The sequence below is a fragment of the Idiotropiscis lumnitzeri genome, chromosome 9, assembly GCF_059441095.1.
Source record: "Idiotropiscis lumnitzeri isolate Australia: NSW breed Sydney's pygmy pipehorse chromosome 9, RoL_Ilum_1.0, whole genome shotgun sequence".
Lineage (NCBI taxonomy): Eukaryota > Metazoa > Chordata > Actinopteri > Syngnathiformes > Syngnathidae > Idiotropiscis > Idiotropiscis lumnitzeri.
This window is the reverse complement of record NC_142399.1, coordinates 16,859,579-16,920,526: the sequence shown is the minus strand read 5'-3', so window position 1 is coordinate 16,920,526 and position 60,948 is coordinate 16,859,579. Positions and strand designations below refer to the sequence as shown.

General features: G+C 39.6%; 2 protein-coding genes, 1 long non-coding RNA gene and 2 other non-coding genes across 10 annotated transcripts; 3 read left to right on the top strand and 2 right to left on the bottom strand.

The window, feature by feature from the left end:
- Positions 1 to 226: 226 nt before the first annotated feature.
- Positions 227 to 22,174, bottom strand: papolg (poly(A) polymerase gamma). Of its 5 annotated transcripts, none has more exons than XM_088305006.1 (24): positions 21,829 to 22,174; positions 20,803 to 20,961; positions 20,576 to 20,642; positions 19,842 to 19,923; positions 18,634 to 18,743; positions 17,407 to 17,460; positions 15,579 to 15,690; positions 15,257 to 15,346; positions 14,947 to 15,085; positions 13,904 to 13,976; positions 12,644 to 12,764; positions 12,464 to 12,548; positions 10,947 to 11,000; positions 7,289 to 7,408; positions 7,039 to 7,148; positions 5,788 to 5,909; positions 5,554 to 5,711; positions 5,339 to 5,433; positions 3,991 to 4,154; positions 3,846 to 3,923; positions 3,706 to 3,765; positions 3,524 to 3,627; positions 3,310 to 3,410; positions 227 to 2,239 (listed from the first exon to the last, which is right to left on the bottom strand). In XM_088305006.1, the coding sequence occupies exons 1-24, from the start codon at positions 21,843 to 21,845 to the stop codon at positions 2,064 to 2,066; spliced, it is 2,451 nt and encodes an 816-aa protein (XP_088161132.1). In that variant the 5' UTR covers positions 21,846 to 22,174; the 3' UTR covers positions 227 to 2,063. The 5 variants fall into 5 exon arrangements, with proteins under 5 accessions (XP_088161132.1, XP_088161128.1, XP_088161133.1 ...); XM_088305002.1 differs by having other exon boundaries at positions 3,846 to 3,926; positions 3,991 to 4,190; positions 21,829 to 22,173; XM_088305007.1 differs by having other exon boundaries at positions 227 to 2,199; positions 3,846 to 3,926; positions 3,991 to 4,190; positions 21,829 to 22,173.
- Positions 22,175 to 26,473: 4,299 nt separating this feature from the next.
- Positions 26,474 to 28,882, top strand: lhb (luteinizing hormone subunit beta). Of its 2 annotated transcripts, XM_088304793.1 has the most exons (4): positions 26,474 to 26,533; positions 26,872 to 26,944; positions 28,382 to 28,500; positions 28,577 to 28,882. In XM_088304793.1, the coding sequence occupies exons 2-4, from the start codon at positions 26,884 to 26,886 to the stop codon at positions 28,808 to 28,810; spliced, it is 414 nt and encodes a 137-aa protein (XP_088160919.1). In that variant the 5' UTR covers positions 26,474 to 26,533; positions 26,872 to 26,883; the 3' UTR covers positions 28,811 to 28,882. The 2 variants fall into 2 exon arrangements, with proteins under 2 accessions (XP_088160919.1, XP_088160920.1); XM_088304794.1 differs by lacking the exon at positions 26,474 to 26,533 and having other exon boundaries at positions 26,872 to 26,923.
- On the bottom strand, positions 27,238 to 27,331 carry trnai-uau (transfer RNA isoleucine (anticodon UAU)). Its single transcript has 2 exons — positions 27,294 to 27,331; positions 27,238 to 27,273 (listed from the first exon to the last, which is right to left on the bottom strand). It is a non-coding gene; the product is annotated as a tRNA-Ile (tRNA).
- A 1,354-nt stretch (positions 28,883 to 30,236) lies between the features above and the next one.
- On the top strand, positions 30,237 to 45,655 carry LOC148330547 (uncharacterized). Its single transcript, XR_015845006.1, has 3 exons — positions 30,237 to 30,299; positions 34,522 to 34,603; positions 45,331 to 45,655. It is a non-coding gene; the product is annotated as an uncharacterized LOC148330547 (long non-coding RNA).
- trnai-uau (transfer RNA isoleucine (anticodon UAU)) lies at positions 30,411 to 30,504 on the top strand. The gene is made up of 2 exons: positions 30,411 to 30,448; positions 30,469 to 30,504. It is a non-coding gene; the product is annotated as a tRNA-Ile (tRNA).
- Positions 45,656 to 60,948: the final 15,293 nt, after the last annotated feature.

The following is a 60,948-nucleotide window of genomic DNA, read 5'->3' as shown; positions in this document are numbered from 1 at the left end:
GCAGTGTCCTACTTGTATATTGACAACTCTACTTGGAAAACAAATCATTCTTGTGCAAAACTATCACCTGGTAAAAGGTAGTACTGATCATAGGATGCAAATTGTAAAATTACCTGCACTACGGGGACCAGTTGTCACAGATATCCATGTGTAAACAACATTCAAAACAAACTTCACAAAACGTAAGCTTGGAGTCCAAATAAAAATAAAACACTGAGACGCTTGCATCATTTTAGGGGTTTAATGGTTGTACAGATTCATTTAAATGACGAGATAACACATACAAAAATACCCTTTCAATACATTTTAGAAACAAACATCTAAATGACCTTTTTTGTTAAATGTTTCTGAACAGCAAAAAGTTGTCTGAAACAGAGTGGTGCAGTTTTTTGTTCAAAAATACCTAATATGAATGCTATTTAAAAAAAAGATCAAATGGTACAAATATGCAAATATAAATTAATTCATAAGAAAACCCCCATTAATGAAGCATGTGATATTTTGTTGAAAAACAGAAAAAGAAAAAAAAACTGTACATTTTGGGGAATGGGAATCTGAAGCTGGAAAAAGCAGTGTCAAAAAAAGCCTGCGTCAAAGCAAAGCAAAGTACCTGCTCTGAGGAAGAAGGCTCCTTGTTGGTTACAAATGCAGCAGCACAAGTTGTTTCACATTACTTTTTGTGCTGTAAGCCACCCAGCGTCAGAATGTGATGGCGGGATGGGGTGTTGGACAGGGGGTTGGGGGAGGGGGGTCTTCTGATGCCTTTTAAGAACCTCCACAGGAGGCGCAGAGGGTTATTACCCAAAACAAAGGGAATTTTGACTCTCTCCAAAACAACCACATATGCATGCATGCACGCACTTGCGCGCACACGCATGCACATACACACACACACAACCACTCACAAGCGTGCAGAACAACTAGCAAAACAAATCACAAAGCTTTGAACCAGTTTTCACCAAGCACCACAAACTTTTGCTTCACTGGGAGGGAAGTCAAAAGGTAGCTCCATATTGGGGCGCTATGAAGCAGTTGAGTGTGTAGCCCTCCTCAAGCCCAAAGCGCCGGCCGGGATGGTGACTGAGTGCAGTGCAGCTTTAGGAGCAACACAGTCGCTTTGTTTTGTTCAGCACACTATCAACCCACAGGTTGAAGCAAAACAGGGGAGGAGGGGAAAAAAAGATTCATTTGTGACATTTGACAAACCCGCTACTCCCAGAGCTTAACAACCTCATCACTTCGGAAAGCCTGATTTTAGCCAACTGTTACTTATCTGTAATAAGCACTTTAAAAGCACTGCTGGGCCCGTTTTTGGAAAACAACAACTGCACACATAAACTGATACAAACCTGGAATCCTTTTGAGTGGTCCTTGTGATCCAAAGAACTATGGTTGGCATATCTGTCAAATCCAAGCAAACCTTCGATAAATCATTGCTGCTTTATCTAAACTAGTGTTTCAAAAAAAAAATTATTAGGGCCAAAAACAACTTTCGAAGAAGCCACAAAAAAAAAAGATTTTTTTTTTTTTTTTTAAACTTTTTTCCTTATTAGATAAAACTATGATAGAAGCATCAAAAGACTTGACAGTGAGCTTAGCTTTTCTTTTTTTCTTAAGACAAAGACGTTATGTACATCAACATTTACTGTACACATTTCTGTTTGGGACGAAGGAAATCAACTTACATCAGCTGTGTGGCGAAGGTCAGACAAATGATTGGGGTATTTTTGCTTTAAAACATAACTCAAAAAATGTTAGAGAAGGAAAATGGGAGGTGTTCGTTAAAAAAAGAAAGGAAAAAAAAGCTGCTGTCTGAGATCTCAGTTGAGTGTTGCGTAAAAAGCACCCTGGTTGCTGAGTGCTGACAACCTCATGTTTGACCAAATCACCTATTTACTGGTTTTGCTGTAACCGCTGGAGATCTGGAGGTGAGGTGTCTGTCCTTCAACGTGACAGCCAAAACTGGCCCATCAGAACGTGTGAAGTCAACCTGTGTGTTGGACTTGACTGACTACAAAGCCCCCACCTGTGCGCATTTATGAATACAGACGCTATTGCGACGTTCATGCTATGTGGATTCTGGCCTTGTCCGTTTCTTTCAGCCTCTTGGCCTGCTCCTCCAGGGAGGGCGAATGGGCTCGCTTGGAGGCTGCTCCATTCAGAGGGTCTGCTCCTCGGCTCACTAACGTTGGGATGGAGCTGCCAACGGAGTGGGACGAGTGTTTGGGTGAGACATGTTCTACAGAAGAAAATAAGCACACAATTGTCGTCTAGTTAATTCATGAGCTATCAGACATAACTTGACTCTCCTCAGCCTTGATTGCCATTAGTCTGCTGAATTAAGTAAAGAATACCTCAGTTCCATTTGTACAGCGGCATCCTATGCTAAATCAGAAGTCACAAATGCATAAAATAACATTTCTAGTCTGCAAATATGAATGGAATGGAGAAGAGTAAGTCGAGTGTCATCTAATACTGCGCCATGTTTTCTTGCGCTGCTGCACAAACTAGTTCAATCGATGTGTCATTTAGTCTACATTTTCAATTGGCAACCCAAAAAAAAAAACGGTGAGTTAAGATTACAATGTTTGAGTTTTTGTCTAGCATTTTTTATTTTCTAAACATAACCAACCATCTGCATACAAATAGCAGCTTATACTAATGATTGAACGGTTGTATAAACACACTCTTCAATTAATACCAAACACAATTCATGTTTGCACGTTGGCAAGGCCATCAAAAACTGTTCCAATTTCTCACTTGGCTCATCTGGAAAATTAATAGTCCACCTATGCTCAAAAAGTATGTAATGGTCAATGTTATAATAGGGCTGATGGATCATTTGATGGATTGTGATCATGGTCCTGACTGATCGTGGCGGCTAATGTATCGCAACTGATGCTCGCGACCAAAACTAAGGGCATGAAAACTCAACTAATTATTCATTACAATCCAAATCTGTCAGGTGACCTGTTCAATTTAGCATTTTTGAACTGAAAACTAACTTTTTTGTGAGAGTTAAAAAAAAAAAAAAAAAAAAAAAGTAAATAAACAACTATTTCTCATTTTTGGATTGCCAATTGAAAGTGGAAAGAACAAACAAAAACATTTAGTTTATGGCATTCACAAACTTAAAATCTCAGATGTTGGCGCCGCCGTAACCGAGTAACCTGGAATCAATGTTGGCAAGACCTCCACAACAGACAGAATCAGAGTCAAGTCATTAAAATAAAATGAGACATTCTGATAGAGACATTTGTGAATATTCACATCTTCAGTGTCTAGTAGTGATGAATGCGAGACACTCACTGGAACCAATAACAGGAATGAACATGCCCCTTTCTTGACTGGCAGGCGCCACCTCAGGAATTACGCTGGCCTCAAATACTGGAGCCTTTGGAGGTGTGACGCTGCAAATCATCCAAACAGACCAGACGTAAGTGGGGGTCAGGTACCAAACATTACCATCCGTTTCATTTTATGTATTTTTGCAGCGAGGGCCGGCTGGTTGCCTAAAACTTACTTGTGGCGGTTGAGGGCAAGTTTGATGGAATTTTTTACGACACGACAGCTGTTGCTGGCTGGAAGCGGCGAGGATGCGTCGGGCAATTCCATACTGGGAAGCCTCTGATGGCAAAGACAATAACATTTAGTCCTTATGCCGCTGCTTTTTATGAATTAAACTACCCAGAAAGCAGGCATCACCTGTGTTCTTGGAGTATCTATGGTTGGAATGGGCTTAGCCTTTGATTCTGAAAGAAGAGTCTAATTGACGAGAGGCAAAACCATGTTAAAGCTGATGGGTGGAAGGGGGAAAAAAAGGCAAAAAAGATGTAAAGATCTACCATATTAGGTTTTTCTCGAGGAGTGTCTGATGATGGTGGAAATGGTTCCTTGAATGTAGATTCATCAGCGGGTCCAACCTGCTAGTAAAGGTAAGATCATAACATTAAAAATCTTGAAGAAGCACACATGCTCAGGTGGTCTTACCTCCGTGTCTTTGTGCCTCTTGGCCACGTCTTCCTGAATAGGCGAGTGGGGTCTCTTGACTGCTCCATTGACAGAGTCCTCCAGATTGTCTGGTTCCTCTTTGGGGCTGCTTGCAGCATTGGGTATCACATTCCCACTTAGTGTTGGGGAGGCAGAGCTACCGGCTGGAAGAACAGGAGCATTTGCTTTATCTTCTGGATCTGAATGAGCAACAAACACAAACGGATTTATTTAGATAAATCTGTGGACTATTTAATTATAGTTTGATCAATTTTATTCGCTAGAAAATAAAAACACAGTACCAGGCAAATGTTTAGAAACATTTAAATTAAAATGTTTCAAACACATTAAGAGGCCAAGAAATTCACACTATTACCCTTTTTTTTTATCCATTGGTGCAGTATCTATGACTGGTTCTATTTTAAAACATTTTCATATTTAAGGGATATAAAGGGCACAATATCTTTGTGATGGATTTTATGGTATATAGTTTTTTTTCATTATAAATTGTACTCTACGTATATTTGATAGATTTAGTGCTTTTCTGCTAGGTTCAGACGGGACACGAAATATGAGATAGTGCCGCGTGTCAAGCTTGCTTTTGTTCGCCATGCAACTAAACAGTGGTTGCTTAAGAGGAGAAGGAGGGGACCCTCCCACAGACGAATTTAAAAAAGTTTGACTTTCGCTAGACAATATGGTGGATGATCATTATATTTGTTTGGATAAATTCTATCTTGGTTGACAGTTCAATGCACTCATCATTAACTATTGGAAGGTGGTTTAGCTCGCAGTTCCACATTTGAAACGCAATGGCAGAAACGCGCAGCTTGCGTTCGGTCTGAAAGCAGAATTAAGCTAGTACGACTGTCAACCATGATTGTTACAGTAGGAAGTATTCTAGTTAAAGTATGACAAATACACCGACACCTGCTACTAGCAATAGTATCAGATTACAAGTCACACCGTCGATATTTGGTGAAAATTAAAGGATTTAAAGTTAGGATCTGAAACATACGGTAATTTCTGATAACACACAGCAGGGACTTGAAAGTCATTCCAGCTCATAATGCATCATCCACGTCAAATAAATTACTGAGAAAATACCAAGAGGTGCCTACTTAAGAACTAAAGAATCTTAACTAACAGAAGAATCAGTTATAAAACATTCTGGTTTGATTAACATTGTTTTTTCCCCCCAAAATAATGTCATCAATATCTCTTCATGTCGATGTCTAAAGTATTAACCTACAATTTGGGATATTTTCTAATAAAACAAAAACTCAATTAGGTATTTCCAAACATTTGACTGGTACTGTATCCTACATTTATAAATATTAAGACTCACTGGAACAGGGGATGGATATGGCCTGGTCTTTAGCAGTTGGTGCAGAGCTTGCTGCAGGGGACACCTCAAGAAAAAGTTTCTGGGGAGGGCTGACACTACAGAGGCAAAAGATGCAAACCAATTAAGTTTGAAGGACAAATTGTGTTGCAAGCAAGAAACAAAGAAGCGTTTTAAACAAATACCAATGTTAAATTTAGGAGATAATTGTTTTATACCCGTCATCTGTGTCAGATGTAGGCTTGGAGGGTTTGCTGGTTGGGGAGTTAAAGGGAGTCCCCAAGTCCGTGTCCCTTGAGCTGTCCAGGTGACTGCTGTCCAGAGAGATCCTCTTTGAGCTCCCTCCATTCGAGCTGCGATTCAATTCCGCTATGCTCTGGAGAAGGCGATGAAGTGAGCAACCAAGACTGGAAAATTACACCCCATCTAAAAAAAAAAAAAAAATGTCTCACCCTCTTCTTCTTCTGCACTAATTCAGCAGGAAGGTACTGATGGAGCTGCTTCTTCTTCACATGAGTCGCTTCAATCTTCATCCCATCTTTCAGCATGTTGATGTTGTTGGCTTGTCTGTACACTGGAGACAACAAGGGCAGCATTTAAGTCATGTGAAGGCTAATTCATGACGGCTTGCTTGAATGTTTGCACAACAATCAGGACAGCAAAAATGAAATGTTTGCGTTTACAACAAATATTTTGGGAAATTATAATTGGGCTATGGTGTTCTATACGGTGCAGGGAAGTATTTGCTATTTCAGTGAGATTTGATCCCCCCCCCCCTCCTATTTATCACACTAATGTCAGGCCTGATGGCCACCAGATTAGTTCAATCAATCATTCAAAAAAAAAATATCACTTTAGTAATACCAGTCAAATTAAATGAAGGCTAGCCAAAGAAGTTCAAGAGCGGAAAAAGTGGTTCAAATCAATTGGGAAGACAGCTTCCAAGGCTTTGGAACTTGAGCCAATCACAATCTGAGTAATCATTCACAAATAAAGACAGACAACTGCCAACCGCAGTAAACCTTCAATAAACCAAAAGAAATGAGCATATTGTCTCTGGGATGGAACGGTCTGTCTGTCTGGCCCATTTTTGGGGCGGCGGAAGAAAGACATGAACTTTTCTTTTTTTTTTTTTTTTTTTTAAGGACGGATTACACAAGGCCAAAAGTGTTTTTTTTTTGGTAAGACCTCTTAAGTATGTGCATAGAATTCAAATATTTGCACTCAGAGCAGAATGAAATCTTGTAATGTACTCAGAGAGAAAGACAGAGTTAGTGGGATACATGCAAGGACGCAAGCGCAGAAGACAGACAGTGAAAGAGAGCGATTATTTTAATGAATAAGGACGAAAGTGTAAGGACGGAAGGGTTCCCAAGTCGTTGACAGAGGACGCGGAACAAACCGGCAAATTAGGGTAAATTGCCCATCGAGGGAAACCAATGAAAACTCATTCAGGAGGTCAAAAAAGAATCTACAACAACTGCACGACTCAGTTCATGACTCAACCATAAGAACCCATGGGTGTTCCCAGAACAAAACCACTGCTGACAAAAATAAATAAATAAAAGACAACAACATTCATTGTGAACTGAACTTAGGATTTGAAATATTTTAGTGCACAATTAGAGTGACCACAAATGGATTGCATGGACAAGTGCAGAGGCCAAGTGGAAGCAAACAAGTACATATGTGAGACTACCAACCAGTGTCTGTGAATGATTGGATATCATATGTAAGATCAATGTTCACACTCTCCGCATTCTCCACCTTCTTGAAAATGATCCCAATGAACCACATGGACACGAAGTCATTTCTGCAAGACATTTCAAGAAAAAATAGACTTAATTTGACATGTTATATTTCATCATTAGTGGTTGACCCTAGCCATGTTAAAATGTGTTGTCAAACAAACTTAATGAAAAAATCAAAAACAAAAAAAAAAACTGAACTCACTCATTGCGGTTCTCTTTGGATCCAGGGAAGGACTGGGGATTAACATGTGCCAATGTAATATACTCATTCCTCTCCAGGTTTCCCACCAAAACTCGAATCTTTGACTCAACAAGTCCAATCCTGTAGGGAAATGTATAGTGTTTTGAATTAATCAAATTCTGGACTGAGATATCCTGATTATCTAACTCACAGGAACGTTTGTTTCTCGACACACTTTTATAGTTTTGACATATTTTTCTCCATTTCAGGTGAGTTGTAAAAATTGTGTGTAAAGCAAACCTAAAAACCAGGCATCACCAAATGGCGGACCACGGTCCGGATCCGGACCGACAAATGGTTTGGGCCGGACCCATGACCAATCTATGATGAATTCTTTTCAGGGCGCATTCGCAACGTTGACGCAGCAATTCTAGTTAATACGGAAAAGGCGTCAGCAGACCGGAAGAGAGTGCAGCTGACAGTATGCCTTGCTAAAAAGTTAGCAAGGTCGATGCGTGTTGTTTGAAATGAATGGACGGAGAAATTTAGTTTTGTTCTGGCTGCAGCCGATTCAAAACCAGTGTGCATCATATGCTCTGAAACCGTCGCAACATTACGAAGCGCCACTACGAAAAAAAGCACCGCCCTTTTGTGCAGTTATCCGCTGAAGTTTGAGGTGAGCGCACGCAAAAACATCGAACTTCGAGTGCAGTATAACAGATTTTTACATTTTCGTTTACAGCCCAGCGGCATGCAAACGAATGTTCACTACAAGTATCATGGATTTCAGGGAAACATAAAAAAAAAAAAACATTCAGTGATGGGGAAGTTGTGAAGGAGTTCTTAAATGTGGTTGCACAAACATTATTTAAAGGAAAACACAAAGCCCAGATGTGTGAAATAATTTACCAAATCCCAATGTCCCTGACTTCGTTCCAATCCAGATTTAAGTCACTGGCTGGGCAGTCACAAACTCATTTTTCTCATTAAGAGAAGTTAAAAAACATTCAAAAGAAATGGTGGTGTCAAAGCTCATTTTGAATTAGTTTTTCATGAGGAAAGCCATTTTTATTGATTGTGTACTCAACATGTTGACCTGGTTTACTTGGATAATAAGGCTTTTCGTTTTTTTTAGGCTGAAAACTCTTTCATTTATGAAAAAAAGATAAAAGATGTTAACGAAATGCTTAGCACTTGATATATTTCTGCAGGAGATATTTTACAGTTTTTTTCTGAAAGTGGCACCCTTAAGTTCCTGGAGCCACATTTTCTTGAATGTGAAATAAACGCCTTATATTTGTTTGACTGGCAAAGGTGTTTAATGGGAACATTACCAAATATTTAGTATATGAGTGCGCTCTGTTGCAAATGACTAAATATTGAAACTATATAAAAATGTGAACATAGGCTAGACATTAAGGGAAGTTGGACTTTGGTTCAGAACGTTTAATTGGAAGAAATTTTAGTCGCGGACCTCTGTGACTTAATGGAATACCTCTGCTATAAACAGTACCATGTTTTTAGGATAATATGTCAGACTTATCATAGTGTGGCTGATTATGTGACTTGCACTCCTTTGTAACTTGTATAACTTAAAGGAGGTTGAGAGCCAAGATGGCCCATTTTTCACTAACAGGCTCAGTTTATAAATTTTTTGATCAGGCAACTGAAATTAGTTATCCAAAGATCTATGCCCGCCTGCTGGCCACGCCACTGTCAGCCGTTGTAGTACTGATATAATTTTTACATGCAAACCTATTATATAAGTGCCAAAGTTAAGCTCACCTGAGTGTCCCTTGAACGTTGGAGCTCAGACTGGCACCTAAAATCTCTGTTCCCAAATTGTGCTGACTTTCATTTAGCGGATGACAAATACTTAGGGCCAACAGGTTGTGGTCATGCACCAGGTAGTGGTGATGATACACTAAATATTTTGCCAACTGCCAAAAGAAATGGAAGTAGCAGTGGTTCGAAAATATTGTCGGTGGCCACTTTCTTTTGCATACTTAAAAAAATATGGTGGTGATGCAAATATTGCTGGTGCATTACCAATGGTGGCCAGAAAGGGGTGGGAATGCACCAAAAGTATAGCACACAGCCAAAAGCAAGCAGTAATACTTGGGTCTAACCCATCACTGGTAGAAGCATGTGACCTCCTTAGCCACAACAAGGATTTACAGCACCAAAAGGAGCAATAAGCGACCAGGATTCTAACTTTTCCGAAAACCTTGGAGTGGCGATACTCGAACCTGACTTTCAGCAATCATATCAAATCAAGCATCAAAACAGCCTTCTACCATCTGAAAAACATCTCCAGACTGAAAGGTTGCATAATCCAGACCAGGAGAAATTCATCCACGCTTTTATCTCTAGGAGACGTCCTGGAGATCTGCATACAGGACTCCCTCAAAAGAAAATTAAACAGCTGGCGCTCATTTGGATTGCTGCTGTTCTGACCAGAACAAAGACATCAGGCCATATTACTGCAGTGCTAAAGGCTTTGCACTGGCTCTCTATCAGCAGTAAAATGGATTTTAAAGTGCACTGTAACTGCAATACAGATTCACGGACGAGTCGCAGTAGTCTTTGTTCCAAGTACTTCTTCCCCACACGCGAGGAGCGCATATTGGGATTTTGATGGCATTAAGTCGGATGTGCGTTCATATTGCAGATGCATTGCTCACATATCCGACTTAGATTTATATAAAAAAAAGAAAAATCTGAATTGAGTTGCAGTGAGACATAGGCTTCAACCCCGAGCGACTTTAGGCTAAAAAACAAGATATTTCCTTAAACAGTGGCCACCCCTTTAATCGACAGAGTACCTCAATTTACTTTCTCAAACCCCTTCCTTAACACTGCCTTTGACAGGTATAGAAGCCACAAAGTACATTATTTTTACCTGGACTGACCGTGAATGAGTTCAATGGAAGCCTCCTTCTACCACACAGGAAAATTGAACAACTGTAATTATCTCAATTAATAGAAATTGTTCGATTAAACACAGAATTGACTGCTAAGTGTCATTTGGACTCTAATTAGTAAACTAATTGATCAAATCATGGAACCGTATCAGATATTGCAGAATTACGGATGACCTTGATTTTTTCCCATGATTGTGGAGTTCCAGTCACTCAGTCTGCAATGTTGTGTTTTTTGCCTACTTTCTTGTGCCCAGTGTGCCTACATTTTTAACATATCTCTACATTTCAGGGGCTGCAGCTCTGTTTACAACTGTCACGACCGAAAGTGTTCGGAATGGTGCTTAATGAAATCCATTTAGCAGTGGCGTAAGAACATGTTGACCCCCAAGACAAGAAGACATACTCATGTACTGCCAGACTAATTGTCTTTTCATAACTTTTACAGATGAAAAATCTACATACAATTGATATTATTCTAAAAATGTATTATATGAATGAAGTCATTCCGCAATCCGCAATTGAGTAAACAAATACTGACACACCTGGAAACTATGTGAAGAAATATCAGCCTTTCAATTTGAGACTTCAGCCATCAGATTTGAATATAATATGGCATAACATAGAATTTGTAAATCTTTGCTATTTTGAGGTGAACACAAAGTTTTCTTTAAAGATCCTTATTTTCACAACCAGAAGGCACACCTAAAAAAAAAGTTTAAGAAGTAATGATTCACCGGTGGACAAATGTCACTCACCATTCTAAATGATTTTCTTCTGTGGATGCACTGGCTGTCAACACGATGTAATGTCTGTCGAGGAAAAACAAGACGTAAAGCTCAGATAAAAACACCCAAGCTGCCTCATTGCTATGTTTAAAAGGCTTACACATTACATACAATATAACTGATGTTCACATTTCCCTCACTTGAACAGCTTGAAACGCAAAAACATTGTTCTCATTTATCCAGCATTTTTTGTTCACATTTTTTTGAATGTATAAAATCAAATTATTCCAAACTGAAAACATATTTCTGTCTTGCACACTAATGAATAAACATATTTAAAAACATATAAATTTTACGTGCTTTGAAATTGAACAGAATAATCCATGAAGTTGAGTTGGTGTAAGTAATCCGCAGTTCAAACATTTATTTTGACAGTCACAAATACAACAGAACTGGATGTCGACCAGTATCCAGTTATGAATGTCTGGCCATTGCACGGTGGGCACGGCAGTTAAATTGTCCATCCACTGAGTGAGGGCGTAGGGATCAGAAAATTTCATCCTGTCAGTTAGAGGTTACGTTAGTAGCGTTAACTGTCGTGGACGGTGAGTTTACTTACATACTCACACAAATGACATCCAATCCAACGTAAACAATGCAGTTGAAATATGCTAATCATGTTTCCAAACAAGTGCGCCTGTTGTTTTTGTCTCTAGCTAAGCCGTGCCCCATAAACGACATCGTTTACAAACTGTGAAGTCAAACTGTTTTATATAGTGCAGATTAATAGTGCAAATTAACTAGAGGCTTGCCATCGGGAGGCTTGACGACGCAACTTCAAAGGCTGGACATCCGTGTGAAATGGTCATTCAAAGTGACGTTGCGATTTGTGTGTGAGAAACGGATGACAGATGGCGAACACAGCTTTACTAAGACTGGGTGGCAACCCCGGTGGATTATGCCACAATATCTCAACTTCTATTTTTTGTGACGCTTGTAACAGATAAATAAATACCTTGAATAATATCTTGGAATCAATGCAAAATCACCAAATGTGAAGTATATTTAATTCAAAGACTGTTCTAATCGCTTTCTTTGATTCTTGAATACAATCTGAATAGAGATGTCTCAAAACCACAAGCACCACACTCCAGCAGTGTTGCTTCACAAGGCCCAGTGGTAACTTGAGTTACCACTAGAAAATATTTTGCTCTGAGATGATGTGCTAAAGGCAGCTAATGTGACACAATATTTGCAAAGTATGAAAATTATTTTTGAAGTAAATAAAACTGAGGTTAACAGCATTAAAATATCTGCGTTTAGCATTTAACCCCAGGAATTTTAGGATCACTTCTTCCAACTCCCATATTCCTATTTAAAAATGTAAGAAGTATCTTATTAGCTCAGTTCCAATTGCATAAAATGACATTTCATTGAGAAATAAGTTAGTGACTAAATCACGAGGGAATGCAAAAATTATGATGTTTAGGACATTTGCTTTTAACATTTCAATGAGGACCGTACCATAGGGCGAACTCAAGACTTACTTGTATTTCTGAAAGAAATTGGGCGGCTCAAAGAGCTTCGGCCATTCAGCTTTTCCCTGAAGGATCTCATCTGTGACGCTGAGACCTGGCCATAGCAGAAAAATTGCAAACTAGGATTAAATTATTTATTAAAAGGAATGATAGGTGAGCTTGTTATGTATTCATTGCGAGAGCAGTTACCATATTTGAACTCCTCGCTCATAATAGTGCGCGTTGACGTGGAGACGTTGTATGTGGAGTTTTGCTGGGGGTAGGCTGGGGTGATGATGGGCATCAGGTGATATCTGTCAGATGGGTTCACCTAAACAAGAAAAAAAGGAAAGCAAAAGCTTAAGTAATCAACAAGTGAATTAAAGAGGGTGTGGAAAGTGGTATTGTGTGTTTGTGAGTGGTGCAACGCAGGCTTTTTTGGTTTGTTTTTAGAGTCTCAATTTTAAAGATATCACGTAATTTCTGGCGCCACCTAGCCTGGAATTCAGAAGTACAACAACAGAACAGAGCTATTTCTTTCATGACTCCAGCCAATACATGTTATACCCCATTGCATGTGATTCTACAACATTTATTGTTTGATTATTAATCTAAAGAGTTAATTGCCTCGGTGCCCTAACATGCCTGCGTTTTGAGGCGCCATGGTTCAGTTCTGAATTTCGTGTATTTTACTTCAGGCACCTTAGTGGGCTGTCACAGTTGCTCAGGAAAATGTACCTAAGTGTGGATTTGGCAACAGAGATTGTTCTCTTTTCACATGAAAGTCTGTCTGAGTTTGTTTTGAAGATATCAGACAAACATCTCAGGTAGTATAATGCAGCATTCCATGTTATGCGCTAGCGCTTCGTGTATTTTGTCAGAGATATAGCACATCAAAGACGGAGTACTCTCTTACTTTTAAACCACATATCCATCTAGAAGGGTGTAATATGTTTAGCATACACAATATCATCTTATTGCAAGAGTTGTACTGATTTGGTCATTTATTTGAATGAAGTTACGCCACATGCTCATAAGCACACTTCTTGTTCAGCAGTTTCTTCTTTATGACCGGACTCGGCTGCACTCAAAACACACTTTTGTACTCAAAATCTCCTCATACGTGCTTGTAATTGTGGCATAGACCGAACACCAAACAGCAGTCTCTGCCTATAATACGAACACTGGCAAGTCGGGGTTTGCTTCTATCTAAAAATTAATCAAAAGCCTTTTACATTGCTATTGATCACATCTATCGTGACACATGTCGAAATTGAAGAGAGGAGCTGAGAGGCTTAATTTATTCGGCATTGTCTCGTTCCTCGAGTAGTGGCTTTGGATTGAATTCCCCCCGCACCCCAAAACAGAAAAAGTTACATATTCCAGGTTTAAACCTGACAATACAGATCATATTTCATCCAAATATGATATGCTACACAAGTGTCAACACCATTCAAGGATTATACTCACTCTAGGATCCCATACAGGTAGATTCAGATTGCTGTCCTCAGGTTGTTTCAAAAGTACAGGGTTTGGCCACTCCCTGAATGAGGGAAAGAAAAACTAATATTTTGAAGCATCATATCTGTCAAGTTGTATGTATGTGTCAATGTAAAATCAGTACAATTACTGCATAACAAGCCATGAAATGCTGCCATCAAATGAAGAAAAAGAAGTTCACATATATTTATGTCACATATTTTGACAGACAAAAAGAGAGATTTAAACATACCGTATTATCACGACAATAAGGCACACTGCAAAGTCTTAAATTTTCTCCAAAGTGGACTAGGTGCCTAATAATGTGGCGTGCCTCGTGCGTGCAGCGAGTTGCAAAATCTGTAACTGTAGCGCTCAGCTTGACGGACTGGGAACATTGCCTGCGACATGCCTGCTTGTAAAGAGGAAAGGCGGACGCGATTGAGGACATCATGTGCACATGAAAGAGGACGCGAAAGGACCACCTCTAGTAGGTACTGTAGTGCGGCAAATGAACTTGGGGCTTGCAATCACTCAGGCAGCTTGGGATACCTTTTATGCACGTTAGTCGCTAAGTCAAGAGTTTAAGCAATAGGCAGCATAATTTCTGAGGAGCCGCATGGCGACAAGACTGACTGACACTGACGAGATAGAACAGGTCATGTTAAATACTTAAAAAAAAAAAAATGTAGAACCAAACTCAGTTTTGCCCAGTTGTCATACACTAGCAGGCATGCCAGGGTCAGTTTTAGCGTGCAAGCATGCATGCCACCCTATGTTTTAAGGTGGTGTATGTATTACCAAACCTGCGCCCAATAATATGTATGTGTTAAATAGAGAATGAGGACCCATAGCTGAGACAGCGCCTTTTAATACAGTGCGCCTTATGACCGTGAAAATACGGCGATCCAATTGCATTAAAGCAATCAGCAGACCCTCTCTAGAAGGGAGGCACAATATATACAAACACCGGTACATATGATTTAGCAGTGTCTCTTGGAACAACTCCATGCAAGCAGAAACAACAATCTGACCATTTGGAGAAGACTAAGAAGAACTTGTGGACGAGGGTAGCAGCAACAGCATTAGGGTAGAGTTGGCAAGTCCTTGCTACAAGCATGGCCCATGACACTCCACCCAGAAAGCCCAGCATGTTGGAATAGATTCCACGACCTGTTGTACAAATGGTCAATTAAAACTACTCATGATAAGATATTCAAGTAGTCAGCTCTATAATAGACAGACAATTTATGCCAACGTGTTCGTGTTTAAATGGAATGCACATGGCAAAAAAGTTGACATGCAAAGAATGATTCCACATTCAACCTGACAAACAAATCTTACGTTTTGCCCAAAGTTTGATAGCTCTCAAGGTCAGCCTGAAGTTTTCTTTATTTGGCACCAAGTATAATATCTCATCAGTCACTCGACAACCTGTAATCAGATATCAGGAAAAAAGCTTTTTGTTTTTTTTTTAAATAAAACTATCACTGTTTAGTAGTGTACAAAAACTATACAATGATGTAAAGAACCTCGAGAAACTCACTCATTAGTTTAAGAACCACAACACACTGATAAAGACGTATGTAATTCCCACAACTACATCAGAATTCAGCCAATAACTAAGGTTATTGTCAGGATGGGTATGCATATCAATGAGGTTTACCATTAAGACTTCGAATGCAACGGATGTCTAGATTTCTTAGGATGGAATCCCCCCGGAGGTCTAGGTTGTCTGGAATGGATTGTAACGCCAGTCTGGCAAAAAGCAGGTCAATCTGTTAAGAAACAGAGAATAGGGGAAAAAATAAAACTAAGGTGTTTTTAAATGACCCCAATTCAACCCTTCTAAAACGCCAGGTTTTTGTGACTTGGAAAAAAAAGTGGATAACTGTTCTAAAAAAAAAGTCTCCCTTGCTACACAAACATCATTAAAAACTAAACTTAATCTCAACTGTTATTTCCCAAGAGAGGTCGGTCAGTATACAGCAAACGACAGTTAAAAAAAATGGAAATCTGCAAGTGGTCTATGCCACATGCATCAGTTCTCATCATTGGTCAGTTTAGTCACATGTGATGATGAAACTTAGCTTCAACCTACGCCACCGCATTCATGACGCATTACGCAACAAACACATCACCCAGTCATCTTGGACCATTTGTTCTAGCAGGCATTGTTCCACAGACTCCATTGATGTTGCTTTGTTCATTTTTCAACAAAGTAAAAACAGAACCGGGACTTGCCATGAAATGCAGAGGAAACTCGACCCAGTGATGTCCTAGCCAATACCAGACATAGCGACACCACATACTTGGAGTGGAACTACAGCACATTTTCAAAACAACCCTTGTGAGTTGCTTGCGAAAGTTCACTCCAAAAGCATTAGCCAAACACCAAAACAAAGGCTATTAGCTATTAGGGAACAGGTATTTTATGTACCAGTAAGAGCTGTCATTTCAATTTACACAGTACCTGTCAAAAGTTTGAAAACACCTTCAAATTCAAAAGGTTGCAAACATCTAAAGAGGTCAATAAATTCAAGCTATTAAATCTTGATAATGAACAGCTGTGAAGTGAAAGTAATTTCAGGTCACAAAGCACCATTTACATCAAAAAGATGACTGAGAAAATACCGAGATTTTGCAAAGCTGTTATCTGGCAAAATGTGCCGACAGTGAAAAGTGAAAATTATAAAGTTTTGTTTTTTGTTTACCAAATAATTCCATCAATATTTTGACATACTGTCAACCAACAATTCTGGATATTTTTAAATTATGAAAAAAAATAATAGAATAAGAGAGTGTTTACAAACCTTTGACTGGTAATGTGTATACAAACTATGTAAAAAAAAAAAAAAAAAAAAGAAAAGACATACTCCGTAAAACTACAGTATCTACCAGATTTTCCATTTGTTTTTTTGGGAGAAGATAGGTGAGGCGGATACCATGCAAAGGGACGCAGACAGGTTTATATAAGATGAAGGATATGGCCAGGTTCTACATTTGCTTTAAGCTAAATAAGACTGTGTCCAACCTCTTAACAAAACACACCCAACCTAATTACTGGGTAGGTGCCGATACGACTCAAAGCTTTTGAGATTGCTCATTGTCTGAAGCGACAGTTCAGACAGCAGCTCAACATGTGACTTTATGTCGTCTCTAGCCACATTGTGTCACTCTTCAACCTTGCGATATAAATAGGAAATGGGATTGTAATGTTCTAAGATGCGACATGTGGTGTTCATAAATTGTTTAGGTCTGTGACTATGATAGATCGTGGACTTGCACGAAGAGTTGCAATGTAAACAAAACTCCCGCCGGTGCCGTCAGTTCATACCGGAGGTCACACCCATAATTCAAACAAAGGCTCATCGGGACTAGGAATAAGGTGGATACTGAACAAATTGTGAGCAATATTGTACCCATTATACCCAATTGTAAATAAGCAATTTTTTTCTCAAATGCACTTTTACTTTAGTCTTGCAGTAACTTACCTCTATTCCATCAAATTTGAATTTTATAACAGGAACAAACGCATCCTCAACAGCCTTAAAAAAAACAAAAAAAAACAAGAAAGCTATGATCACAAACTGATTCAAACAAAGTAAATAAATTTCACATTAAGACACGTATCACATTTTTGCAGCAAAGTTGCTCTTTTTAATCCTGTTATGCCAGGTTCACACCAAATCCGTTGCAAGCCTTTCCAGCGGAGCGACATAAATGATGCGCTTGAAAGGATGGGACGCAGAGCGAAGAACCGAAAATAAGCCCTTTCTGTGTGTTAAAAAAAAAAAAAAAAACCTTTCTTCGTGTGCCGCGGCAGCCAATCAGCTCAAGGACATACTACCTCACACCCAGTGTCTAGTACACTTGGCGGGTTGTGTGAAAAATAAAAATGGAGAAGAAAATCATCATTACCGTCTGTGGGATCCAGAGAATTACAACACGGCCAGTTACCACTACAGGGGCCCAAAAAAAAAACAAAAAAAAGAACACCTGTGACCAGGCATGGCGACAAGTGAGTAAGAAGGTTGGCGTACCTGATATGTTTTACGTTTTTTTTTAAACAGCTGTCGAACTTTACAAAGACGTCATTATTGTTTACATTAACTTTAGCGCAGTGTGGGCCACTTGAATGCGATGTCAAAACCTTTTTTCCTTTGTTTGCTATAGAAAACGCTGTCATCGTTACAAAGCAAAGCCCCTCCCTGTCAGCGCAAATGAGCAGCTGCATTGTAAATTAAGCAAAGCAGAACATTCAAACAGATTTGGTGTGAACGTACCATTAGAATATTACAAACTAAAGGGATCTACTTTTGTCCCGTGATTTTGAAAAATTAACAGCAGCCCAAGTAGCCTTTTGTCAGTTTAATATAATTGCAAAGGCTTTTTTTAACTTACAGTCACAAGATGCGATTAAAAAAATAAGTATACTAGTGTGCTTACTAACAATTGAGTTTGTCTGGAGAAATTCTATCATTTGAGGTCAGGATAATCACAAAAGTCTGAATCATGGCAAATGACCAACTTTTTTTTCCTGAAAACAATCAAAAAGGACTTCGGGCAATTGGGCAAATGGATACAAGTATGTACTATAAAAGTAACAAACTTGGGTTTAAGCTTGAAAGGATTTATACATTTGCCAAAATTGGGCTTTCTGACACGACTTTTGAGATAAATACACATTGACAGTAATGACAAAATACAGCATGACTTACCCTCAGGTCCTTGATCTCTTCATGCTGTTTAAACTTCTCAAAGAATGACTGAAAAAAGTCACTCCTTTCTACATGACGAGGAGCCACACACAGGGCATCGATATCAGCTCCTGCAATGAGCACCATCTGATCAGTGCCATTCGCTACAAGTAATTCATGAATAGTCAGGAATCATGATACATAAATTAATTTCAAGAGAATCCGTCAGTAAAACAATGACATGGAAGTTATGTTGTCATTCAAATTTGCTTCAACTTTGGAAAATTATAGTGCAGGGCTGAACGAGTTCAGGAAAAAAACTGATATTATTGACATTTTTTTTTAGGTAAAAATGTGTAAAATTGTGGATAGATTTTTGTCCCCCCAAAAACAAAAGATGTTTTAACTATATCTATCTATATCTATATATATAGATAGATAGAGATATATATATATATATCTATATATATATATATATATATAGATATATATATATATATATATCTATATATAGATATATATAGATATATATAAATATAAATTGTTTTTCACATTTTTGCCTCTAAGTTTTCTTCCATAAATTAAATAATTCATGAAATTAATTGAATAGTCATTTGTATAGCTAAGTCAATTACAAAAAATAAATACATCTGAGACCCATCATTGTGTGGACCTCAAAATTCAGCGCTTTACATTCCAAAATAAATTAACGCAAATACACAGCTGATATTGCAAAAATAAATGATTAAATTTAGTTTTTCTTCTCTGAGGTGCTTACAAAATACTAAATATTTTGCACAACCTTTTGAGGAAAACACAGCAATAAAATTATTTCAGTAACTGAAACTCCTCCTAAGCACACTGGTCCAGTAATATGTGGTTTGAAGGGTACCTTCTCCGGAATGCAAGTTTCAGCTCTTTTCACAAATGTTCAATAGGATTTAGACTAGAGCTCTAAGAAGACGACTTCAAAAATTGTCCGTTTTGCTCTTAGCCATTCCTGGGTGTATTCAGTTGAGCATTTTGAGTCATTAGCCTTGTGGAAGAGACTTCATCTGTTATTGAAACCAAGGTTTCTGATACCAGGCAGCATATTTGATTCTAGAACACCTTGCTTTTAAGAGATCAAGGTTCTACATTTGTCTGTTCATAAGTCAATAAAGACCACTTTCACGCTTATTCCCCAAAGCATAAAGTTTAATAAAAAGTGAAAACTGAACATGACATACCTTTTGTGTGCACTCCAAGACGATACGAACCAAATGTAAATATCTTGCCCCCAACACTGCTTATAGCGGAGGGAGGAAGGTTCTGTTGAAACGACAAATCGATTTAATTTCTCTCTAATAGCAAAAAAGTTTCCTGGAGTAGCTTATGCCCACCATATACCTAATGACGACACTGTAGACTTAACTGGACAATATAAAAAAAATTACAGCAGAAACTGATCCTAATTTAGTTGAAGATAATCCCAAACTTCATAAAAAGATGCGACGCTTGACATTCTTTTCTGGAAAGTTTTTATGCGGCAACTATATTCTTTTACTGGACCAAAAACATGGCACAATGGTCAAGGAATAATCTGATTGCCCGAGCCCCGCTAGTCAAATTTCTCTATTGGTGGAGGATACAAAGAGAGAACCCTGCAAAGGAGCAGCACTGGTCACGCCAAAGCTCCTGTTTCTTACATTTGCTTGCCATTTTCATTGTAAAGGATCATGTGCTGACATTTTCATTGGCTGTAAACATCTGTGCCGTTGCATCGTGCAATTGAAACCCCACACACACAACGCAAAATCATTTACTTGCGATTCAACATGTTTTATGGCACCAAACTATTTGCAAAAGGTGGAAACTAAAAAATGTAGTTGCAGAAACACACACACACGCTGCAAAAACTAATTGACCATTTACAACTGGTAACATTGCTCTATGTACAATGGTCTCGGGTCATGCAACCTACCTTTAATTCACTGATCTCTGCGATCCATTCTTTGACAAAGTTATTCAATTTTCCCAGAACAGCAAGTCTAAAAAGAGAATAAGACGGTGAGTCATTACATTGAATGCCTTGGATCCAAATTTTCCCCATTTCTTGAATAGCAGCATTACAAAAACAAGATGAATTCATCAACAGACCCACTCGTATAAATAATATTCAAGAGATGTAAATAGAATGCATACACTTACCTGTGATTCAATTCCTCTTCATCTTCAAACACTCCAAATGGCTTCATAGCATCGCAGAGCTTCTTGGTGTACTGGTGGTCTATGTCTCTTGGGGGCGCAAGGCTAATCGCAGATGTAATGCCGTAATGTTTCTGAGGCTGCTGCCCTCCAGGCATGTTGCTGTAAAGTATCAGAAAACGGAAATATACTGAAAAATAAAATAAAAAAGTTAAACAGACAGCCAAATATAATGAGAATGTCGTTGTAAATCTAAGTCTCTGTATTTTTCACATGAGTACATACTTGAAAAATAATATGAGTTCCAATTCTAAATTGGAACTCAGATGCAGGACGCAGACACTACTACCTGCAGATACGAGTTCGTCGTTTAGTAGGGTTAATGAGGATTGCTATGCACCTATGTCGTAAAACTTTAACACGAGACGAACCATCAACTACGATTCCCGCAAAACAACCAAAATTTAATGAACTCGCAGGTTACTTTGAAAGCATTTTTGGGTGTCATTTACAACTTCTCCAAGTAGCAGCACACTTTACAGGGAAGGATCTACCCTTGGCATTTAAAAATGTTCTATGCTTAACGAGACATGCAAATATCACGCATTCCAAGGATGTTGAAGACTTATTTGAATCCAGGATTCACTTATAGGGCGCGAGCGAGCGAGCAAGTGAGTGTTAGCAAAGAGCTAGCTTAACAGGTTGGAAACGAGAGCGGGCTAATTTAGCATGAGCGTAAACGTTAGCTTCCTGTTACGGTGGAAATGATTTGTTAACCGTATTTCAGACAGACTGTAACAGTTAACATTTTGTCCGAGAATATTTCCACGTGAAATAGTTTCACCGCGTGGCTTCACTTAAACAATAGTTAGAGAAGCCACAATGTAACGGCCTAGCCAACAATCGATGGCTTCAGGCCTTGTTATGACAGTTAGCTATGCTAACGCTAGCTTTTAGCCTATTCTTTATGACTGTTAAACGCGAATAAAATGCCCACTGCTGGGAGATAGACTTCATAATTTGACTTACCTTGACATTTCTTTCATGATACTCTAAATAGATACACCCTATTCCTGCTGCGAAGCTGTAAGAAACTAAGAAGGTCAGCAAGAAGAAATAATAACAGCCCCGACCTGATTACAACAATGGTCACTTTCCAGAGAACAGTTCAAAACCTTCCCATTGAACCGGAATCACTCCTTATAAGTTACCATTTCCGTTTGAAATCATGAAAGCTATCCCAGTCTGACAAAATAAATCTTCCAAAAGTAATAGCAATTCCTCAAGGCTATTAGTTTAACACGCGCCCGAGCGCTGTTAGGACCCTTTTATTGGAAACTACAACTCTGCAGGCGTTTGTGGGTATTACGTCGGCGTGCAATGCAGCGCGCTACAACGTCTGTGCGGCCAGAGGATCACGTGACCACGAGGCCCGCTGCTCTGCACCGTGTGGTTGTTTGCTGGATCACCGCGCTGTGTATCTGACACACTCAACACAAACTGATGTAAATGCAAATGTAATCATTGCAACAGTGTTACGTGTTGTAAGACTTTTAAACGTCACTATTTAATTGGGATGGATAACAAATGATTATGTAGTGTATTTTCACAAGGTCTAACATATACAACTCATTTTATGGCCATGACGAGATTGTTGCTTTTAGGAATACATAGTCTTGTGTTGGACCTCCCTAGTACATAAGTTACTTACCTGAGAGGCAACAGGCCTCAACATTGTTTACAATGCGTCAGGGATTCCGACAGGGGTCCTGACTTCCCAAGGTACTTGCATGCAGTAAGGGGATCTGGCGCATAGGAGTTGCATATGGGAGGGGGTCCGTACGTGGTACCCATAGGAGGCTGTGGAAAAGGCCAGTTTAAGAGCTAGCAGGATAAGAATGCATATGCAATAAGGGAGAGTTGGATATTCATGTCTTTTGTTTGCCTTTCCTTATAAGAAGGGAAGGTTCTAGAGGGGGCGGACCTTTTCCTTTTTCTATTTGAGGAGACTTCTTTGGACGTCAGCATGTGATGAGAATAAAATCCCTTTCTAACCAAAATGGCTGTGTCAGAGAAGTTTTTTCCATCACCAATTCTGCCATAGTCGGCGAACCGAAGCTGAGCCAGACCCACACATCAACAACAAAATATACCACAATAACAAATGACCGAGAGCCTGAAACCTCATTTTATCACAAATTACTTGAGGCAGTCTACACTCTGGATTGGTTGGCAACCAGTCTCTGGGGACATGTAGAGACAAACCAGAATTCATATAGTCATTGGGAGGGGTTCTGCACCAAAATCAGTCAAATATTGTGTTGAATTTTAACTACAATTGTATTGCGACCCAACTAGGCAAACGTCCTTAATTAACAATTAGTCGATTGCAAATGTTCATTGTGTGTTTGTTTGTCTTTGTGTTGTATATTTTCATACACTCTAACATATGGAAGCTAATAATTCTTCTCTTTTACTTTTACCATGTCGCATATGTTAGTCCCAACTGTGGGTGGGGTAAATGGATAGTCTTATGTTGAGCCCCAAATACAGTGAGTTACGGCCCTGATATGCGCTGGGCCTCAACATAGTTTATGTCAGGTCAGGGATTTTGATATTTATATCTTTTGTTGGCCTTCTCTATAAGAAGGGAAGGCTCGAGAGGGGGCCACCTTTCTTTTGGAGAACTTCTGGCATCAGCTGATTTGTCACCAATAAAATCTTTTTCCAGCTACCGGTGTGTCCCAGACGTTTTTTCCATCACCAATCTAGCCTTGCTTGGCGACCCGTCCGGAGAGAAGCTTAGCCAGACCCGCACATCAGCCGCAAATTATACCACATCTTCTAGAAGAAAAACACTCAAATAAAGAAATAAAAACTCAACAATGATTGAAATTCGTTCGTCAGGTTTCTTGCAAATCTCTGGAGTTCAGGAAATGTACAAAATTAGATCCGGGCTGCTTTTCTTATCCTCACCAACACACGTTGTTGCAAGCAGATGAAGTCATAAAAAAAGAGCGTTCCTAAAATGCAGTCCGCTCATTTTATAGGGTACCTCGCATCAAGTTTATTGTAATATAGGATGAGGTCATATTCTGTTCTTCACGAGGCGTCCCGCCGGGGTCCCCGTGTCACTCGCATGACCTTGGCCAGGTTCCGATATCCTGTAAAACAACCTTACTATTGTGTCTCTAAGAATACTGCTGTGTCTCTCGGCATTAATAACTCCCAAATGTATGAGACAAACTGTGTTCCTAGTCTGAGATTGTAAACATTTGTTTAGACTCTTGTTGCTCTGTGCTTTGAGAAATAAATGTGGATTCAACCTATGTATGGATTTGCTGTGTCTTGGTTCATGTGTGTGTTGCACAATATGAAGTGAAATACAGGTCACATACAATATGCAATGTAACTCCAACAAATGGGAATAATATATACACCGTATTTTCCGGACTGTAAGCCGCTACTTTTTCCCTAGATTTCGAACCATGCAGCTAATACAGCGGTGCAGCTTTTCTGTGGATTTTTCTTTCACCGGTAGGGACGCTCTATAGTTCAGAAAATACGCTAAATAAATCTAAAATTTTTTTCTCTTTGGTATGATCTGTTTTAATTAGCAAAGTTCTCGCCGTGTTGAAAGGCACTGTTTTAACAATCTGTTTATGTAACTTTATGTGCATTCACATAAGAAAATTGTTCTGTACACGCAGTAAACAACACATTTTTTGTCAACATAGAAAACTGCTGCGGCATATATATCCCTTTGTTTTTCCCAAAAAGAGTTCCTGCAGCTTATCTGGAAGAGGTGTGTCTTATAGTCCAGATATTGTCACATATTGTAAGGTAAGGTCTGGAAGCGGAATCTCAGGAAGCGCAGAGGTTTTTTTTTTTTTTCTCCAGGCCGCGGAACAGTGGATAAACTATCAAAATAGAAATGCAACTGTGAGATAGAAAGTGGAAAACAATGTCAAATGATGCATAGTGGAAAAGGAATTAAGTGATTATACACATTGTCAATCCATCCCATTACAGTAATCCCCATTAAATCCCAAAGCAGCGAACCTTCCGATAATCAATGAAAGCAGATCTATGTTGCCATGAGCACTCGCTGTCAGGTAAATAAATCTCACTGAGGAGTAGACTGACCTTCCTTGTTTGTTACTGTTCTCATGGCAATGACGGCCTTTCTGGCACCCCCAAACACATGCTCATGCAGATAACCTTGGAGGCGCAAGTGCATAAAGATAAAAGGCGGCATTTGCAACAAGAGTGGATTCACTCATATTGTACAGAAACGTACTTCACAATAGAACTCGTAACAAAATTCCACCAGTGTTTCTGCTTGGCCTGTTGCTGGCTTATTGCACGGAAATGATGTTAACAGAGGAACATTTTGAGCACTAAAGCTTGTGGGCACAAAATTGGTTTAACATGCATGAAATTCAAATTTGTGGGCATGACACAGCTGCGGCTCTGTATCCAACAGTTGGTTAGGCGCATGTTATTTATTTTCTTTCCTAAATGTTTTTTTTCATACGTTCTATAAGTCAAATTTGTTGCATGCTCATGTGTGAAATGAAAACCCATCAGTCAATAAATCAATCAATTAAGCCCATCGTCTCTAAAAATGGTACTGGAGCTCAGGGGAAATGCTAGGATTTATTTGTGCTGCAGAGACCAACAGGCTGTTTGTGGGGGATGTAATTGTGAGGCGGCTGTCAAGGGAGGCCAAGGGAGCTGCGCATCGACCGACGTGTGGTGGGGATGGAACACTTTCTGTGCAAACAAAATCCCCACAAAGTTATTTAAATAATGAGCCACAGCATAGAATAAAATGATTTGAAGCATATCTATAAACATACAGTATTGTAACCTTAATTCCTGGGAGAGGACAACTGACTTTGATATAGCATCTCCTCAACATACATATATGCATGTTTCTAAAGTGCTCTACAGTGAATCTGTTCCCAAATTTCTAGAAAGGCAGTCTCTCCCTTTTCTTCTCCCTTTACAGTCAAATTAAGCCCACATCCAATATCATGTACCGTATTTTACGGACTATAAGCTGCTACTTTTTCCCCTAGATTTTGAACCATGCGGCTAATATAACGGTGCAGCTTTTCTGATGATATTTCTCTCACCGGTAGGGACACTCTACAGTTCAGAAAATACACAAAATAAAAGTCAATTTTTTTCTCTGGGGTCTGTTCGGTTTTAATAAGCGAAGTTGTTGCTGTGTTAAAAAGCACTGTTTTAGCAATCTGTTTATGTACCTTTATGTGCATTCACAGTACAAAATTGTTCTGTACATGCTGTAAACTAATTTTTCGACATAGAAAATTGTGGTTTATTGCATGGTGCAGCTTGTATATCTTTTTTTTTTTTAAGACTTGCTGCGGCTTATATACTGGTGTTAATTAATAGCAATGAAGATGTCCTACCTTTTATGAAGTCTACTTCAATATGCTCAGTCTGTGTGGTTTGGGATGTGAGGATATCCATACAAATTATGAATGGAACCAAAGGCAGATAAGCAAGCAAAGTATTTTAGATCTAAGACATATAAACTGACGCACATACACACACACACGCACACACCCACACACACACGCACAAACAGGCCCACACACCATGGACAACAGGGCATCAAGCCAAAGCAAAAAGGCAGGTGCTCGACCCCCCCCATAGAGTTTAAAAACGTGTAAGTCAGCACCAAACGCAAGGACACACACAGGTAAGCCATGCTTGTTTCATACTTTGTGCATATATGCATTTCTACACGGTCATAATGATTTGAAAATATGTTCCTTGTTCTTCACATAGCATTCGCCAGCACTGTGTTTCAACTGAATCCCTGAGTAACCATATTTTTCCAGGTTAAATGTGATTTTTAAATATTACTAGCCCTCAATCAGTCAAAGTCGTCTGTAGTAGGCTTCAGATCAACTGTGATCCTGGGCAGGATGAACTGCACAAAAGTGGATGGATTATTTTTTTTTTTGTAGATTGTGTCATGATTATATTGATGACATTTGTTACCACAATGATCATGTGATCTCACTTGCGGTGTAGGTCTGTCAAGTTATGGCTCTTCCCATGCTGACCTTGCTTTTGGCTGCCTACGGTTGGTGGATGCACACTTCAGGTGTTGTCTCGTTTTGTGTTCTGTGGATTTATGTATTGTATTTTATTGTATAGTGTCTTGTTGTGTTGTGTCATTGTGTGACGTAGTGTAGAGTGGGAATGAGTACTGAGCCATTTTCCAACTTTTCCTGTATGAAGTGGCCCCCAGGCAGGGGCCTGTTCAAATATAATAATAATATTCCCTTTATTAGTCCCACAATGGGGAAATTCGAGATTTGAACCCAAGCCTCCTGGGAAGACTGGGTCCTGAACGCGGCGCCTTAGACCACTCGGCCATCCTGGCAGCCAAAATACTGCTCCAGGTGAGGCTTGAACTCACAACCTCGGCATTGCTCTACAATGTACTGTCATATAAGTACCGCGCGCTAACCGATTGCGCCACTGGAGCTCAATAATATATAAATATTAACAAAACACAATATTGGTTTAGCTGAACTCACTGGTTTGATTTTTATTCAGTCACTTAGTTATCAAATTCACTTCCAGTTTCATAAGCAAGAAAGTTGTCAAATGAATGGCATATGTAACACAGCGTAAAAATTGGAATGACTTTTATCATGCGTTTATTGCTGGTATCAGGCCGAAATCTTATAAGATAGACGATTGGTAAATTTTGATATTTGTCAAAAATCTATTCTATTCTTCAATCCACACGTGTGGATTATTTTATGTACTGTTGTATGTATGCATGTGTGTATTTACATATTTATTCATTATTTTGTACAGTATTTATTTGGTGAATGAGCAGACTGTTAAAGACATTTTGATAGTGAGAACAAGACAATTCACCATTTTCTCATATTTAATTTTGAGTAATATTTGTCAATTGATAATGGTATTAGTATGCAGTAAATTTCATACAGTACATTTTCCTCTAAAAAGAGACTGTATTTGCTACCAGTAGAGCGAGGGAAATAATAATCTGTGTGAAATTCAGTGTAAAATTTACTCTTAAAGTTTTTACGCTGAATATTTTACCTTCAAATTGTATTGTTTGTTGGGAACTTTTTAGAGTAAAATGCGGAATTTACTGTGTACTAAAAATCATGATGTACACCACAATTTTTATGGGTGATTTAGTTGCGGGATGTCATAAAGGTGAGGTAAACTTTATACAATTTATGCGAGTGATTCATAGCTTTGAATGAAGGCACTCTTCCTTACCCTACATTTATTTTAAATTTACCCAATTAAAGTGACTGCCAATTATTAGCCTACATGTATTGGGTTGTTTTATATAACGTTATTTTTATACAAGCGTTTGAGACTTTTGTTTAAAAAATTGAAGCATTACTGAAAGTGGAGAGTAACAAAATAAAATGGACATATATTTGAGGCCCTACTGATGTCACTCGAAGCGTACCTTGTGGTTAATAACCACGGCCACGCTGCGCAGTATTGCTGCATTATTGTGTAATTGTGGTGGCATCATGTTCAGCATCCGATAAGCTGCCAGGGTGTCACCTGACCTACCAAAACATGAGCCTGGAGAAAGAGGGATGCCTGTCATGTCACCTCGTGGAGACGACCATCTGTTCTGGGTACTGCGCCACAGAGGTAACATTCTCTAAACGTTTCACTCCTAAGACAACTGCATCCCGTAACAATGTTGTATTGATCCTCTTCCACGCAGTACCCAATCTTCTACGGCTTCCCCAGCGAAGAGCCTCAAGTGTGCATGTACGATCGTATGCGCCACCAACAGTTTGAGCTTTCTGACTGTCTTCCAGGCGTGGACCCAGTGGTCAAGTACCCCGTGGCATTAAGTTGCACTTGTGCTGCCTGCTCCATACTCACCTCCAACTGTAACGAGGAGCCCAAGGAACCCACCAAACCAGACTTCTGTTCTCAGATCCCCGCCGAGTAATTTGTGACCTTTGTGTCACCTTTATGTGTGACATTGTATCGATCATAATAAAGATAGAAGCCTTAGCAGAAACCATGCAGGCTTGTTACTTTGCATGTTAACAATTATTTAGAAACAGTATAATAACACTCAACTTATCCTGTCAATGTGGAAGACCCTATACAGCATATAAAAAATGACACCATTAAATAATCAATTGAATGTGTCCTTGATTCGTTAAAAATATTCATGAAATATCTATTTAACAAGTATAATAACTTCACCATTTGTTAAATTGTTTCATGTTACTTGTTGCAGTGTTTCATGAATGTATTTATCTGTGAACCTAACCCACACTAACACCTGATTGGTAGTTGATTTAACTGATGGGTCAGTTTGACAGATAAAACAGCCAATCAGTCAGTGTAGGAAACAGTATCCAAAATGTGAGGCAAAAGGAAAGGTCAAAAATCAAACTGAATCCGAGCGCGCTCTTGAGTCAGAGACAGTGGCATGAACAAGGGACGCTGGAACGTGACAATGAGGTACAATGACCAGGTGACATGTCAGAATAAGACACAAGGTTAAAATAAACAACATACAGCAGGAGCATCCGGCACATAAATCCAGGACACAGTCAAGCTCCTTTTCTCAGTCCACAAAGCATCATATAGATTTGTTAACCCCCATGCGGCCTCTGAGACCCTGCTGAGAGTGTGTTGAGTGTGATCTGCAGAGATTGGTCCACTGTTGCAAGGCTCGGACAAAAAAAAACAACACACTGGTCCCCCTGAATGTGAGGTTGGAGCCTATCCCAGCTATCTTCGGGCAGTAGGCGGGGGACACCCTGAACTGGTTGACAGCCAATTGCAGGGCACACATAGAGGAACACGCATCCGCACTCACACTCATACCTAGGGTCAATTTAGAGTGTTCAATCGATGTGCTATATAAATGAAACTGGTTTGCCTTGAACTGTTTTACAATTATGCTGATTTAGAAAAACAGTGTAGTGCAGTTATTATAGTGTATAAAAATAATGCGTGTGTGCATTTTAATAGCATTGGAATTATACATACTGTGCAGCTGTTTGATCAGTTATGAAGGAAATTAAATAAAAACACGACATCTTGAATGACATTTCACTCATCCACCCTTAAACCTTAGTTTAAAATTTAAGAGCATTTATCATATTCGTGGCAGGATCACACATCATATGAACATAAAAAACAGACTGAAACACCGACTAAATTCTCTTCTCTGAATATGACTAATTGTTTTTGGCGGACGTGTCACATCGACGCAGTTAGTTATCAGAGAGAAAATAAGTCGCCTTTTTTGAATTTACAAATTGCATTCTACAATTTTTAACAGCACTATGTCTAAGGACAAAGAGAGAAAAATCATGTCAAAACTACGTCATAGCAAGTCTCCACTTCCGGTTCGACCCAAGACGTCGACGAACGCGTAAAGACCTGTATTTTTAAACACTGTTGATCCTATTAAGTGGGTATGTTGTCTCTCTTATCGTGTTCCTACCATGGTAATTATGTGATAACACATTTTGTATACGTCGTCCTGTCTATAGGTTATAAACGTTTCTGCCTGCAGAATGAGCCGAGCTCCAGTGGCGCAATCGGTTAGCGCGCGGTACTTATATGACAGTACATTGTAGAGCAATGCCGAGGTTGTGAGTTCGAGCCTCACCTGGAGCAGTATTTTGCATAGTACGAAATTCTTTTCTTATAAATTAACCCATAATTATGATATTCGTCGTTATCTGTAAGTTTTGTATGATTGGGATTGATTCGGTCGTGACAATAATGTAGGCATTTAAGTAATGGAGAATCTTTAAAAGGAGTGTTTTTGTTTTGCTGCCAGTAGGGGACAGCATTTGTCTATTTATACAAAAATATTTCAACAGTAAATTTAATTCATCCAATGTCATCAAATCCGTGACATGTTGTTGAAATAATGAGCTATAGTTTAAATGTGACTCATTTAATTTTGCAGGCGATAAACGTTTTGCCTTTGTAGAGGTTATCACAATGAGTGGTCTTATTCTATTAGAACCTTTGATTGCCTAAAGCTTGTATGATGAGAGGTGAATTAATCATTCATTCAACAACAATGTGTATATTATTATATTAGATTCAAAAGTGTGGCAAATTCTAACCCTTATCTTGCTATATAATTTGAAAAGAGAGTCAGTTCTCGATATGTACCATGCAGTGTGTCGCATCCTGTCCAGGCGATATTGTCAATAAGAGAATGTGGTAAAAAAAAAAAAAAGGTCCTGCCAATAATAATATCATCAATATAATGTGTCTTGATTGGTTACTTTAATCGGTTGTCAAGGATTGCATATTTGAAAAGCATTATAGTAAAGTATTTATTTGATATGTTACTTTTTCTTTAAGTGAGTGAGTGAGTAGATCAGTTTCACGTGAGCGTTCTTACTTAAAAAAAAACCAATGTGTTCCTTCTGTGCACTGTGTGATACTTAGCAGTTTCACCAGCAGGAGTTGCTGTTGTCCACAGTTTACCTCACTCCTATTAACCGTTGTGAAGCGAACGAAAGTGACTGCATGGATATGATTGGCTGTGTGCGCCGTTTGAACAATAACAGTTGGCCAGCAAGTGTACCTCAAATATCTATCCATGTTTCCTCTTATTTTTTTGTCCATGTAGCTCACAGACTGTTATCCAGAGGGGCTTATAATGAAAAAAAAAACTATTTGCTTCTCACTATATACTAAATATAAATGAAACACGTTGTACCTTGCATAGTCTTTGTAGTATTACATAATTTGTATATATTAGACTGAAGTACTGTTAGATCACAGTTCCATCAAAATGTTGCAATGCAAAACCCCTTTTCTTGGTGATAACTACTACACGTTTCGAGTTGAGTATACAATGCAATAAAAAGATAAGAAAGTATTGCAAACTCCTTTGCTGCAATAACCACAAATGTGATGAGTTTACAAGAAAATAAAAAGACTATTAAAAACAAGAGAACTTATACGGCAACTTGAAAGAGATCAAAGTCCATCCATTACCTGTACCGCTTCTCCTCACAAGTGTCACGGGGTGTGCTGGAGCCTATCCCAGCTAACAGTAGGTGGGGTACACCCAGGATTGGTTGCCAGCCAATCGCAGGGGACAGAAAGACGGAGATCAAAGTCATAGTTATGTATATTTCAACTGCATCAGTCGTGGTTCTTGTCCTTTCAAGAATTGAACTGCTTTTTAAATGCTGAATCAAAAGGCAATGTGCAGAGTAAACAAATGCACAGCTTGTCATCATCCTCATTCTCAACCATTCTGTACTGCTTATCCAGGGTTGGTTTGCAGGGAAAGCCGCTTAGCAGGGAAACCCAGACTTCCCTCTCCCCAGCCACTTCTTCCGACTCTTCCGGGGGCATCCGATGGCATTCCCAGACCAACAAGGAAATATAGTATCTCAGTGTGTGCTGGTGAGACATGCTCCAACTCTCACTGGAGCGGTACGAATGAGAATCAGCACCTCCAAAACTGAGACCATGGTCCTCACTCAGAAAAGCTTGTGGTTGCCCTTTACGGGACTGGGATAATGTATATTTTTCACCGAATTTGAAAGGACCACATGGTCAACAGGTTATTTTAACATCCCTGCATCCATTTTGTACTATACTTATGTTGTTCAGGCCCCCAGGTAAGATGGAACCTATCCAAGCTGACGTTGGCTGAGAGGTGGCATACGCCCTGGACTGGTTGCCAGCCAACTGTCAGTGCAAATAACGATGAACAACACATTACATGATCCTGCACACCTATGGACAATTTAGGGCAGGGGTCACCAACATGATGCCCATGGGCACCAGAGACCCCATTAACTAGACTGAGGGCCTTATAGAGATTTATAGAAGTATAGTGTTGTATATTGATGTTTACAGTTTCTGTTTCCGAAATCATTGGTGATAACACCGGTCGACCGCAAATTTTAATGAGAGATGGCTTTATATATCCGTAAACAGCTCTACTTTTTTTCTAGCATGTCAAGTTTTTGAGATATATTCATTTTTTTGTTTTTAAATTTGATCTATAAAAGCTTGCGCAATATGAACTTTGCCATTCGTTGTATATAAAATGTATGGTGTTTCAGAAGAAAAGTCCATCTGTTGGTAAAATTAACCCTGAATTCATAAATATGAGTAACTATTTTTGACGGATGGCTGGATATTATTGTTATTATTATCCATCCATTCGTCTTACCAATTGGTAAAAAATGGTTGACCAGTGTAATTATTGGGAAAAATCATGAACACGATCACAGTCTTCAAATATATAAATATATATAATTAATTATAGAGCGGCAAGGTGGACGACTGGTTAACACGATGGCCTCACAGTGCAGAGGTCGCGGGGTTGATTCCGGCTCCGGGCTTCCTGTGTGGAGTTTGCATGTTCTCCCCGTGCCTGCGTGGGTTTCCTCCAGGTAATCCGGTTTTCTCCCACATTCCAAAAACATGCATGGCCGGTTGATTGGGCACTCTAAATTGCCTCTACGTATGTGTGTGAGCCCAAATGGTTGTTCGTCTATGTGTGCCCAGTGATTGGCTGACAACCAGTTCAGGGTGTACTGCCTGAAGATAGCTGGGATAGGTTCCAGCACCTAGTGATAGGAAAAGGAAGCTTCAAATTTGCTTTATGAACCAGTTTTTGTATTTTTGAGTCCTGTAGATAGCATTTGTTGTTTTAATTAAAGGGTTTAAAAAATAGCGAGTCAGTGTGCTTTCAGCCCAATGTTGAACAGAGACTGCCATCTACTGGAGTTCAAAACAACTACAACTGGTTGATGAAGCTGATTTGAAGCTTCATTTACCCATCACTACCAACACCCCCCACAACCTTTGTGAGGAGAAGCGGTACAGATAATGGATGGATACAAGTAGCTTTCACTTTCAAAAGGCTTCGTGACTCCTTGATTTCAACATTTCAGTAAGCCAAACATGCAAGTATTTGCATAGCAAGAGGGAGAATATCATCTCACCATATTATTCACCAAACTCGATTCTCTCATTATGCAGTAAACCTCCATGTACATTACTGTAAATAAACTGTAAATGCAGCATATCAGAATTCCCAATATAATTGATGTGTCCTATTAGGGTTAATGAACAAAAATGTCCACATCTTGTTTTGCAAGAAGTTGGCTATTTAATGACGCTTATATAAAACAAAACCAAAAAAATCCCGATTTGGTAAGCGCTGTTGGTCATGAGCGGAATACATTGTAATTGATGTGAATGTCTAAGTGCCCGTGAGTCATTCTGTTCTCATCAAAAGGGAAATGGGAGTGGAATGCTGGGATTTAACAAGACATTTTTAATGACACATGGTCCAATCTGGCCTGTAACACAATGATTGGGTCTCAATACTTACAAAAGTTTGTATCAATTCCATTTTCTTGATCTAAAAATGCAAATCTCACCAAAACAATCAGTGACAAGTTGACCAATATTTAAATTTCTAATACACTTGGTGCTTTATGGTATATTTTAGCGCTCCAACATGCCACAAACCACAGAGCATGTGTCCCAAGTTTTATTAAACATCTGTTTGTGATTACCAATGAATTTGCTCACAGTGTAGCTATATGACAGCTCCCAAGTCCCAGCTGCAAAGGTATAATCATCATTATTATTTTTTTTGTCATCCCCCCCCCACCCTTCCATTGCACTCTCAAGCCAAGAGAAACTTCAGTGTTGCAGCATTTATCAAGTAGCCAAAAGGAAATGATGACATTCTGCTCGGCTGAACACCAACAATGTACGTACTATACATGTGTGTGCACGTGTCTATTTGCTGTGTTGGGGTTGACATTAAGATGTTGACAGCAAATATACAACAGTTTTGACATTAGAAGGGGTACCTGAACATCCGTCGTGGTGGCTCAGATGGCTGCTTATTCTCCCTTTCTAGGCTTCCATTACATCAGTTTTCTGTTTATTTAGGCTGGTCCATTTTTTTGATTCATATTACATTTTTAATGATGGAACATTCAGATTATATTCGTACAAGGACAGTATTGCACTGGACTTGACTTCGCGGTTTAATAATCTATTAAAACCAGCAGGTATGAATCAACAGACATGCTCAAAATTGAAATTATTTTATGTTTACTCCGACCACAGTTGTGTTGGTAGACGTCAGGCAAAAAGAAGTGTAATGGATCAACGAAACGGTTTAATTTTGTAATTTTTGAACCCACTGCATCCAGGTAGACCCTAAAAAATAGTGTGAAACTGTTATCCACTATAGGTACATAACAACAAATATACAGGAAACAGGTGTTATGTCTCCTGTCTTCTGTTTGCACACTGTAATAGAAAGTAAGAACTATATGGTGCAAGGCTCGAAACGTTTTTTCTTTGTTTTTTTTTTGCAGAGCAGTTTTGCAAATCAACAACTTTGTTTGAGGAGCAACTTTCAACTTTTTGCAGTATTTCTTGCATGGAACTGAAGGAAGACTTTTTTAAACAATAAAAATACTTTACGACAATATGATAAATGAACGATTGTTTTTTTTTTAGCGCTATTTAAATAAAGCTGTATTTTAGTATTTTGCAATATTGAATTATCAGATTTGATTTATTAAATACACCTTGTGTATAAAAGTAAATGTTTATTTCCTTGTCTAGAAGCAAAGCTCTGCTGTAATGCAATTAAAAGCTATCTTAAAATGTATTTAAAAATTATTTATTTATTTACACTAAATATAGCTACAAAGTACAAAAAAATTACAGCATCCAGTTAACTTTTATATAGTTAAGATTGGCCCGTGACCCTTGTGAGGGTCAGATAATGGATGGATGGATTGTTAAGATTTGCAATGAGAAACGAAATGAAAAAAGAGCTTCTGCTTTGAAAATATAACTCAATTATAACTAATTTTCCCTCATTTTCTTCACTAATTCTGGTTTGGTTGTCTCTCCTCTGTGAGTTCATTGTGTTTGACTTCGGCTTGTGCAGTCAGTGACTAATTGAGAATTTGTAATTGACTATCATGTGCGGGCTCTTTCAGGTGAACGTCAGTACACATTATTACTTTACACGGTCAGCGTTTGAGTCTCAGTTTTGCTAGCCAAGATGTGCCACTAAAGTGCAAAACATGAATTTTGACGCAAAAACAGCAATGCTAAACTGCTTATTTCGAGCCTTGTAGTGGAACTCTTTAAAGCCTCTATCGGGTGTGCAATTTAGGATACAATAACGGAAATCCCACCTGTAATTTATTTGCCTGAAACACTTTTATATAGCACTTGACTCCAGACACGACACCAAAGGCAAAACTTTAATTCAGCTAGTTCTAGAAGATTAACTCATTTTTGGGGGCTACTTGAAGCAACAAAGTCGAACTACCTGCAGTCACTGAACCGTTACAGGATAGTCATTCTCCTTTGAAGGAAACTGCAGATTAATATTGTGGTTATTTTTAATTTCTTGGAAGCAATTACAAATGCAAGTGTGTGTAAGACTCAATCGATTGTTGACTGTTTTCTGTTGTGTGCCACGTCAACTTGATTCTCTTTCATCCAGACTCGCAAAGTCTCTCCTGTTTCGTCCAGTGGATTGAAAAGATTGAAGCACTTCACCTTTATGGTCTCTCTGGTTAAATATCATATATTTTATATGAATTAGTTAATGAGCTGTACACTTGTATCCGCGCCGTCCAACGTTTCTATTCCAAATACAGCACAATTGTATATTTTTTTTAATAGAAGAAAATTTCGTCTTATCCTCTCAAAATTGTGGGCCTTACATACAGCTATGGTGTATGGATATTGACATCAAATAAGGTGGAAACTATATTTTCAGAAATGATTGATATAATTTTATTTGGTTTACGCAGCAAGTTTTATTTGACCCTGCGTTATTATCACAGCTGTTTCTTTCAAGCAAGGACCGAAAGCAGCAGTAACAGCAATAAATAAAACTCATGTTGGATAAATAATGACGCGGCAACCATACTCCGTACAATTTTATAGTATGAACCTGAAATGTGACCAATCCGACGAGTAACGGCATGTCTAGTTGCATCATTATGTCATCATGGCCTGTTGAAGTGCTGTCAGGCAAAGGATGTGGGATCTGTAGATAATTGGTGGAGCTTGTGGAAAACCTGGTCTGATAAGGACAAGCATCCATCTAATGTTGAAAGAGATGGATTTCATATGTTGAAATGAGGAAAATGGGCTGAAATTCTAGCAACGTTCTTTTCTTTACCATGACGGAAGTACACGAAAAATTTGTGGCAGCAAACATTGGTGTAAAAAAAGTGGGATTGAATGGAACGTACTGTTATCCCGGCTAATTCTCACAGCATCCCGCATTTGCATCGAAATCAGGGCGGTACGGAGTGCACGCCGGAGTACGGTGTTCCTAACATGCGGAAACTGAAATTAGATTCGCTTTCGGATGATGCAGGCCACTCGTCCATCGAGAGCCTGCTGACGTACTGTGTCTCCACCTGGTACAGCGGCTGCACTGAGGCGGACAGAGTGAGGCTCCAGAGGACAGTCAAAACAGCGCAAAGGATTATTGGCTGCCCTCTCCCCTCGCTGTCGGACATCTACACCGCCCGGTGCCTCAGAAGGGCTCTCAACATCGTCAAAGACAATACCCACCCAAACTCACACCTGTTCGACCTGTTGCCCTCTGGCAGGCGCTACAGATGCATCAAATCGAGGACCAATAGACTGAGAAACAGTTTCTTTCCGAGAGCCATCTCCATTCTGAACTCTCACACACACACACGAGAACACCCTTACCTTGCAGAACAGCATCGTGATGTGTTTTTAGGGGAGCCCTCTAATCTCGTTGCACACTTGAGTACAATGACAATAAAGGGATTTCTAATTCTAATTCTAATTGTCCTCACAAGGGTCGCGGGCGTGCTGGAGCCTATCCCAGCAATCTCTGGGCAGTAGCCGGGGTGCATAACAGATTGGTTGCCAGCCAATCGCAGGGGACGCGACAGACAACCAGTCACACTCGTAACCACATCTAGGGTCAGTTTAGAGCGTTCGATAAACCTACAATGCATGTTTTTCGAATGTGGGATGAAACTGGAGTACCCGGAGAAAACTCACGCAGGCAAAGGGAGAACGCAGTCGCGCCAGGGCAAGTACAACACAGCCCAAACACGCTAGAAAAGACTTGCACTCGCAATAAAATGAAGTTACACCCGTTTTTAGGGTGCCAGTCATCCAAAATGATGTTAAAACCCAAGTATTCATCATTTTAATCATGCACCAACCAAGGATAAGGTGCTGAGTTGTGAACGGTTCAATGCCTTAAGAAAAAAAATGCGACAAGAGCAAAATTTTGAATTTAATTCTCAAATTCTTTATTACCTAAATATTTCATGTCCTCTTCCAAAAATCTTCCAACTTGTGTATCACAAACTGATGGAAAGACATGATCTCTTTTTACATATTCATCTTTTGACATTGAATCCAAATTTGTTCAATATTTTTAATGGGAGTTCATATGCTGACAAAAGGAAGACATACAGTTGATGTTCTAAATACTACCAACTATTGGTCTGACATGCATGCGTTTTTGGGATGTGTGAATTTCAATACATGTATAGGAACAATCGTTTAAGAGACGAAAAAAATGTGATTCCTTCTCGGTTGTTGATGTGTATTAGTTTAAATCTTGTCCACCAGCTCCACCCTCCAGCCCGGAATTGAGCCTCGCAGGACCAGGTTAACAACCACATCCTCTTCAATGTGCCTGCTCAACCAAATTGATGTCCCAAATAATAGAGGGAATTCTTCAGAAATGGTTTGATTTATGCATCTGCATGGCTTTCTGGAAGAGGAAAAGTGCGGATATTGATGGCAGGCAAGAATTCTTCCACTGAGTTGAAGCCAAAGGACATTCTTGGCGGTACTGACCTCAGCTCATCAGAGAGGCAGACAGAATGGAAGACAGAAGACTTTTCATATGTTAATATCAAATGTGTGTTTGTCTTGGAATCACAGTCTCTTGCAGAGCTGTTCTTTTTCAGTTAAGCATCAATAGGTTGTGCAAATATATTCACACGCTCAGGATCCCGAATGTTGATCCTTGTTGCTGACAATGCAACAATAAAATAAACACACATACTGTAGGCCAAAATTCATTAAAATGGATTTATTACCACATACTTATGTTGTAAATATATTACATCACATAATAAGGAGCACAATCTGACACTAGTGTGGATTGAACGCACTTAATGATGACAAACGACCTCCTAGTTCATCCATCCAACTATTATCTGAGCCGCTTTTCTTCAAAAGGTGTCGCGGGCATTCTGGAACCTATCCCAGCTGTCATCGGGCACTAGTCGAGGAACACCTTGAACTGGGTTGCAGGGCACACTCATACCCAGGGCCAAAGTGACACAAAGAATATCTTTTACGTATATGATAATATTTTTTGATAGTCACTGATGGTGTAGTGGTACGTTTGCCTGATTTGTGTGCGCCTGATTGGTGATGATGTCTATGTCTGCCCTGTGGCTGGCTGGCGACCTGTTCAGGGTGTGGAGCGCCCTTTACCTGTAGTCAGCTGGGATAGCCTCCAGCACCTTCCCTCGCGAAGGATAAGCGGTGTGGATAATGACATATTTTTTGACCATCAAAAAGAACTTTCCTACCTTATGTGACCTCATTGGAATTGTGGTTTGTCTTTGGTTCATCATTCTGGCATGATTGACAGCTGAGGGGAAATTTTGTTTTTAAAGAAAAGTTTGCTTCAGTCCATATTTTACTGTGGAAACATGCATAACTATAGGGACAATCTTCCCTCTTTTCCACATCCATGTGCATGTTCAGAAACATTTTTGTACAAGCCATCCAACATGTGTGTCTGCTTGCTCATTAGTTGTGTATTATGTGGATCTGTTGGCGCCCAGCCTATCGTTCCCCGTAGGCACATGAAGGGCGTTGTGGTAGTGGGGGACAGGGAGCTGCTGACATGGCTGCTGAGTTCAAAGAGATGGTGCAGTAGATGTAGGCACACACAGCGAACAGACCGGCCTTTATATTCACCCACCCTGAGCCTGGGAAAACTCTGCAGTTTCCCTGTCCTCGCCTGCGGTTACAGATGGGGAGGCAAGTGGACTTACAGGTGCTGCTCAGGCTCTGCGACATGCCAGAATTTGATCTGTCGAAAAAAATTAATTATTAAATACAAGTATTCCACGTATTTCAGTGAGTATAATGCATTGATGAATGACAAACGCTCCGGTGTTGCATGTGTAAATTAACCACAACTTTTCTTATTTATCTTCACTTTTTGTGTGTAAATGTGAATTGAAAGTGAGAACATTACAGTTTTTTAGTTGAATACACGGTACTGTGCAAAAGCCATAGGCCACAATTGAATTTGCGATTAGTCATACTAAAATTAATTTATAGTTCAGACATTTGCCAAAGGCCATTTTTTAGAGAGAAAATGGCATGATTGTTGTGTCATTGTCATTATCCACACCGCTTATCCTGAACAGGGTCGCGGGAGGGTGCTGGAGCCTATCCCTACTGACTACGGGCGAAAGGCGCACTACACCCTGAACTGGTCGCCAGCCAGTCACAGGGTTGACATAGACACCATCACTGAGTGGGAACTGAACCCACGCTGCCCGCACACAACTCGGGCGAGTGTACCACTACACCATCAGTGACCTCCATGATTGTTGTTTGTTGGTCTATTTCTTCAATTATTAGCCGTTTACTTCTTGGTTCATGGAGGATGAAGAAGGACAATTGTGCCTACATGATTCCGCGCATAGAAGGTTTGGACTGCAACTGCTGTTACATATGGTCAAAGCTGGGCACTTGACCCTTTTTTGACGGTCCGTCCCCCGCCCTCCAGCCACAATCATGGTACCGTTCTGGTCTCGACCCTGAGGCCTTATTCATAAAATTTGTTGGCTCTCCACCCCGTTCAGCCAATCCCCACCCCCCAAAAAAAAGGGTCAGTGCATGATGCCGCCGCGGGAGAGATGCTAATCGCAGAGGTTTATTTTAACATAATTTGCTGGCTAATTCAAATCTGATTATCTTATAATGGTTTTATTCATCTACTACTTATTCGTCTCCTTCTTCTTCTTCTTCACGAATGTACCCAATGCAAGTAAGTATGGGCAATTAGTGTTATAGGGATTGTGGTTCACATCTGAGCACTAACAATCGGGTGGAAGGCAGTCTTCAAGAGCCCCACTTCAGTGTGGTAATCTGTAATCATCTTCACCCACTTTACATAATGTGGACATCTGCTTCAATTCTTTATAAGCATACTTTGCGTGTTTTGACCTGTTGGAATCAGTCAGCATTTAAAGGGAATGATAAGAATCACTTTGATGGCGCAAGTCAGCTGTGTTCATGCTCACTGTGGCCTTTCTAAATGTGCTGGCTTACGCAAGTCTGAAGACCAACACCCAGTTTAACCTGCCTCTGTGCAGATTTAGGCCATTCCTTACACCAGACATGCAACGGTCACGAAAATAAAGCTCCTTGCAAAACAGGGAATTTGATAGCCATAATAACCATGTGGTGCTCTATGTTAACCTATCCTTTCAATCTTTGCTGTTAGTATAAAGTGGTTTGCAGAGCAAGCGTTCTGTAAAATGGTATGCAATCTGTGCATTATTAACTTCCATTGCCAGTTGATAACATTGGAAAAGTTCCAATTTGGCAGGTCCAATTTTATTTCGGAGCATATGGTTGGGGTTCTCTTTCTTTTGGTATTTTGCTAGAATTTGCACCGGTAGAATTGGGCAGTCATTTGTGTTGTGCTTTTCTACCTTTGATACTCAAAACACTTCACCTCATTACCTCATCTTCCTTCTGATGCCATATCATCAGGAGCAGGGGGGGGGTTCAGTATCTTGCTCAAAGATGGCCAGGGATCGAACCCACAACCACCACTCTACCGCTGAGCCACGCTGAAATGGGGGTAACAAAGAATAATGGGGTCTTGTGGGATGTAAATAGTCTTTTCCAGCCAATCCTCGCTGAATCCCTCATTTGCATCAGAATGAAGGCAGTCAGAGGCGCAGTAACCACTTCTTGCTTTAAATTGCGGAAACAGAAATTGGACTTGCTGAGGTTCGTGGCAGGTATATTGCAACAGCTCCCTTTCGGATGATGTAGCCGTGCATGTGACGTGGGTAATTGGAGAATGCATTGCATCATGTTATTTGTGACCAAATTTGCAGAAGCGCTGGGGCAGAGGCAGAAACATCCACTGAGGCGTAGTGCATCTAGCAAATTCAAAACACGCTGAATTAGTCCATTGCCCCCGCACGGAAATGACGAAATGACCGTTTTTATGCAGAATGCAGACTAGACAGTCTTACCAAATTTTCGGATGATTCATGGGCGAGGCAAATCCCAAGTGCATGGGTGCCCGTCTACCAAAATAGAAAATTGTTCTGCATACACTACATGTAGAGGATCTTACAATGCTGATTTTATGAAAGTTAATTGAAATCCTTAAGACCGCCAACTTTACCACTTATTCCAAAGAACTCCAGAGAATGGACTACCATTAGCTTTAAAACTTAAGCTTCTCTCCCACTGCTACTTTTCTCTTACTGTTAAGTACAAGATGACCAATATTAGAGTCCACTCAGGCATGTGACTAACTGTAAATGCTGTTATACTTGTGGTTTTCTCATCCAACCCTCGCTCAAAACAGGACAGGAACCCTCCCCAAGACCAACATAAAGTACCCCTTCAAAACTGTTTTCCCTCTCTATATGTTAATACTAAAATGTTTTTATGACCTGTTCCAGTAAGTTGATTATGATAACACTTGTTGGATTGGAATTAAGCGTAAATTGGCAAGTTGTCACTCAGCAGGTCCTTGTGGTTTTATTAATAGACTTTGCCTCCATGGGCTATGAATGTGACTATTGAGCCCTGGGTTGGAGGAAAGCTTAGTAATCAAAGCGTAGGAATCTGCAAGTGTGTGTCTGGATAAGTTAGACTGGTGCAATATGCTTCGCCAGTGTCCGATGTGAGCAACCCAGGGGATGTCAGTACAGCTTGTGCGTAGAAGAAGGGGAGAGGCTGACATCATTCCTTCCAGTGGAGAGGGCTGTTATTGTTGCCATTCAATTTTTTTGTCTAGAAAAGCTCAAGTTGTTGAACTCCAACAAACATTTCTATGAAACTTCATAACACAGCAGCCGGTCATTTCCTATGGAACACACACGCACATGCGTGTGCACACACAATTCTTGTAAGACTCAGCGTATGTGTGTACACACGCAAGTGAGCATTTTGACATGTGGCTCAAGCTATACCTTAAACACTTTTTGGATTTTGTAAAGTGCTCACTTTCAGGGTAAATCTATGCACCGTGCAAGGGTATACTATTTCCTAAATGGGATCCAAAAGTGCAATTTGGTATTTATTTGTACTTCCCACTAGCCGGCCTTAAGCGTTAATTATAGTTTTTAATGTAAAGTTGTTGAAACCTATACAAGCAACCTTCGTTCTTATTGGGAGTCATACTCAACCATCTAAAGTTCTAGGTGGCAAAAGTTTTCAATACCTCTATGTTGACTTGAATTGCTGTTTGTTGTGACCTTTTAAATGAAAAAATGTTGGGTCCCAACCAGTTAGGCAGATTACGTAACAGTAAAATATCATTTTCTCTTTGGTCTGCTGCCTATTATGGAAATCTTTCTTAAATGGAATCCTGTTCCGAATACTTTTGTTTTCCACATCTGGATAAGACAAACTCGAATACTAAACTACTGAAAAGTCCCAATCGGAGAATCGTGTCAAGACTGAACTGTGAGCACTAAATACTCTATGACTACTTTCTGCTTGTATATGTGTGTCTGCCCTCCGTGCCTTTGCTAGAGATTAGGTCTGGTATTAGAGGGATGTCACTTGCCGCATGCCCACTCTTCCCTGCCTCACATTCCGCTGTCCCAAACATACACGATCACATCACAGCCTTATGTGACCCCCTTCTTTACTCTGCCCTACTTCAACACAACACTCATCCCCCTTTGGCATCGCATCCCTCCTTGCCTCAGCCCCCTTACATTTGGACATCAGAGCAAGCAACACCAATCCCCCTTTACCAGGCACCCAGACCTGTTAAATCAACACACAGAGATGTCTATTGTCCCCTTGCTTGATCTGGAGTGTGTGTGTTGGTTTGGCCTGGCTTGTAGGTCAGGATAAGGTTTGGACAGAACTGGATCCCTACTAATCCCACAAAAGCAGAGATAAAGCCGAGTGCAGGACCTCCGGCGCTTTGAGTACACCCTCCTCCACCTGCATACACACACTTACACGGTGTTGTGCTGATCATATAAGCCCAAATGCATATTCCAAAGTTAAACTGTTAGTTTTAATTAAACTGACGATCCGTAGAGGGTTTTATTTTGTCAAGTGGTTGCACGAAATATAATCATCGAGATCCAGATAATTTTCCTTCTTAATGAACTTGTATAGTCTTCATCTACAACGGAAGGAAATTCAGTACACTAGAAGAACGTCTGCGTCTTACCAGTGAAGTGTTATCCACTACAGCCTTCCACTACGCTATGACATTACTGCATTTAGGACAACTTCGGCATACACAATGTGTTGGATTTACTAAATTTTATTTTGTCAAGTGGTACACACAACAAAATCCTCTGGATTTAAATAAATGTTGTCAGTACATTAATAGTCTCCTTAAAAGCGTCATCTGGATCCAGATGATTTTATTTCATGCAACCACTTTACATAATAAAATTGATTACATTCAACGCACCATTTTTTTGTAATGTATGTAAAAAAAAGCCGGCGATTCACATCACTCTCACTGGGCCACTAACAAACAATTATCAGCCACAGCTTAAGTGTCACAACTTCTCTGATCTATTATCACTGTTTAAAAAAAAAAAAAAAAAGAAAGTTCCTTCTTAAACTCTCTGCCAGCATTCATAATTCCTGAAACACTGTGAAATGTCTGTACATTCAACATAAGCTTTGATGAAGCTCTGTGTCTTCTTGACCTTCAACTCCTTTAAAGTCCTCTGTGACTATTTCAGAGGAAAGAATTAAGCCGTTGGGCGTGAGTGTAATGCACACCGCCCATGTGAATTGACTTTAAACGGGGGGGAGGAAATCAGAACATGGCGAAAGGTTTTGATTTATGGGGGTAGAACTACATTTGATATTCATTTCCGCAGCTGCGGCCAGCTAAAAAAACAGCCTGTAAATAGACCAGTCCTGACAATGGTGCAGTGTGGCCTTCCAGTGTATGTGCCTGTGAGAGATGGAGAGAGATGGAGAGAGAGAGAGAGAGAGAGAGCCTGCGTGCATCACTCCTATTTTAGGAATGTTTTGGGGCTCTTTCAGTCAAATTCGGCACAGATGTTTCTGATTCGCTAAACACATATAATAAGTAATTATTGAAAACACCTTTCACTTGCCCATGGTTGTGTGGTGCTTCATTTTGTGTAATCGAAGCTGCGGTTTCTCATACAGGCAAAGGATCCAAGACTTTATTGAAAGCCAGCTAAACTGCCCTGCAGTCAGAGTTTCCTGATACAAGATGAGAGAAAAGGGATCTTACCAAAATATTCCCCATCCCGCCTTGGTGAGAAGATGAAGCAAGAGAAGGGAGGTCTGGAGTTGGAGGGATGAAGAAGAAAAAGATCAGCAGATTTCATAGTCAGCCAGGTGGAACGAGATGAAGAGATCGGTGGTTGGAGATATACTGTAGGAATGATGAGGTTGCTCATTCTTGGGAGACATGCATAATTGGTACTGAAAATGCATCTTTTACTGTATTATTAAAATATATTAATAAGAAGTCACTGATTGTGGAGTGCCTGATTTACCTGATTTGCCCAACTGTATTTATAAAACACTTTAAGACCGCTGTATATAACGTGCTATACGTGATTCAACAGTACATCATACAACCACAAACAATAAAACAAATAATGTAATTTTGTGGGAAAAATGCCTTGTTTTATTTCAGTTTTTATTAGCTTGAGTATTAGTTTCTTTGTCTTTTTAAATATGTAGAATATTTGCCAAGTGTAAGATAAAGAAAGGTTACTAAGTACTGTGTAATAATGTTAAATAAATTACAACTATCAAACAAATGTTTGACCTTCCTTCTTCTGTACGGATAAATATATCATCTCAAAACAAAACACCCCGCTTAAGTTACCACTGGGCCTTACAAACCAACACTGCTGCAGTGTGGTGCATGTGGGCAGTTTTGACAAATGTTTCTGGGGGAAAAAAATGCCTTTATAGATGACTCCATTTAGATCGTATTCAAGGATCAAAGAAAGCTATTAGAACAGTCGTTGAATTAAAATATACTTCATATTTGGTGATTTTACATTAATTACAAGATATTATTCAAGTACGTACACACCTGTTAAAAGCTTCACAAATAATAGTGGTCGAAAAAATGTGATTAATCGAGATTAATTATGCATTTTTTTGCGATTAATTAGTTAAAAAAACATAATTGCTTGATAGCCCTATTAAATACATTAAAAAAGTTTATTAAATTAAATGCCCAAAAATGTAAACGAAGGGCATTTTCATTGTAATTGTCATTAGTTTTAATTTTTTTTTAACGCATTCACATTTTTACATTATGTCGGGAGCAAAAATACGTTTTCAGCTTTGGTTATTTTGTTAGCTTTCATCAATGATAATAAACTTTGAATGGATTTTTTGGTTTATTTAAATAAGGCAAAGTAACATGTCACCACTACCATTGAGTAAGAGGATAAAATCAATGTTGAGTATCCATTAATCTATACACAACTTGTTTCTGTCATTAAAAGTAATTAGTCACTGTAGTTACTGTATGTACTATCTGAATTTTAACGTCTAATGCTCGCTGCTCCATGTCGTGAACATGTACACACACTGGGTGAATTTATGACCAACCTGCTGTAATGATCTATTTGGTCACGCTGAATGAAAAGCCAGCCAATGACAGTACACTCAGTATGACAGTCAGGATGACAGAACTGCACCGAAAGGTCATAGAAAATAAAATGTGAAGATTTGGTTCATGGATTCGGTTTGGTTTACATATCCCAGAAAAAAATATCAATATCCAAAAGACCTCAATAAATAGAACTAAGCCAATCTCTGGCACATTGGCAACTGTTCACCATGGTGGTCATCACTTGAATTCTTTGTTGTGGTACAGCATCAAATGTTTCGGATTGTTTTGCTGTTTAAAAATATAAATGTGAATGACAACTCCCACGAGTCAGATGTCTTGAAAAAACATTCATCACTTGAAAGTGACGGTTTGTGATGTGGCAATATGGGGCAAGAAATGTGCGATAAAAGTGATGGGAAAAAAAAGACTTGAAAATGTTCTCCCACAACATTTCGACACAGCTAATTGCCTCCGGGGGACAACTTTCGAAAGTGTAACAAAAGGAATTTTCAAACAACATTTTTGTTGCACAAATACAACATGCTCACTTGCTCATTATTCCTTATTGCTGTGTTCATGGTACAATACTGAGATCATAGTACAGATTAGTCCATAGATGAAGCCGGTGGGATGAATTCTTCTTGTCTCTCTTTGCACTGTACTTTTGGATTACCCCAGTACACTTTTACGTGTCACTACCGAGCTATGTTTGCCCAAGCTTACATTTCTACAAATTGGTGTCTGATTCTGAGGGGGTGTGTGGGTTCCTGTTCTCGATGTGGGTGTTGGTGTGCTGTGTGTGCTTGTTGATTTTCTTTCCAAGATGGGGAGTGAAGAGGAAAGAAAGAACGAGATGGGATGGGGGGATGACAAGCTGGATCTGATTAGGGGTTGGAATGACTGGGAGGCTTTGCGGTGCGGTGCTTTCTCAACAGCACATTCCTGTGAGCAAGCCAAGGCAGGATCCAAAGCTCCAGACTAACCCCTGCCAGAGGGATTGAGGAAAACGAAACGGTCAGAACTTACATTTCATAGGGCCTAGATAAATGGAAGCATGGGAGCCTAAATAATGATTAATGAGTGTGCACTCATGCTTCCAAGGAGATATTTTCTGTTTCAGTGGTCTAAGGTTTGGAACAGGGGAGTGTTTGCAGATTATAGGTACATGTCTAGTTTACATGGCCACTGAAATTGTCAACAGGGAGTGGAGCGACATTTGCTAAGGGAAGTCGACAAGCTCACATATGCCAATGGTGATTTTTGTACGTCTGTGTGTTTGCCAGTGAGCTAGTGGGACATGTCTGTTCAAATAAGTCAACGGCTGTTGGTTCGTGTGACCTCTCGGTGCTGGAATGAAAAACAGCGCTGAAATAAGTGCTGAATGTTGTTCAGGATTGTTTTTGTTTTTTGCATTTTTGCCATATTTTTAAACTTGAAACTGCTGATATGTAGACAAAATACAGTTAACAATCCTGCCATACAATGCATGAGAGAAAATGGTCAACCCCATTTTTTTCAGGTTTAGAAAACCAAATCTCAACATTATTGGCAAGGAGGTGAAACTCTCGCTATCAAAATAAGTTTATTGTCTATAACAGATTATTTTTTTGTAAAATTGACTGCAAAAAATACACATGGCAGGCACTAAATTGTGTGCTCACTTATGATAATAGATTATGGGCACTATTTGCAACAGGTGATGAAGTTTTGTACGCTTTAGGTAGTGCTGATGGTTTTCACCATGGAATATTTGGGAGAGCGCCACAGACACCAAATGAAGTTTGAAATGAAGTTGGAAGTGCTAGTGGAAGATAAACAAACATATTATCCAATTACAGAAAATAAATCTATTGCTCCGATAATTTGGGGAAGCCCGCAAACACAAAAAAGCCATGTTTTGTTTTGTTTGATTTAACTTGTCCCGGGTGTCTGCCAATTGAAAGTCTGTGCACAAATTACGTAACATTGCACCCAAATATTGGGACAGCACGCTCAAAAAACTGCTTTAGGAGGCGGCACTATCAATTGTCACCGTGCAATGAAATTAACATCGATCTGAAAGGAGGTATGCACAAAGTGAAATCATGTGGATCCAGGCACATTATTATGTACATCTACTTAAAAAATTGATCTGAATCCACTCAATTTTACTTCTGTACAACCACTTGATGAAATAAAACAGAGTAAACTCAACACAATTGTTTAAGTGTATTCAATAGGTCGTGAAGATTTGTGTTTCTGGCATTTCACAAATGTTTACACAAATAGAAAATATCAGTTCTCCTGCAGGGTTAGTGTTTCAGACAGTCTTTAAAGATCACAAAATCACACGGTGCATACACAAACAAAATGGCGTGTTGAATTTCCTCAATTTTATTTCACGAAATAAAAATCCCCTGGATCCAGACACATTTTTTAAGAAGACATATATAATCTACTTAAAAAAATATATCTAGAGCCAGATGATTTTATTTTGTGGATGCACTTGACAAAATAAAATAGAGTCAATTCAACAGAACCACTTTTTTTTAGTGTACCCTGTAAATCAGTTCAGGCATTTGACACAATACTGACATACCGACACGAGTCAGTGAAAACCAGACGTCCCCATAGGAAAGGCAGATAAGGAGGCCTTCCTCCCTCTGCTTATTGATCTCAGTGCCAGGAAATGCGTGTGTGTGTAGGGAGCTGAGGGAAGACGAAAAGGGTTTTCCAGGTCTTTGCACAGCGCTTTGTTCCTTCAATTACTCCCGCCACCATCGCTGCTGACTGTAAACACCTCAACTGGCTGACAAAAGAACCCACCACCTCCCCAATTTACCAGGAAGTCAGTGTGAAAGCGGCTTTTGATTTACTACAAGAAGGAAATAACATTGACTTGTCCATGCACTGCTTCACCCTCCCCTCCACACTTACTCTTTGTTTAAAGGTTTGTTTACTATTCTCTGTATGGAAAATCCTCCAGGAATGTGGAGGAAGTGGGAGTTTCCTCCCGAAGCAAGTTTTAATAGGTTTGGGTGGAGGGGGAACAAGAGAAGAGGGAGGATGGGGCAGCTATTCCAATATTCCAAAATGCTTCAGGTGGCCACTGCTTGTGCATGTGTGTGTGTTTGTCTAAATGGCTTCAGGTTACTCAAGGCAGCCACAATCATTCCTAGGGTTTCTTAATTAAAAGAGAGAGGAATCCTGAGTGCACACCTGCAGATACACCATCTACAAGCGGTGCTATTGAGATTCAAAAGAAATGATGTGATAATTACCATATAAATGCAGATATTAGATTCAGAATAGTAACGAAAATACAACAGGATTGATAATTTCTTAGAATATATATATATATATATATATATATTATATACCATTTGGATGACACTGTTGACCACGGGACATGTACAGGTTGCAAAAGTACATGCTCTGAAATTAAGTGGAAGTACAGATACATGTGGAGAAATACTCTGATGAAAGTTATGGTTCTACTCATTTCCTTAAGTAAAAGTAAAAAAACAAAGCTAAGAATGTACTTAAATACAAAAGTAAAGGGCAAAGATTAAATTTGATCAAAAATGATATGCGATACCCATTTTAATAACATCATAAAATTATGTTTTTTTTTTCTCTGCACACAAAATAACTTCCCCGATTCTTATCTTAAAAATGTTCACACTGAGAAGAAAAGCAAATCACCAGATAGTTTTGCTTCAAGCACATTTTTGACAGGATAATTTGGACTGAATTTACACAGCCTGCATCTTCTCCCAGGATGACACCATCATCGTCAAGTCTGCTGGTGACGAGAAAGTCATTGGCCTGATCACTGTTGGAGAAGAGACGGCCCACATCAATGAGGTGACTCAGATGGTTGTAGAAAGAATCTTTCTACAGATGCCGTTAAGACAAATTGAAGATTATCGACGCACGGTAGAAGACAGAGCAGCTTGCACCACTTTTACAGCAAGTGAAACCTTTCAACTTCTCTGTACTCGCATTAGATATGAGTTCAAATAGGCCCAAAATGCAAAGTACATACTCAGGAAAGCTCCGCCACCGAGACTGCTCTACTCGAGGAAGCTGGAAGATGTGGAATTCCCCTGCTCCTCAGCAGGTTCTGCAGATGCACAACAGAATATCCTGATCAACTCCATCATTGTCTAAAAAGGGAGCTGTACTGTACAAGACAGGGAGGTTCTCCAGCGTGTCATTAAAACCCTCACAAGACTTCTGTTGAGTAGCCTTGACACTTATTTATTTATAAACTACACATACAAATTAGGTCATTCTGTAAAATGTGAATAAAAACAGAATGGACGCCGTCTGGCGTAGATAAAGCTTACATAAGTGCACTCCAGTTATCAGTTTGATCAAATAGGATTTTTTGACATGTTTTTCGGGAAAAGTACAGTAAGTAACCAATTTGAGTTGATTCGATACTCACTTGTTAACGTGAACATGAATAGTGAATGCAGATTTGGGATTTTAGATTTTTAAGCTGTAGTGTTTTGTCTATATTATGACATTACCTACCCACATTTCACATTTTTTTTCTCTTAATACTTTATGTTCTTTGTAGTGATGAAATGTAAAGATTTAATTCAGTTCGCTCAGTGCTACCGTTCTGGTTTTAATGCACATACAACAAATAAAAATCTTGAACATTGGAGGAGGTCCTGCAGGAGCAAAACGAAATTTAAATAATGTGAAATTAGTCAATAAAAGGAAGAAATATAATAAAAAATATAAGAACGTCGGAAGCTGGTGGTTTTTTTGCTTATAGCAGTATTCACCCATTATTCTTGTTGCTGACATCAAGGTTCTCCTCTGAGATTCATTGTATGACCTTCACTTCAGCCACATTCTGGCTGCTTGATTTTTGGTCTTGGAGCGTACACTTTTTCGAACCTACAAGAAGGCAGCAATTGAAGGCAGATGGAATGAATTTCTGGAAAAGATCTCCTTGATGTTCAATTGATGACCATGGGCTGCAGACTTTAAGTAGTGTAATCATTGCAAGAGAATGTCATCTGTCAAATTTATGGCCTAGGAACTTTACTAAACATGATTTGATAACATTTCAATCCCTCAATGGGAAGTCCAATGTACTCTGTGTTTTATATTTTTGTTGCAAACCGCTCACAAAAGTAGACCACACATATGCTGACAGGGAAGGAAAAATGTCAGCCTGATGGGATTCGCCCCAAAGCTGAGTTTTTGGGGGGATTGTGAAGAGCACCATGATGCTAAACAGAATACAGACTAACAAATCTCCAGGAACTAGTGGTACTTTTTTTTTTTAAACCAAATGTCCAATGTGCTGCCCTCTTCAACGAGGCCAATGGGCTTTCAGAATCATGATGTTCAGAGTTGACAGACAGGAAGTTGCGACAAGATTTACGGTTGCACATTATAAAAGGTGAGCAGAGAAATCAATGTCAATGTGATACACTTTCAGAACTTCGTTGTATAATGTCACCTTTGATGGGCTGCAAAGTGAAAAAAAAATAGATTTTCCATGTTTTCCCTTTGTACACCAAAACAGAGCTAAACGTGATCACTTGGGGGATGAAGAACCGCACTAGATTAGACTAATTTTGTCCATTCTTCCAGAAGAACATTAAGGGTTTGATTTACCAAAGATCTGCGCTTGTACAAAGAGGTGGAAACCTGATTGCACATGAAAACAGATGTGAAAGTTGATCTACTGACCAGGTGCAACAAGGATTATGTCTGTCAAACGCACTAATTTGTGTGGCCTTGACAATACAAACGGCTCGGTCATCCCAAGAGAACTCACTGCTAGTTTGAAGCCGGACTTGAATTCCCCATAAAAGGAGGAAAATAGAAACAGAGAATGTTATGTTAATGTAGTTTGCTTTTGACTATTAGGACTTGTCTATTTTGTAGTTTAAGTGAATATTTAGAAGTAAACTTTCACATGCAACACGAACACCAACATACACAATCAGTTGGTGTGAACGCAATTTAGCACCCCCTATTTTGGATCTGAGGAAATCAGAAGTATCAGAGGTTAATGATATGGGTCAACAGTCCTTGGCTCACCAGCTCTTAAAAGTTTTTGATTGCATTGAAGGCAGGGCTCTCAAGTTCATCCATGTAAAACTCATCCAAGCATATCTTTTTGGACATTGCTTTGTGCACTGGGTAACATTGGTAACAAACTTCCCATAGTGCTGTCAGAAAAAAAAAGAGCAAAATATACACTCTACTATCTGATCTCTCTTTGAGCCTTTTGCTAATTGTCATAGTGGAGAGGTCAATGACCCGATGGCAGAGGTGGGGAACTCAAGTCACAAGATTTGGATTAGAGTTGACTTAATACGCAAATTTTGCTACTTGCTTGGCAAAAACTTATGAAAGACACAACTTGAATTTGATCTGACATTAATGATCTCACTTGAAGTCCATGAGGCGAAACGTCATTCTGTTTACATTTGAAAATCTATCACACGCATTCCTTTTCGGTGACCTCTGACGTAAACCTCAGAAGCTGTCTTCACATGTAAACCAGATTACATTCGCACACACTAATTGAGGAAAATATAATGACAGTTTTGGTAAATGCAACAATATTATTAGTCTCTGGCACCGTTAAAGGGGCATAATTTTACTTTTAAAACTGCATCCAAATATTGGAGGTTACGACCTTTCCGTTTGTAAGTGATATTTTGCGGCTGATGCAGTCATGCTTGTCCACAAACATACATGCACGCACGCATACATACACAGCATGACCCTGCGAAAAGAGGCTGAATCATCTGAGTTAATAAGGGGCCTGATTTCCATGCCGCTACAATTCTGACTGTCTGCGTTGACCACCAAAGCACCCAGGCTGTCCACAGAAATGCCGACAGACGGATGGATGCTTGCCTACTGAATCAAGGCAGTGATCTGTGCTTATGGGTGTGCTTGTACAGCACGAAAAGAACATTTGGGATCTTTTGTTACTTATTATAATGTGGAGGACGGCTGAATACAGTTTAAATGCACAGATGCTTTCATAGATCCTGGTGCCTGGGCCTTCAGTGGGGGCAGGTTTCATTGAAAAGTTGTCTTTGATGGGCCGCCAGGCACTGAAACGTAATCGATGTGGGGGCGAGGGGCTTGAAGGCCAGGACTGGCTCGGGAATACAATGGGAGCTTGGGAAAATTCAAAGTGTTTCTAGAAAAGTCCACCTTGATGATTTTTAAGTGCAGTCAATTTCTCCCCCCTCTGTCAGCCATTGCGGGTATGAAAAATTAAAATGTGGTATCTTATGCTGATCACTAAAGACATGCTAGTAGTAGCTGACGTTATTTTGGGTGAATAAGAAATCTGAATGGTCAGACAAACAGACCCATTTCCAATGTATTTAAATGTAAAATTTCAAGAAATGTCATAAATTTGGGACGCAAATGGAGTTTGCTGTGTAAACATTCAGCTATATAATACATTTTTCATAAATTATGAAAAAAAGTGTTATTGGCCTACATAACATGTTAAAACAAAACAAAACAAAAACAAAAAAGAAAAAATAACAATGGGAAGCTACCTCGTTTGTGTTTTGCACACCAATTTTGCACAAAATATGAGTTCCTCTCTGACAGTGCAACATCTGAGCATTGCTTGTCTTATTTTATAAATGTGAAAACTGATACATTTACTCACACACCAGGCTAATTAAAATTTTTGATCACTGTTGTCTCACGTAATTTCATCATCATTATAATAGCAGGTCTCACGTTTAGTGTGTTTGTACTCGCCAAGGGTGTGTGTGGGAAAGTCTAATAAAAGTGTCTGATTGACATGTGTGCAGGTCTGTCTATCTTTGCAGGTGATGATCTGATCTTTGGTGTGTTTATGTGTGAATGGGCTTGAGGAATTCCAACTCCCCCCATCCTCCAATCTGTTCATCTCTCCGCACTCTTGTAGCAGGAGCTGAAAGTCTCGAGCGGGTGATCACAGGACTGTTTTTCTTTCCAGTTTTTTTGGAAACAGGCCTATCATGCTGGTATGCAGCTTGTCTATCAACACTCAGTGGACACGGATTGCTTTTGAATATTGTTTAGATTGCTGCAGGCCTCACCAATGCTTGGAGGCTTTGTAATTAGTAGAATTGTGCAAAATGTGGTAAACTGATGTAACTTAAACACTTTGGGATTATGAGTAACCTATTGAATTGAGTAACATATTGAAATTAAATTTTGATTTTTTAAATATTTTTCATTAATTTCCACGTTTTGTGTTTTTTTAAATATATAACAGCTGACTAAAGTGCAGCCATATTGGGAACGAGCCATGCACTGTATTTGTGAATGGTTGTCTGTCTCAATGTGTCCTGCGATTGACTGGTGACCAATTGGGGTGGATTCAACCTTTCATCCAAAATCAGCGATGGGATAGGTGCAGCTCACCTCTAACCCTATTTTGACCTTGCTCATGGATGGTAGCTTGTCATGGTGTAACAGCTGACTTAACTCATCTTCCAGACCTTTTAGGACATTCATATTGCCATCACATCGCTGTTGCTACTACCGTCAACATCGTCTTGAAATAAAGTTCAATTGCTAATTAAGGATGCTATAAATGACTTATTTATGCTGGCACTCTATTGTTGCCAGCGTTTAATCGTGGCGGCGCTAGCGCCCATATTGCCTGATAGGAGCCATTGGATAACTTTTCAAAGGCAGTTTAAAAGACGTGAATGACTGCTCACTTTGATGTGGACAGCCTGACACAGTCAGCATTCCTACTGACCAGATTTATCAAGTGTTTTGTTTTAGCTGGAAAAATCGCTACGGCAATTTGTAATGTACTTCGTCTGAAAGACTGAATTCTATGGAAAGATTTGTCTAAAATCTCATTAATGTTTCTAGAGAGGAAAATTGTGTGTCTAAATGTTAAGAGATATTCTGTTATATTGTATTGTACAATTTTTGTACAATTTCAATTCAGGTAAAAACTTAATTTGTCTATTTGATAACTTCATGATTTTTCATGTACAATCAAACCTTAAAAATGCATTTTGCCCCTTGCTGTCGACTGAAAATGACATCAAGTTGAGGGCTTAGGTGACAACCAATCACGGCTCACCTAATGTCACCAACCTTAGCAGTAATTGGTTGTTACCTGAGCCTGTCACACATGATGTTATTTTCAGTAAAGAAGTAAACGACTGCCAGCTTCCAAAAGCTGCCGGGACCTAGAAGTTGGAATAAACTATTTAACATACTGTACAATGCGTCTCAAAGATAATGCGCCTTCTAACCCCGTGCGCCTTATGTATGAAAATGTATTAAAATAGCTTTTTTAACAGCCAGAAATGTGCTGCATATAACAACTAATGACATGGTTAGGTGTGTTTTCCATCAACAAGTTTACTCTAATTGAATATAGACTATACATGACCAAAGGCTGATGGAATGATAAACATAGCACATTGGGAGATACAAATTGATTTTAAGAGACGAGGAATACAAAATTACCTATAATCTATTTTACAACACACTCGTATTCATGAGTGTATGAGAAAAAAATCTTTTGCCTGCTTCCTCCTTGCCACTTAAATGTTCACCCCCTCAAAAAATGCTGCAGTGTTTAGCTTCATCAGATGAGTTTGCAATCTGATCTGTCTTGGAGTAGAGGAGACTCAAGAGATATGGGATGAGTGGTAGGGTATCCAAGTACGCAATTTACCATATAATCAGATGGAGTATGACGGCTCTGTTATTCGCCAACATCTCGGACTATGGGTCTATCTATGCACATGTCTGATTGCGTCCATGCAACTTGAACTCGTACAAGAACTTCACAACAAGTTGAACAATGACATATGGCTTTATTTCCACATGAGTGGCTTCTGTGGGATTTCAAAGTAAGAATGTTTCTGTAATTACAATGACATCCAAAAGTGTGCCGGTAACATATTATGCAAAACGTCAACATACTGTTCACTTTATCACACCTTCCTTTGTCTTTGCTTTCTCAACTGTAAACTGTTGTGTGTGAGTGTGAAGGCTGCCATTCAAGTTTTCTCTAACACGGCATCTGCTTCCACTCTGTCCCAAAATACAGTGCTCAGGAGAGGTTTAATTTGGATTTGTATGCTTGCTTGATTGTTTTTCAACTGTGCCATGTCTACAATGGCATAAAAGCCAGGTTGCAGAGGTAGACTGGTGAGGAGGAAATTAAAGAATGGGGCACTCTGAGCCAGGTTATTGTTGATCACAATGGGTTTTTTTTTGACTGAGCTATTCTGATGTCTATTCGCTTTCATCTTTGTCTTTATTCTTATGTCACTTGTGTCAGGAAATTGCTTCTTTCTGCAGGTTAAACAACAGCGTAGTAACGATCACATGTACACAAAACAGTACAATGCAGATTCATAGCCTCAACACGTTTGTCGTTCAATTTGCAATAACAATGAGAGCAAATCACTCAACACAAAGGAATAGGCATTTTCTAATTATAACAAGTCACACATAGATCTTACATAATAAAACTTGAAACCAAGCTTTTTATTGCATGCTGTTCTCACTGACCAGAAAATGCTGTATACGTACTACTTTCTCTCAACCCTTTGCAATTCCAGGCGGCACCTTGTGGGCGTTTTGCCATTATGTGAGCGGAGTCTGCACTCGTGAGTTAAGCTGCCAAAACACCGAACCAAGGCAGCATTCTGACCTTCATGCGGACAATGTAGAGGGAAATATTAATTACAGCATTGTCCGCAGTCAACGACATGGCAGACATGGTGCTGTCTGATATACTTTGCGGCCTATTTCATCTCTAAAGTGTATTTTGTGCCATCAAAAGACCAAGCTGCCTCTTTTGCATCAAAAGTGGAATCTCACTCGATATACCAAAGCAAAACAAAAAATAACAAAAAAATAAATATAAAAGTCGCTTCGGGCTATAAGCCGCAGTTTTCTATGTTGGAAAAAAATTTGTTGTTTACTGCATGTACAGAACGATTTTGTTCTGGGAATGCACGTAAAGGTACATAAACAGATTGTTAAAAGAGTGCCTTTTAACACAACAACAACTTTGCGAATTAAAACAGAACAGACCCCAGAGAAAATTTTTTTTATTTATTTCGCGTATTTTCTGAACTATAGAGTGCCCCTATGAGTGAAAGAAAAATCCGCAGAAAAGCTGCATTGCTATATAAGCCGCATGGTTAAAAATCTAGGAAAAAAGTACCATCTTATACGCCGGAAAATACAGTCCTTAATTTATTTGGCTTCATGCATTCAGGATTAAGTATTCATTTGGCGAAACTGTTCATTGTATTGTAAATGAGAGACAAAATAATAACTTTTTACTACTCCGAGTGAAGTACAGTAATACCCCGCTACCTCGAGGTTCCCCTTTCGCGGGTTCAGTGCTTCGCGGGTCTAAAAAAATATTCAGGGGCATTGTAGTTTCGCCGAGTGGCACGAGGGGACGCTGGAACGGTTAGACGGCCGGCGTGCGCCGAAGAAGAGCGTGGGCGAAGAGGAGAGTGGACGAAGAAGAGCAAGTTCCCCCGGCACGATCCGGGGCGACGTTTCGCGCGGTTCGGACCGTATGAGAGCTCCGGAGGAGGCCGGCCGGCGTGCGTGACAGTTACGCCGAATAGGAGCACCTTCCCCGGGCACGGGCGGTTCCAAGCGGCCCCTAAGTTTAACCGAATGGAAGCTCCGGCGGAGGAGGGCGGGCGTGTGTCACAGTTAAGCCGAATAGGAGCACCTTCCCCGGGCACGGGCGGGGCGAAATGAAACCGAGTTCAACCGAAAGGAGACACGCTTCGGGGGAGCAGGTCCGGCGTGCGTGACAATTAAGCCGGAGAGGAGCACCTCTTCCGCCCGGGCACGAGCGCAGCGCGAGGCTGTCAGTTATGAATGAATAAATGAAGAATGCCACCTTTCATTTCACAGGGCACACCGGACGGCGTACCAGCAGGTAAAAGTCGAAGTAATTAAATAAATACAAAAATAATGGCTGGGGAATAAAAAAATAATAAGTTTAAATAATATATATTTTTTTTGTTATAACATGAATTTCATTCTCTCTCTCTCTACCCGTATATATATATATATATATATATATATATATATATATATTTTATTTTTTTTTAAGCATTTTTGAAGGTGCTTCGCGGATTTTCAGTTTTCGCGGGTGGTCTCGGTCCCCATTAACCGCGATAACCGGGGTATTACTGTATATCTATGTTTGTATGTATTTATGTGACGTATCCCTTTAAGAATTAGCTACAAATTGTAGCTCCAAATTCTCCCCATCTATTTTCGATATTGCTTGTCGTAATTAGATTGACGAGTAAACTGGAGCCAATCCAATCTGATACTGGGCCGGAGGCAGCTTACACATTGGATGTCAGCCAATTTCAGGTCGACAAACAACCGTTCAACTTGCACCAACACCTATGGGCAATTAAGATTCTTCAATTAACTTATCATGCATGTTTTTGGAATGTGAGAGGAAGCCAAACCCACGTATACACGTTGAGAACGTGCAAAGTCAAGTGGTGCAGAGAATTGAACAGAAACATTTTCGACTGTGAGTGAGACTTGCGAATCACTCTTCATTGTGTTGTCCTCATAATAAATTACACGATTAAAAAAAACAAACGTTGACATATTTGTAAATGACGGCAGAGCAGACAATTATAGGTCTGTTTGTCGTTCTCTTTCTGCCAATCTCATGCCTGATTGTGCTTGCAAATGTCTGTTGATACTCAGTAGCCTTTCTTGAGAAGGCGTGACATACTAACGAATGTGCAATCAATCTGTTTACGAGCTGACACAAATGTCCTACCTCAACGAGACAAAATACAAAAGATGTATTTCATGTCCTTTTGTGGGCTTGGGCCCACTTTACACATGCTTTTTGTCTCTTGAAGTAACATTCAGCTTCACAGCTCCAAATAATATACGACTTTTATTTTGTCAGTGTATGATGTTGATGTTGGCATTTCTCAACATGTTTACTGACACACGCCTTTTGCCTTTTCTCTGTTTGAGATGGCAATTTTAGGATGGAAATTTGGCGCAGGTTTCATGGACGGATGCCCTTCCCTGACTCCATAACTATCGTATTTAGCCAGGTTTGGGAAGGGCACTGGATTTGTGCTGGCTAGAATCCCCAAAGGCTAGGTCAGCGTAATGACACAATCTGTGCATGAAATCATCTTGACACATCCGACACTGAATTGGTTACCTTATTGAAGTAATAAGAGGTCTGTTCCTAGACTACGGTGGAAACACAATAGTGTGAATTAAGCCTAGAGGAGATTCATTTATTCAAGATTAATTTACCAGTGCCAGTGTATTTTTATATTTAAAAACATTTTCAGTTTACGCTATATCTGTTTCTAATGTTTACATTATATTTGCAACTGTATGTTTGTTTGATCATGTGTGTAGGTATGGTTGCCGTTGTATAACGAGAGACCCAGACAGAAAAAAAGTAATCAGGATGACATCAGAGGGCAAAGTGGTCAACGGTTTACTGCTTTGACCCTCTCCCGAGAGAAGACCTTTCACCCCCAACTTGGTCCCACCATCATCATCGAGACTGCATCAAAAGGGAAGTTGATTTCATTTTGTTTGCCGTGACCTCCATATTGACTGGAAACAATGATTTCATATTGCTTTCCTTATCTTTGTTTTCTTTGTCCTTAGACTTCTTTCTATTAGTCATCCATTTGACTGTTCAGTTCTTTCTGTTTCTCTTTTGCTCCCTACTTTGATGACTGCTTTTCTTGGCGCACTGGTGGTTTAGTTCCAGTGACAAAGCAAATTTCCCCCTTTTTTCCTTCCTTTTCACAAGTTATTCCTGGCCAACGGCTCTGTGTCCACAGGTGTTTCTTTCTGAAAAAGTTGCTCAGATTTGTTTTTCAATTTCAACCTCACTACATCACATCTTCCCAACGTAATGTATGAATGAGCTGGATGATGTGCATTTGCCCTTTTCTTCCTCCAATCTGCGTAAAAGCGGTTTCTTAGACACATCCTTTTGATTACATCTGTGTGAGTGTGCATTAAGTCAGGACGTGTGTGCTTGTGTGCGTGTCACTCCAGAATCTCTTGATTTAGGAAAGCCGGGCATGGTTTCTAGTGTTCCATGGTGAGCGAGGCAAGTGTTATGTAATTAGACCTAGTTCTATCGATGCTGCAGATGTGTGTTT

Coding starts and splice junctions, on each gene's coding strand:
- lhb (XM_088304793.1), top strand. CDS start 26,884: ATGGCTCTTCCCATGCTGACCTTGCTTTTGGCTGCCTACGGTTGGTGG. Junction 26,945..28,381: donor TTGGTGGATGCACACTTCAG/GTGTTGTCTCGT, acceptor CATCATGTTCAG/CATCCGATAAGCTGCCAGGG. Junction 28,501..28,576: donor CTGGGTACTGCGCCACAGAG/GTAACATTCTCT, acceptor TCTTCCACGCAG/TACCCAATCTTCTACGGCTT.
- papolg (XM_088305002.1), bottom strand. Junction 13,977..14,946: donor TTCTTAGTCTTCTCCAAATG/GTCAGATTGTTG, acceptor TCCCTCATTCAG/GGAGTGGCCAAACCCTGTAC. Junction 3,766..3,845: donor CTCGAGAAAAACCTAATATG/GTAGATCTTTAC, acceptor CTCGTCAATTAG/ACTCTTCTTTCAGAATCAAA.